Genomic DNA, 72089 nt, shown 5'->3' on the forward strand with positions numbered 1-72089 from the left:
AAGAGAAGAGTGCGCACACAATCATTGAGAGTGCAAAGGATCCGTTCGGCGAGACCATTTTGTTGCGAGGTATACGGGCAAGTGAGACGAAGAATCGTGCCATGTGTGGCAAGGAGGGTACGAACCCCGACGTTGTTGAACTCCTTCCCGTTGTCAGTCTGCAAGGCATGAATGGGACGCCCAAACTGCGTAGCGACATAGGAGTAAAAGGTAGTGAGAACGGAGAGTGCATCGGATTTTCTCCGCAACGGGAAGGTCCACACATAATGCAAAAAATCATCAAGTATGACAAGATAGTATAAAAAACCCGTATTACTGGCAACATGAGATGTCCATAAATCACTATGAATCAACTCAAATGGATACGACGCCACCGATGAGGACGCACTAAACGGAAGACGGACGTGCTTGCCGAGACGACAAGCATGACAAGTATGATCGTCGGTTTTATTACACGTGAATGAAAAAGTCCTAAGAATATGACGAAGGGTGGCCGGGTTCGAATGTCCCAGCCAAGCATGCCAAAGGTCCACCATGGCGGAGAGAGCGACCGGAGCGGATGTGGAGGTGTTGGTGGGGTTCACCGGGTAGAGGCCGTCCGGACTATCACATCGGTGGAGTACCATCCGGGTACGGGCGTCCTTGATAGAAAAACCCACTTTGTCAAATTCAACAGTTATAGGATTTTCACGTGTAAGAGAACGAACGGAAACAAGATTGGTGACTAACTCAGGTGAAACTAAGACATTAGACATATGTATAGGCATGGAGTTAGACGGAAAAGAACCATGACCGACATGAGTAATGGGAAGGGATGAACCGTCCCCAACAGTGATACGACATGCGGTAGAAACTGGATATGCGGAGTTGAGGTTACCAGGGTTGGAAGTCATGTGGGCGGTAGCCCCGGTGTCCATATACCAGTCACCGCCTCCGGTGTATGTGTTGGGTGTAGGAGCGGAGTGAAGCGCCGCGAGAAGGGCCGGATCCCACGGTGCCGGCGGGAGTGCGGCGGCCGCGGCAGGGGGCGCGGCGGGGTAGGCGGGCAGGGCCGTGGGGTAGCTGCCCGGGACAGCGTACGCAGGCGCGGCGGCGGGGTAGCCGCCTGGGGTGGCGAACATCGCCTGATGGGCGCCGGGGCGGGGGCCGAGGATCCCGGCCGGGACGGGGGCCCGTGGCACCGGCATGGTGTGCGCGTGGATCACCCCCGTCCAAGGATTGGTCGCGGCGGCCCAGGGGCCGGGGGCAGCGCCTACAGCTGCGACTGGCACCCCCCCCCCCCCCGCGCGCCGTGCTGCTGCTGCTGCTTCTTGCCGCGACGCCCCCCGCGGCGACGATCAGGGGCAGGGGCGGCGGCTGGTACACCGGCGGTGGAGGCGCATGGAAGTAGGTCGCCGGTGGCGGCGGAGGCCGCGACGGCTGCGGAGCCATGGGAGGGGCGGCTCGGGAGGTGCCCGCGGCAAGCGTTGTGTGCGTGGCCCGGGACTTCACCATCTTTATCCGCCTCTCCTCCAACCGAAGATAGGCCACAACCCGAGGAAAGGTCGGGTCCGGAAGGAACGTGAGGTTGGAGGCCGCGTTGCTGAACTCCTCGTTCAGTCCGGCGGTGAGTCTGCTGAGGAGAAGGTCGTCGGAGACCCGCTCCCCGAGGTCGCGAAGTTCGTCGGCAAGTTTCTTAAGGCGCATGCAATAATCGTCGATAGACGAGTCAAGCTGGTGGCAGCCAAAAAATTCTTGCTGAAGAAACACGCGGCGCTGGAGGGTGTTGTCGAGGAAGAGCCCGTTCAGCTTCGCCCACACCGTCTGCGCGTCATCGGTGTCGCAAACGATGGTGTGGAAGATGTCCTTGGAGATGGTTTGGTACGTCCAGCGGGTGATGGTGGCGTCGATGGTCAGCCAGTCGTCATCCGCGAACATGAGGTCGGAGTCGACGGGGCCATCAATGTGATCGATGAGGTGGTACTCGCGGAAGACGAGGGAGAAGTAAGTCTTCCAAGCGTAGTAGGTGGAGTTGGCGTAGTCGAGGATGACGGGCACGCGGGCGAAGATGTCGAGATCGCGAACGACCTCCACCGGGGAAGGGGCCGGACCTTCGAAGGGGTTGGAGGGAAGGGAGGCGGCGGCGTGGGGAGAGGCCATTGGTGTGGCGCGGCGACCGAGGTGGTGGCGGCGCGGTGGTGGCGATCGGGTGGGGAGGGAGATCGGGTGGGAAGGTGGCTCGAGGTGGGGAGGCGCACGCGGAGGCGGGCTTCGGGTGCGGCGGCGGCGCGGGTGGATGGCGGCGGCGGCAGCGTGGTGCTGCGGCGGCGACGGCTAGGGAGGCGCGGAAGCTAGGGTTGGATCGGGAAGAAAACTGATCATGTTGAAGGCAATGCAACTCTCGATGTATTGATGGGGTGAACGGTGCACGTATATAAGTACAAGGGCAGCCCTCAGCCTCATCTATACAAGGAAACTAGAGGCGGGGCCGGTAAGAGATTATCCTAACAGATACATCCACATAATATGTTCAACAGTTGTCTTTGGCGGTAGTTTGTTGGGCTGTTGCTGCGAGGAGTTGATTACCGTGACGGGGCCTTTTTCTCCTTTTTATTCTTTCTTTTCTCTTTCAGGTTGTGTGCATCTTGGATGTCGTTCCTGACATTTTGTTTTTCTTCTTTTTATTCTTCCTTTTCTCTATCAGGTTGTGTGCATCTTAGATGTCGTTCCTGACATTTTGTTGGTGCAAAGGCTGAGTGTAACTGGTATCTCCTCGAGATTAATATATTCCCTTTATTAAAAAAAAAGGGGTCGCTTGTAGACTAAGGTGCTTCAGGTGGAATTCCCCAACTCCTGATCCCAAAAGACAATATCCCATGATTAACATAGCCTCGTCATGTTCTCACAAAAAAAAATGGCACCATCTGCCATCACAGCTTACAACACTCGCATCATGTTCTAACAATAGAAAGGTACCATCACTTACAAGAATATAAGAACGGAACAGATCAAACTTTCATCTCCCAAGCAGATCAAATGCCCATGATTGCTTCGCCCGAAGGCGACTTTGCACCAGTCACCAGACGGCTCAAGCAAGAGACTTGTTACCGTTCATGGGCAATCTGCCCCTTGACCAGATAGTACAAAATAAGGTTCCCAAACAACAAACAAATGACTTGTAGTGTACAAATACAATTTGAACTCAGAAAGCCTACTGATCTGTTCATGCTAATGCACGGGTTCCTTCCTCACACCATGAGGGGTCACACTACAATTCTACAAACTCGGGATCTACAAGAGCAACGTGGAACAATCTGACGGAACAAAGACTGACAGTTACGTGGCCGGCTTCACAGATTCAGTAGTAACTATGCAGCAGGATTGGCGCCAAGAGGTCAGGATCAACACGCATTTTGTTGGTGAATCATCGTGTTCCTAGCAGTTTTGTCTGGGTTAAACTGAGTATTCACAGTTGTCAAGATGACTTTGTTCTCTTGTGCTGAGCCTGGCCCTGGAGGCACAGCCTGAAACGCTGGGTTAAGCTCTCCCCCATATCATGCCTCTCCTGGTTTAGCCTCTTCCATAGAGACCTATTCTTCCTCTCCTTTGGTATGGTGAGTGGTTTCCGCCGTATCCGTCTCAATGGTGTTGCCAGAGCTCTTAGTGTCATGCTCTGCAGTTTGGGAACAAATGAGGAGATCTGAACTATGAGAAGTTGTGCTCTTGGGAATAAAATTTTGCCAATACTCTATAAAATTTTGCCAGCTTGGTATTGAGCCGATCATAAGCTTTCCCTTAAAGGGTTGTAAAGAAAATCTGTATGCTAGTAAACCCTTGTCAAGTTGGCATGTATATATTATGGTGTGCCTCTTTGATATTTAGCTTACAGCAATTATGTGTGTCTGAAAGACATGTAAATTGAAAAATACATGTACCTTATGCTTATGATCGGAAACCCTAGGACGTTCGCCGGAGGATGATACATCACTCGCTGCCCCTAAGGAAGAACATCTTCCCCAGCTCTCTCGGTTTGAACTTGTGTATGAGCAGCACTCCTCACTTTGCCTGTTCGCCTTATCCTAAAATGGAATATAACCTCTCGTCAATAAGATTACAAGATCATTTCTCAGAAAGTAGTCTAAATGTAGGAAACCAGTGAAATTTGTCATCATCCTTGTATAGTGACACGAGAAATTTAGTATCACAGAGATGGGCGGGCTGCATCATGTCATATGTAGTGATAAAAAAAATTATAGAGTGCAGTGCTGCATTTAACAGTGGCAAAACAATCAACCAGCTTGAAATAAAACAAAGCCTCGTCAAATTTTACCTGTGTATGAGACTCTGCAGTGTTCTCTTCCATTTCAGTGAGGTTATGATTTTCGTCCAAAAGGAAATCCTGCATTCAAATGAGGATATATCACCTCAGATTTCTGGTGAGGCTAATCTACCACTGATGGTCTGGTCAACTTACCAAGTCACTATCATTTTTAACGGACAGTTGATTGACCCTCTCCGTCAGCAATTCAACTACTGATTTTGTGGCTGAAACAATGAAATAAGAGTGAGTGAACAGCAAGAGGTAACTCCTGAGTACCAGCAGCTACTAAGGGGGCTGGGCCGCACCATTGGTGAAACTAGCTGCAGCTGCGGATGAACTTCCTGCATCAGTACCAGCAGCCCTTAGACCATTTATGATCTCATACAGTAAGCTCTGAAAAAGTCAAGTTAATTGACAGGTAATTTCCTTGGGAAGGTCTCAGGGTTCCCATAACAGCAAGCAGAAGGTCTGATGTAGGATTTAATAGGAGTGAAGAGAAAAATTACCTCATTAGTTCCAGCCCCACGGTTATAGTACTTCTCTAGCTTATTTGAGCATGCAGACGGAAATTGAGGTGGATTCAGAACATTATAGAAGAATATTGAAACAGAATCATAATAAAACTGGGGCCTAGCGGAGTTGTGATCGCCATCAAATTTGATTAAATTTTTATCACCCTGCAGAGACATACAAATACATGAATAAAACATGCCCGATAGGATCGATCACCACAAATTATTACTTTTGATCAGCCAATGTAAAGCAAGCACGATACCGCATACGCCTGATGAATACGATCAGTGTGATGGGACTGAATAAACACATCACTTGATGCATGTCCAAATAATGCCGGAATAAACGTCTTGGGGGCAAACTGGTGAAGAAAAAGGGTAAAGCTTGTCACACATCCAGAAAAAAGGTGGTAATAAAACAAATAAAACTAATTCAGTATAGCAAGAAATCACAATGAGTCAACTAATTCTATGTAAAAAAAAATGTTACGAATAAAACTGAAAGAGTACTCCTACTGGCTTAATGTCCATGATCACAGCTAAGACAACTATGCTATCTCCAACTAAGGTCGGCAGGCATATATTGGGTGAAAATGTGTTCACTTCACCATTGTAGGAACTAGTAGACTAGCAATTGTGTCGGAGCTGTAACTTGAAGAGGTTCCCACGCTCAGAATCACTGCCTGAATCTAGGGACAGTTTTCCAATGCAACTAGCTAATTGATTTTGACAGTCTTAAGCAGGTGATGGCGTTTTGCATGTAACTAACTAATACATTCATGATTAGTTCAGCAGGTACTGCCACTGAGAAGCTATTTCACTTGTCTCCCATATATTCACAATAATTATATGTGATACAGAGTCACAGCCTTCCATGATAAGCGTTCGAAGTGGATTCTTTGCTAATGAAAACCCATATTCATAGTATCTGATGAACTTCTAACAGCCATATGTATCCTAAGCCAATTAATTATCACAAGATTTCTATTGTGCTGGTTACACAAGAGTCCATTCAAAAAAATGAAAACATTCAAAATTTTACGAGTTGCGATAGGAAAGAAGATGAAAAAGGATAACAAGGAAAGCCAGCAGATGGCTCTTGTCTTGCACCCAAGAGGACAACATCAGACAGGTTGGCACTTATGCATATTTTTTCTTGCTGCTATTTTTTGGTTGAAGAAGCATGTAACGGTGTAGCTGTACTATGGATGCAATTAAGTGCTTGGTTAAATAAGACAACTGATCCTATCGATGAGAACATCAAGAAAGTAGAAATGTTTTGGTAAAAGATGTGAAAAATACAAGTCTACCCAATCGAAGAAGGCAAACCAAACTTTTTTTTTCGAGAAAACGCAAGAAAGTTTGCGTTTCATTGTATTGAAAAGAGAGAGTTTTGGTTACAATCCTCCTAGGAGGCGGTTACATAGTCCATGAACGAATCAGTGGACATCCCATGTTTGGGGTATGATTGCTCTAAGTCCTAGGGCGCCGGCACCAGCCCAGAGGGCGAAGACAAACCAAACACTGTAAGGAACACTGAGAAAAGCCTAACAAAAGGTTATATAATTGTCTGTTTTAGTGTATTTAGTGCAAATCTAAGAGGTGTATGTCAGTGGGCAGTTTGTGACCTTCACTGAGACATGGACAGGGCTCACGAAACGTGCAAGGAAATAAAGTAGTTGCTTCACACTTGTCTACTAGCGGATAGAGTTATGGAACCAGCCTACCAGACTAGGAGCTACAAAAGGTGAAGAACATGATAAAAAGGAATGATACATCTAGAGGCAGATTGCGAAAGAAACTCATCCACCAAGTAACAAAGCTGCAAAAGCAAAAGAAGGAAAAACCATAGAGGGCTCATCTTTGGTAGTCTATGACATGATGGTTCAACTTTGCTGTGAAATGCAGGCCTTTCGAACTTGAATAATAAATATGATGGCATGCGTGTAGCTTAGACTCTCAAAATAGAAGTTTAGGGCAGCACATGCAAGATAGAAGAGGTAATAACAAAGAACTATTAATGACCGGCACTACCCTCTGAAAATTATTCAAAGAAGTGGTGTCAGCCATTAAGAGTTCTTAGTCCTTTGCAATCGCCCATTCTCCCCTTGCATGTGCTGCTTCAAGACATTCCATCTACTCCCATAATAAAGTATCATCATGTGACAGACTACCAAATAATGGTCATTTGTGATTTTTCCTCCTTTTTGCCTTTTAGCCCTTGGTTCCTGGTGGATAAGTTTCTTCTACGAGCTGCATCTGCACCGCATCATCTTGACCTATGTGTACTTCATAGTCCACTTAGACAGATATCTCCCAACCAGAAGTGTGAAGAATAAAGAATTGGTTTCATTCCTTCTTGTAAATTTATGAACTCTGTACATGAGCTGATTGTCAACTACCCAGTAACATACACCTTTTGGCTGCAGAAAATGAGACTCGAACATGAAAGCTTTTCGTTGGTCTTTACCCATATTCCTTTGAAAATTTTCTTAGTTCTCTTTGATTGATTAGTTGTTTTTGTTTTTGTTGTTGTTGTTGTTGTATTCATTCAGTAAACATTGGTCCAGAATATTTCCACATTCTTCTTGCTCCCGTCCATAGGATCAATTGAATTACTTAAGCTAGCACTTCTCTGCATTTTAGCTACATCTACATGTTTCTTAAACCAAGCAATACAAAAAAGGTGGAAACCAATTCAATGTTGTCATCTTGAGACCAAGACAGGCATTGTACTAACAGCAGATCCGTGGTACGTGTTTCTTGCAATGGACTTTGGGAGACCAAAGTTACCATGGCATTGCCAGAGAAACCTGCTGGGAAACGAGTCTAACTGCTAGGCTCATAACATACGAATTACCCAGTTTCATAAAACAGTCTCCAGTTTTACATGCACAATTGCTTGCTTACAAAACCGCAATTTTCCCTGGAGAGATATTTCATGTGTGGAAACCACTCGAAGCATCCGCCCAATATTCAAGCTGCGACTCACACAATTGCTAGAATTGGGTCAACACAGTGGCAAAGTGTAGCCATTTTCCCCCCAAGAACCCAATATATTCCACCTTCGACATGCAATAAGTATACAACAAAACGTTCTTTTTGCATTACAATCCTTTGGAGACATATGAGCATAAATAGGCTAAGCTATTCCTTTCTAACTGTACTCTGTTGCATAGTCATATCTAGTTCACATTAGTACATTACTATTACCGATATGGAACATCATATTGTTGCAACGGGAACAAACACTTCCCATCACTTTTCATTAGTTATTAGCAAGAAGAATATACTATTTTAGAAGGCAAACCTGAACAACATTAAGATCCATTATGTCAAATTTAGCTCTTCTTTGAATGACACGGCGCATGTAGTGTACAGCCATCTTAACCTGAAAACACATAGAACATGAGCGGCAGTAAAATGTTCATGTTATGTGTTGCCTGCAAGTAAGTTAGTACACAAATTCATCTATAGCTTATTCGAAGTTTGCTTCCCTAGCAACTTAGATTTAAGAATAGAGATGGCATAGGATACACTAGGGCCATGCAAACCAAACCAACGAGTGCTGGAAGACTTCTAGAATTGGAAATTTTCATTGTAAGGTTCGTATTATTCCTGGACGTAAACACGGTACATTTCTTTTCGCACATACAACACTTTTTGTGTATACATACAGCAGATAGTTTGAGCACAGCTACAATGACACTTTTGCATAATAATCACCAATTAGCATGTAAACTATGTTTCGTCAAAGTCTTATGTTTTATCAACTACAGAAAGTGCACCTCTTAAAATCAGCTCAATCATAACGGTGAAGCAAAATATTATGCAGCGATAAGCATACCGTGAACTTAGGAACTCTGATTTTGTAAACATCAACAAGCTCTAGCATTAGCTCATACAAGTTAGAGAAAGCACTGTCCAAAACCATGCCAGCAATTGAGGGGTCTTCTGCTCCATACAGCAGGCTGCATCAAAGTTTGGACAAAGAAGTGATGAACTATCAAAATACAATTACACGCATTAAAACCTAAATCTTTAAGATATTTTGTGGACAAAAGTACTACCAAATATCAGGATATTTCAATAATACAGAGAAACTCTTAAAGTACATAAATTTATTATGTTGTACTATCTGAACACTTACAAAAGACAATATAGCATCAAGAGAAATAGGACACTGAAATTTGCAAAATAGTAGAAAGCGCAAACACTGTAACCAAAATACCTTGTAACAGCACCCATCGAACGCCCCCAAAGACCTATGCAAGAGACTTCCTTATTCTTCCGCAAAAAGGACACCACGGACTTGAGATCCTGTTTCTGATAATTGTATCCTTTTTCAGAACAGTGCAATTACTAAATTATAAAAATGTTGTTTGAAATTAATAATGAATATGCACCTCGTGCCAACCAAGGCTGACATACTCTCCCCCTGATAGCCCTGATCCAGCGAAATCAAGTGCAAAAAGTGTAATGTTTGAAGGCAAAAGTATGACAGCAGCTTCGTTTGCATCTGCTCTGCACCCACTGCATTAGGTTTAATGAAACTATCAATTGGCCAGCATTATTGGTGATTAATTAAGGTATGCACCAAATGTGAAAAGAAACAGATGCCATGATTAATGCCGATAAATCACTGTGTTAATTGTTAAATGGTAGAATGTAACATGTATAGGATAAAGAGAACCCATGAGCGAGAAACCACGAATACCTATTCCCATGGCAGTAGATCACACATGGAAGGGCAGTGTTTTCTGGGATGATGGCAGGAACATAGTGGCTGCATTTTAAGGTCTGGTTTCTTTCATTGGAAAGCTGCCACAACATACAGGTACAAGAATAAGTCCAATATACAATAATGATGATAATCAGCATAAAGTCTTTTCATTGGCAAATGGTACACATCAAAAAGCCTCAATAACTGCTCCCCTTACTTGCCTCCAAATCTATTCGTTTGTACTTTCTTCCTGCAAGAGTAAACTCTGGCTCCCATAAATACTGATCTGGGTTGTACTCTGCACTGTAAATATACATCCAGTTAACCAGCTGACAGCAGTACACACACACACACGCAGACACACACACAGAGGATATCACTTGATGAATGCCAAAGTTCTGGGAGCTTTGACTTCCACTTTCATGTGTCTTAAGAAAAGGCATAAATTAAATTTAAGAGAAGCGCGGCTGAGTTGAAACTACACGTGTTTAGAAAATGCAAAAGTTTGTTGCAGTTACCATTTAGTCTCTAAGATCAGTTTTAACTTTGCGTCTTTGCCACTGCAGAACTTTAAGAAGAGCTACTTGTCCACCTCGAAAACTAGTAGACGATGCTCAATAGCAAGGCTTCACCAACAAGGTTTGGCTCCTACGCTTGCTTAACCTTTTGTATTTTGAACACAGAACTTACACGCTGTCGAGCTAGGGCTTACAGTTTGAGCATTGGTAACATTACTATGAGAGGCCAAAAACTACTGCAATTTTCCACGAGCGTGGATAATGCCTTGATGGAGGAATCACAGTACACTCGTACTTACAGGGCAAAGTATGACCATCTAAAGCACCTAGCTATCATTATATTATGACAACAAAAGTCAAAAGTAGCACGTTCGACCTAGTGCAGCTGAAACTTGGCAAAGCAGTGAGAATAAAGCCAGCAAGGCGGTTGGTTACCGTGGCGGGCGGATGACGAAATTAACGAACTGCTCGATCATGGCGCCGCGAGAGCTCCCCAACCACAGACGCAGCGGCGGCGCAGGCTTCCGGGGCTCATGTACCGCGGCCGCCCACCAGCTTCCCCACACACCAACCTACCTCCACCAACCCGCGGAAATCAACTCAAGCCGAGTCCAACCGGGAGCCGGCCCCCTCAAATTCCCTGCGCACAGGCACGGATCTGCGCCGACCGCGGCGGCAGCTCGCGGCACCGCCGAGCCTGCCCCGCCGGATCCGGCGCGGTCCCCGGCGAGCCGGAGCTCGAAATGCTCGCGCGAGCCGCGAGGTCCGGACAGCGGCGCAGGGAAACGGGGTTTCGCGGGGCGCCGGCGACGGGGACGGGGAGCGAGTGGGGTCGGCTCGCTGCGGCGGGGGATCGGACGGACGGACTTGGGAGAGATGGGCCGCGTGGGAAATGTGAACGTTAAAGAGGACGATGTGACGAGGAAAAAAATATAAAACTGGGTTTAAAATGGGGCTTTGCTTTGCTGCTATTTATTCGCGCTTTTGTACTTTAGCCCCCGAGGTTTTCCGGGGCGCATGTGGTGCGGCACATGCGCCGTGCATCGGCGTACGTGGGGCGTAGGCGCGTAGCCGCGGTGCGGCCCGAAAGGCGGTGGCAGTTGTGCGCTGATTGGTCTGCTTTTGCACAACCCATGTACCGGCACTGCTTCTCCGGTTCTCTTTTCTGGTTAGGGTGTAAATCCGAGTTGTAAAGAGATGGATATCACGATATAGTATCCCTGAAAAAAAAATATGGATATAGTGCATAGTTGTGAAGCACCAAGGGAGCAATTTTGTGGAGCCACTCTGAGCAGAATAATGACTAGGCCTTCTCAAACAGAAGGTACAATAGACCTTCTTTGACCCCGCCCTCTCGTTTGTATTAGGGCATGTACAATAATTTTATTTTAGAAGTGTCATGTAGGAGAAATGCTGAGGCGGATAAGAGAGAAATCGTTAGAAAATGTTTGTCCCATATGATCAGGCATCCACCCATAGAAAAAAAGAGTGTCATACAATGGTTTTTGCAGTGCTCCGGGTCAGCTTTTTTTTTGCGGGTGAAAGGGAGTTTATATTAATCAAACAAAGGGCAGTTCATTCTTACACAAGTCAGGCACATCGCCTGGCCCTGACCCGAGCCAAACAGCCGTGTGTTCCTTAGTTCTATCAAATAAAGCTAGGTAATGGCTTACACCATTTTGTTCACGCACAATATGAGCTACGGGTCAGCTTAAATATATTTTTTGTTGTGTTCCAAGGCACATTAAACATATTTTTGACTATGAATTATAGCAATATTTTTAGAGAAATTATACTATCCCGTGGTGGTCTTTTTGCTTATAAAGTTTGGAGCTGGCAATTTTCTTTGAAACGCAGTCACCGGGTTTGTAAAAATCTTAATGTGAGTTTAAACCTCACGAAGATCGGTGCCCTCACTCTATTGCTCTAAAAACTGTGTGTTCATAAGTTCAAAAAAAAAGTATGTGTTCACTAGTTTGAGTGGACAATCCAAGATTACATGGTTTCTAAATTTTTGTGTTCAAGATCATAGAAGAATTCACTCTTAAGGGCATCTCATCGAAGTGTCTTTTGATATATACATTTATTTATTTATAATTTTTGCGCCTGAAATATGCATTCTCCGTTGCATATATATAGAAGGGTTTGTCTCAAGTGGGATGCCTAACTAATATTCTGATCCATCGCAGATGCTTAGCTATTTAAGTCCGTACTCGGTATGTAGAACGATGGGTGCAAATAGTTGATGTGTTTGTATGTATGAGCTCCATCGCGGATGCTTGGCTATTTAAATCCGCACTCTGTATGTAGACCAATGGGTGCAAATTAGTGGATGTGTTTGTATATACGAGCTCCGTCAGCATATAGCTCATTAATAATACAACAAAATGACGCAAATTAGCACGACGATTTCCCGACTGTCTACTACAACAAGGTTTGCCCGACTCCGATGAGGGAGGGGCAATGACGGCGAAACGCCTTCGGCTCGCTCCAGTGCTTGTAGTCGTCACTAGGTGGTCCATCGACATGGTTGTAATTTTTATTATCTCTGTTGTTCTTTGTACTGCCATAATTGAAAATGAATAGATTGAAAGTTTCTCGGAAAAAACAATGACGTAAAATACACTCGGGCTCTATAGCCTGTTTATTATCTTTCTTCCACTTATGCATCGCCTGAAAACATTGGACACCCATCGGTGTGTCCTTGAGAAAGAACTTGCTTAGTAATTTTGCATCTCTCCAGGGTCGTCGCCGCAAACGTCCTAACAACCCGAAAGGAACTTGAATCCGGTAGCAGTTCAGTATGGGCCCCCACCAAGCCACTGGAAGCAAAAATTGCTAGAGCTACTACAAAGCCGGAATATTCACCTGCTCCCGGGCCCCGAGCTGCTGCCCTGTCCACCTCTCCGAGGAGATGCTCTGAGAAGGGCCCGGATGCCATCGAGTGGGCCTTACGAGTGACGACTGCCGGACGCGCAACTACGACTTCCCTTGTGGACGAGAGAGTGTACTGTGGGTCTGTGGTGACCTTTTTTTTTTTTTTTGTGGGTCTGTGGCGACCTTCAGTACTGTAAGGGGTAGTTTCGGTAGTGTCTATTCGTGGGTAGCTTGGGCTTTTTTTTTTGCGGATGATTGATAGCTTGGACTTTTCTGAAGGTGACCGGTGCGGCTGTGAGCAACGGCGAGTGGTCCTGTGGTGTGGTGTGGTGTGGTGTGGTGTGGCCTGGACGTGTTTATTTTTTCACGAGTCTTTTCGTCGTCCAACTCTCACCTTTGAAGCCTTCATCACAAATGAGACAAGGTTATGAATGCTGAATGCGTTCAAAAGAAAAAATAACAGGTACTCCGTAGATGCAAAATGGCAGGCCAAGCAATATCTGAATCAGGTTTCTCAAATAACTTGTCAAGCTTTGCTAAATATATGGAGGGTTAAATTTTAGAAAAATATAAAAGCATCTTTTAGCCATTGGATGCTCATCATCCCTGACATGAAGAGATATTCCGTTGCCTATTGTGTACACAACGTTCGCTCCATAGGGAACTTTGCAATGGGCTGACCAGATAAAATCAGGTGGGCTCTTCTCTTTTTTGCGGATTTTTTTCCTATTCTTTTTCTAATCTTCACTTTTATTTTTTATGTTGTACATCTGTATTTACTTAATTTCTATATAGATTTTATTTTTATAAATATACTAATCCACATTTCCATATAGATGTTTTTTACAAACTCAATTTTTGTGTATTTTACATGCTTTTCTATAACTATACTACTTAAAACATTTAAGAATTTTTTGCTAGATATAGAGTACATGAAATATATTAATATACTATTAAAAATAAAAAATGTGAACTTTCTAACATACACATTTTATTTTTATATACATAAATATTATTTGAAATTACTACAAAAAGAATATTATTTGAAATTCATTAAAATTTACATTTTAATTTGCGGAAGGTGCTTTTTTGTAACAATTTTTTGGGGTAGACAACCTTTTCAATGCAAGAACATTTTTCATGTAATACATGTACATTTACTTTGGTATGCGTGAACATTTCCTTAATGGTTTCTGCAACACATGAAACATTTTGTAACTATTAAACTGTTATATGTGCAATTAGTTCATTATTTCTGGATACGTAAAGAAGAAGAAAAATCAAGTTATTTTTTAGGGGTAAATGTTCAAGTTAATGGGCCATGGGAAATATCAGCCCGCGTAATTGTTAAAGGTGGGCATGACCCGATTTTGTTCTAGTTGGATTAGCCCAACCTTTACCCTCGTCACACGAACTGTTGTCTGTTTTATTGTCCGCTGCGACCCACAACGCAAATTTGGGCCAGATCTGCGTCCACGCTGACACGCCGCGAACGCCCACCCTTTGTCCTCTCCTGCCTTGCCCGTCTGTGGGACATCCAGCCCATTCCCTCCTCTCTCTCTCTCTCTCTCTCTCTCTACCAAAACCCTTCCGCCCTCCCATCATGCCTGACACGCCAAATCCCGCCGCCACCGTCCCCGCTACGGTCGCCCGCGTCGTGGCCTCGAAGAAGCTGAAGAAGGTGCTAACCGTGGTGGAGACGGCCGTCGAGTCGTTGAAGTGAGCCGGACGGAGGAAGCGGGGCAAGGAGAAAGAAAAAGATGCCCTCGCGACCGCAACATTATCATCTTGTTATGTGTTTGTTGTGTGCCGGCATGACATATGCTACTTTGAACTAGGGACGAGATGCATGGACTATGGTCGTGGTGATCCTTTTGGTGCAATGTTGTATGTCGGCATGGCATATGGTGTTAGGCAAAAAGGTTATCTATTTGTCATGTTTGATTATGAATATAGTAGAATTAGGGTACACATGCATGCATGCATCTACTATATTTCTATTGCCCTCCACTGTACCTTTTTGTAGAACCACACTCCCTCTCCTCGAAGCACCCGCCTCCTAAGATCCCCTTACACCATCTGAGCCAATTTCTTCTTAAATCATATCCTACATGGCCTACGAGGCAGCACTCTGAGGCTATGCATTGGCCATGCCCTGAACAGCAACCTGAGGCTATGCATTGGCCATGCCTTGAGTCATATGTCATTTTCTATATAGTATATATATACTACTATAAGGGCATCTCCAACGCAACCCGTAAATTTTCTCCTGTATCCGTCCGTGGACAGGGAACCAGTTTGCGGACATGGATGCAGGAGGCTGCCATCCAACGTTACCCGCATATATTTCAACCTACATTAAAAACGGATGAAATTCATGCAAACTGGCCGATATTAATCAAAGTTCGGATAGAAAATAGTAGAAATAATTCATACATAGCATGCAAATTAAGTCTAGTACAATAGTGTCTCAAATTTGACTAGATTCCGGATGTCCAACAAGTTTTTCATCAACGGATCATGCCGTTCCACACATACTCCCCCTTCAGCTTCATCTAGCAGTGTGTGCATGTAAATGACCGCCCCTCTGTCATGTGGTACACCACGGCAGCGCGTGCGAGCTACATATAATGTGTAGACCAACATTGAGTGAATAAATCAATCGAAAAGTTGGGCAAGAGAAGGAAAACTTACGATCTCGTCCTCTGACGCGTGCAATGGCCATCTTGCCTCGAGCTGACGAACCACATCGCAAAACTTGGTGACGCAGGTCTGGATAGTGTACCATTGATACGATAACGACATCACATTGTGTTGTACAATGTCGTTGGGTGCAATGTGCTTTCACGCGTGAAACTTTTCATGCACTTGTTGCCAAAAGGTCGCCCCTTTGCTCCTGCCTACGAAATACGCGGATACGACCAACCATGCATCGCACAATAACTCATCCTCCATGGTCGAGTAGCTCACCATCCTTCATACACTAAAAATGGTATAGCATTTTAAAATAAGCTCAACGACATTTGACCGAACACCTGCTGGGCGTGGTGTCCACCATGGAGGTCGTCGACAGGAGGGCAGAGTGTACCTAGGTACAAACGGCTTCAGGGTGGACAACTTCGTTGTAAAGGCGAGCGGGCGCGTCGGTGCTTGTTGCGAACGTCCAGCAATGCCTCTGTGGCGGCCTGAGAGGTACAACGGCGGCAACGGAGGTGCAGGGTGCGGATGCAAAGCAAGAGGGGAAGGGGCGTAGTGGAAGGAAATGAGACTGGGAGGGGGTTTGGGTGGGCCGGGGGAGTCGGAGTCCTATGTGTCCAATGTCAAGACTCCCACAAACCTTCCCCCACCTTGTCTCCAATTGCGGGAACATCCAGCCCGCCTTGCAGACCGATACATGCCCGCGTTGAATGGCTTCCGTGGTCCGGACGGATGCGGGTGGTTTGCGGGTCCACCTTAAAGATGCCCTAAGAAAAAACACATAAGGACATCTCCAACGACAACCCGCAAATTTCCTCCCGCATCCGTCTGCGGGCACGGATGCGGGAGGCCGCCATCCAACCATAACCGCATACATCCGCCCTTCCTCAATTTTTTAAGTCTGCATGATCAAATAGCCGCATACAAATGGTATAGACGTTTCAAATAGTTGCATACAAAGGGTACAGACGTTCAAATAGCCACAACAATAGTTAAAAGTTTTAAAACTTCAAATATTACATCCCAACATTGTTTCCCCATTTAACCGCCCACAGATGCTCAATCATATCTTTCTTCAGTTGCTTGCATGTTGGTCGATGCCGAATTTGTTGATGCATTTGAATATACTCTTCAAATGTGGCCGGATTATGGTTTGAAAATTCGATAGGATCACCCATGTTCTTAAATTCTAGAGTTGTGTCAACATCGTCACCCTCATCCTCGACGATCATGTTGTGCATGATCTGTAGGATCGAAAGTATGTCTAGAGGGGGGTGATTAGACTACTTGACCAAATAAAAATCTAGCATTTTCCCAATTTTAGTTCTTGGCAGATTTTAGCAACTTAGCACAAGTCAAGCAATCAACATACACATGCAATTCTAAGAGTGTAGCAACGGAAAGTAAGACAATTGCATATGAAGGTAAAGGGAGGAGTTTGAGGGAGCAAACGCAATGTTGACACAGAGATTTTTTATCCGTGGTTCCGATAGGTGGTGCTATCGTACATCCACGTTGATGGAGACTTCAACCCACGAAGGGTAACGGTTGCGCCCCTCCACGGAGGGCTCCACCCACGAAGGGTCCACGAAGAAGCAACCTTGTCTATCCCACCATGGTCGTCGCCCACGAAGGACTTGCCTCACTCGGGTAGATCTTCACGAAGTAGGCGATCTCCTTGCCCTTACAAACTCCTTGGTTCAACTCCACAATCTTGACGGAGGCTCCCAAGTGACACCTAGCCAATCTAGGAGACACCACTCTCCAAGAGGTAACAAATGGTGTGTTGATGATGAACTCCTTGCTCTTGTGCTTCAAATGATAGTCTCCCCAACACTCAACTCTCTCTCATAGGATTGGATTTGGTGGAAAGATGATTTGAGTGGAAAGCAACTGGGGAAGGCTAGAGATCAAGATTTATGTGGTTGGAATGAAATATCTTGACCTCAACACAAGTGTAGGTGGTTCTCTCTCAGAAAATGTATGTTGGAAGTGTAGGCATGTTCTGATAGCTCTCTCCATGAATGAAGAGTGGGTGGAGGGGTATATATAGCCTCCACACAAAATCTAACCGTTACGCACAATTTACCAAACTCGGTGGGACCGAATCGTGAAACTCGGTCAGACCGATTTAGTTCATAATGTGACCGTTAGGCATTTCGGTGGGACCAACACGTCAACTCGGTGAGACCGATTTCGTTAGGGTTAGGGCATAACGTAATCTCGGTGAGACCGATTACACAAACTCGGTGAGACCGATTTTGGTAATAGACAAATAGAGAGTTGGTCAGGCAAACTCGGTGGGACCGATTCGCTCATCTCGGTTGGACTGAAACGTTACGAAAGGGAAACAGAGAGTTTGCATTGCAATCTCGGTGGGACTGATCGCTCATCTCAGTTTGACCGAAATGTTACGAAGGGAAACAAAGAGATTACAATCCCATCTCGGTGAGACCGAGATCCCTATCGGTGAGACCGAAAAGACTACGGTTTCTGGCAGTGGCTATGTCAATTGAACTCGGTGGCGCCGGATAGAAAGTTTCGGTGGGGCCGAGTTTGACTTTTGGTTTGGGAAATATGTGGATGTGAGAAAGTAGTTGAGGGTTTTTGGAGCATATCACTAAGCACTTTGAGCAAGAAACTCATTAAGCAACACCTCACCCCTTATTAATAGTATTGGCTTTTCCTATGGACTCAATGTGATCTTGGATCACTTAAAATGAAAAATGTAGAGTCCTGAGCTTTGAGCTTGAGCAAATCCTTTGTCCTTAGCATTCTGAGGGGTCCACTTTTCTCATCCATGCCATGCCAATCATTCAGCTTTCCTGAAATGTTTATCTTGAAATAGCATTAGCTCAATGAGCTATATGTTGTTAGGAATTACCAAAACCACCCAGGGATAGTTGCACTTTCAATCTCCACCTTTTTGGTAATTGATGACAACATATAGATCAAAGCTTCGGCAGATGATAATAAGATTGAAAAACATCGTCGCTTTGAGAAGTAAGTGATAAGCAAGAGCTCCCCCTAAATTTGTGCATTATTTAAAATTTGCTTTTGAATGCAAATGCACAATCGATTAGGATCATGGGTTACTCTTCCATGCCACATACATCTTGGTGGAGCGCTCAAAATGATAGAAGTTAAAAGCATGCACTCATCGCCAAGCAAGTGAATGATCATATAAGGATATAAGAGATAATATCATCCAACAAGCATTAAGGGTAGCATATGATCAAACACATGATCAAACAAGTATCTCACAAGCACATAAAGTATCTCACACAAGCACACAATCAAGAAGTTCAACCAAAATAGCAAGAGAGATAAAAATCAACACTCTCTCGAAGCCTATGATCTATACATTTTCTCCCCCTTTGGCAACAAGTTACCAAAAAGTTCAAAAATGCATAGTGCTAAACGACTCTCAGGCTTGGTCTTCGGGAGGTGGTGTAGAGAGAACAAGGACGAAGGCATCTGTTGATGTAGCTGGAGCTGGTGGAGTGGCTGCTGGAGGTGGCACTGGAGCTGTAGCTGCTGGTGTTGATGCTGTAGCTCGAGTATATGTGACTGGTACTGCAGCAGATCTCTGTCCTCTGGGCACTCTAGCAAAAGAATCTGTAGTAGACTTGCCCTTCTTCGCCTCTGCTTCCTCCTGTAGCTGCTCAACTGCAGTTTGGATCTCAGTTACCTTGACATCAAGATCATAGAATTTCTGCTCAATGATCCTCTCGAAACTCTCCTGGTTTTGAGTCAGGGTGTCCAAGCCCTTCTCAATTCTCAAAGTGGATTGGATCAGATATGCAAGCTGGTCTTGCTTGCTCTTCAAGAATACGTGAGATGCCTCTTCAGCAGTGGCATCTTTGCAGCTTTCTCTGCCCTTGCCTTCTCTCTCTTCTCATGTGCTTGAGCTGATGATGGTTCATTCTCATTCATGACAACAGTGTTGTCTTCAAATTCAGGGTAGATGGGCAGGTGCTCCTTATCCAATAGATATTTGCCTATTCCCATCTTGGAGTTGATGAGCTCCTGAATTTGTGGGGCATACCCACAACTTCTCTTCTGATCAGCTGTTGTCCTTTTGATTGTCTCCACAATCAGACTCATGACTTTGAACTTTTGAGGCACATCAAACAAATGTAGCAAATTGATAGCATGTCCTCTGACCATCTTGTGATCACCTGACTTGGGTAGCAATCTATGCCTTAGGATCCAGTTGACAGATCCAAACTTATGAGTCTCCAAAGCATCATCTGGGATCTCTCTGTACATGTGTGCCATAGTGTTATGGTATTTCTTCTTCTCAGCATAAACATCCAAGTCATCCTCATTTTCTTCCGGGGCATTGATCAACTGAGCCCATTCTTCAATAGTAGATTGGTACCTTGTACCTTCAGACATCCAAATGTTCTTCCCATCTGGGTAGAAGTGGGCAGTGGAGTAAAACTGCATGATCAGCTCATCATTCCACTTGGTGAGCTTCTGGGCAACAAATGTATCAACTCCACATGCTTTGAAGTTGTCATATACACCTGGATAGTGATCTTCATTCTCCTTGATGTACTCCCAGTCAACCCGTCTCATGTCACACACTATGGGCTTCTTGTCAAGCAAAATTGTCTCATAAAAGTCTTGCTGTTCCTTAGTGTGAAACCTATAATCCACAACAGTTCTCCTCCTGACAGCATATGGATCAGACTGTCTCCATAATCTCAGTCATGAATCCTTCCTGATTTTCATGTTTTCTGCAACAGGATGTGCATCATTGCGGTCAGGGATCTTGGGCTTCAGCTTTCTCAAAACAAGTGAGTCATTTTCCTCTTCTTCAGCAGCTTCAGGCACTGGGGCCTTGTTCTTCTCCTCAGAAGGAATACTTCTGGTGTTCCTCTTGGGTTTAGGCTTCTGAGCTGGAGCAGCAGCCTTGGGAGTAGCTTTGGGCTTAGATGGAGCAGCCCCTGATCTGATTGCATCTCCCATGAGCTTCTGAGCTTTGGGTGCTGGTGCAGCATCCTCTTGTTCTTCTTCTTCTTCTTCAGAATCTCTCATCATTGATGGCTTGCCAAGAACTTTGGCAGTAGTGGTTCTTGCCCTCTTCTTCTTTTTACCATCACCTGCTGCTTCACCATCATCTGATTCAATGGTGAACTTCATAGTTTCACCTGTGGCAACTTTCTTTGGCTTGGAAGCTTCAGTAGTTGAGGCTATGGCTTTTGACATTGGAACTCTTCTTGCTGGAGCCTTTGTTTTCATTCCAGGCTTTGTTGCAGCAGTAGTGCTATACTCCTTCTTCAGCACCTTCTTTCTTGAAGTGGCCTCATCCTCAACAGCCACATAATCCTCATCTTCAGAATCTAAGGTTTTCTTCTTCCTTGTCCTGGTAGCTGCCTTTGGCAAGTTACTGGGTGTGCTCCTGCTGCCCTCATCATAGCTACTGGAGGGACTAGTGCCCTCACTCAACTGAACCTGTTCCTCTGACTTGTTCTGACTGTCACTTTGATCAGACATCTTCAGACAAACTATCAGCAGACCCTGTGAATAGGTTGTAGATGAGGTAGAGTAGATGAGCATCACAAAGTACAAAGGTATTGCAAAATAATTGAGTAAAAAAAGCTTAGTTTTAGTTCTCTACAGAAGTGATCTCGGAGCTACCGAATTGACAAACTCGGTGATACCGAAGCAACACTTGGAACCTAAACTAGTGAACTCGGTAGGGCCGAGTCACCGTTCGGTGGCACCGAGATTGCTAGGGTTTCATAGAATCTTGAACTCGGTCACACCGATTTGCACGTTTCGGTCAGACCGAAAAGCGCATGTGCAATGGCCAAGGCCGAATCAGTGAGACCGATTTCTACAGTTCGGTCGGTCCGAGATGAGTTCTGCGGAGAGCTAACCCTAAAATTTTCGAATCAATCTAGACCTAAGGAAGTTTTAGCTGGATGGATCAATCTCAATCGTGGCAAGAAACATGGTGTTGTCCTTGTGCTAGGAATCCGAGTGAAAAAGACAGCACAAGGGGTCGAACACTTACCCTAAAGCAGTGAGTGCTCGCTACGGCGGCAACGGCGGAGCAGATTGCCATTGACGGCGGCGGAGACCAGCGGCGAGAGGTCGCTGGCGGCGAGAAGACGATCCGGAGACCCGAAGAGGCAGAGCAGGTTAAGCGCGGGTGAAGGGTTTCGAAAAAAATTCCAAAATTTGACCCGTCAGTATATATAACCTGACCCTGTCGGTGTGACCGAGTGGAACAACTCGGTGGCACCGAGATGCAAAACTGCAGGCAGTTACTGCAACTCGGTGTGACCGAAAGGTTATAATCGGTTGCACCGAGATTGAAAAACCTAGATCAACTAAGTGATCTCGGTAGGACCGAAAAGGATGAATCGGTCAGACCGAAATGCACAAAGAGGTTTTGGAAGTTTTAAGTCTATGACAAATCGGGGACTCCGAGTGCTCCTCACACAGAGTGGTTCGAATCTGACTTGATCAAACTTTGTGATGTAGCATGAATAGAGTTTGAGGCAAGGAAAGCATAGATAGCTAGAGGGAGTTCTTAGGCATTCTTGTCCATCCATTTGGCAAAAGAGAAAAAAGCCAAACAATCAAAGCAACAAATGGATGTCCTCGAATGAGAAAAATATGCATCCAACATGATCACACAATTAAAATGGCAAATGAAGTATGTGACAAAGCATGCACAAACACTCTAGCATCTATCAAGCAAATTGGCGATGACTAGGTCATCTATATATGAGTATATTGACTTAGGAGTCAAATGAGAACCATTTGACCATAGGTCATACTCATCATTTAAGCATAAGTGGGGTTACCACTTTTACATAAAGCATTGTTGTGCTCAAACCATTAGAGTTGCTTTAGCTCAATTCTTAGAGTAAAGCTCCCCCTAGATGTGATATCCCCCCTAAGAGGGATGAACTAACCTTGGGTTTTGTCAATGATGACTTCATGTAGGTGTTGAAGATGTGGATCCTCAATGTTGATGTAGATCATTCGGAGCAATCCATTGGAGTGAGTTGCACTTTCAATACCTACACGGGTTAGTCCCACAAGGAACAAGCAAGGATATCCATAGACATAGAGTGATGTATACACAAGATGTTGTCAATGAAAGCATTAGGTTACCTTGTCCCTTGTCTTACCAACAAGAGGGTTTGTGACTCCTTGGACTAGTGCAAGATATGGAAGTTGTTTGCACTTGTCCCCGCCAAAATTATAAGAGTGAAGTATGTTGGCGGAGTCACCCTCAAGAACTCTCTAGTTCTTCTTCTTCAGGATCCACACCATCTTGATGGGAATCCTTGGAGTTGTAGTCGTACTTGATGAAGTAGAACTTGATGTAGTCTTGGGAACCCACTTGACCAAGGCCTTAGGTGCTTCTTCAAATGCATCAATCTCCTCTTGAAGCTTGTCCTTGCCTTTTTGCTTGTGGTCTTGTGGTGGAAGATCATCTTGAGCTTGTGTTCCTTGGAAAGAAGTAGGATCATACTTCTTTTGTTGAGGAACAAACTTCGTCTTGGGGTATTGATCTTCTTCCCACTCAACTCAATTGGCATTGAACTTTCGTTCAAAACCAACACCTTGATTCTTCCGGTGCCTTCCTTGCTTGCGTACAATTTCCTCAAATTGCTTACTTCCGGCAAGGCTCTTGTAAACACCTTTCTCTATAATTCCCTTCAATAAGCTATTTTCTTGCTCAAGTGTAACTTGGCTAAGAGAGTCATTAGTGGAATCAAGAGAACTACTAGAAGCAACAACATTGGATTTAGCATGATTGTTGTTACTACTAGATGAAGAATCTTTCTTGTTCTTGTTGTTAGATTTAACTTGTGGCATGTAAGTAGACAAGAGTAAACGCTTGGCAATGTAAGAAGAACTTTTCTTGCAAAGATAATCATTGATTGCCTTTAAAAACTCGTGCTCTTGCTCAAGGTTGAGCTTTTCAAAGCGTAGATTCTCATTAGTCTTTAAAAGTTCTCGATGATCTTCCAAGGTAGTTTCATGAGCTAACTTAAGAGTGTTTAGTTCTTGAGTTAGACGCTTAATCTCCTTCTTATCATCATCATTCGTTTTATCTTGATTAACATGATTAATAGCAAATTCATCATAGTTTTCATAACTAGAGTTGTCAACAAGTAAATCATCATCTCCTAGCAAATCATCTTCATCACTACTGAAATCAACATACTCCGGGTGTGTTACCTTTGGACCTTTAGCCATGAAGCATCTCCCAATCCTTCATTTGGCGAGTCAAATATGTCGTAGGAGTTGGTTGTCACAAGTGCTAGTCTGGCAACACCTTCATCTTGAGTATATTCGGAGTCGGAGTGATAACTTCTTTCGGAGTGATTGTCGGAGTTGGAGCCGGATACCCATTCACCAACATGAGCTTGATGTCTTCTTTTTGTGTAGCTCCTTGATGACTTATCCTTCCTTTCCGAATCCTTGCTTCTCCAAGAGGGTCTTCGTTCATAACGATCATCTATACTCCTTCTATCTCTTGGTGGTGATTCTTCTCTTCTACTCCTTATTTTGGGAGAATCTTCTCTTCTTTTGTAGGGAGCCGTACACTCATTGGAATAGTGTCCGGGTCTTCCACAACTGTAGCAATTACGCTCACGACTAGAAGATCTTTTGTCATTGTAGGACCTTGACCTGGAACTTTTTTCCTTGCTTCTACTTTTGTAGAACTTGTTGAAGTTCTTCACCATTAGGCTCAATTCTTCATTGAAGGTTTGTTTCTCACTTGATGATGTGGGAGCTTCACATGAGGCTTTGTAAGCACCGCTTGACTTGTTGTGGAGCTCTTCCTTATCCTTGAGTGACATCTCATGAGCAACAATTCTTCTAATGACTTCCGTTGGCTTGAGATCTTTGTAATTGGGCATCATTTGGATAAATGTGCACACGATATCATATTTTCCATCCAAGGCTCTTAGGATCTTCTTGATGATGAATTTATCGGTCATCTCTTCACTTCCTAAGCCGACAATCTCATTTGTGATGAGAGCAAGCCTAGAGTACATTTCAGCGACGCCTTCACCATCCTTCATTTTGAACTTGTCAAGTTGACTTTGAAGCACATCCAATTTGGATTCCTTGACGGAGTCGGTACCTTCGTGCATATCAATCAAAGTATCCCAAATTTCCTTTGCATTCTCAAGACGGCTGATTTTGTTGAATTCTTCGGGGCACAATCCGTTGAAGAGAATATCACAAGCTTGAGCATTGTATTGCAGCATCTTCAACTCTTCCGCGATAGCTTCACGGTTTGGTTCTCTCCCATCAAAGAATTCACCTTGCAAGCCAATACACACAATAGCCCAAACGGCGGGGTTATGTCCAAGAATATGCATTTTCATTTTATGCTTCCAACTAGCAAAATTTGTACCATCAAAGTAAGGACCTCTACGGTGGTAATTTCCCTCGCTAGATGCCATACTCTCCTAGGTTGTGAAACCAAGGCTATGACCACCAAAAGCTATGGAAATCAAAGCAAATGGAGACCAAAGCTCTGATACCACTTGTAGGATCGAAAGTATGTCTAGAGGGGGTGTGATTAGACTACTTGACCAAATAAAAATCTAGCCTTTCCCAATTTTAGTTCTTGGCAGATTTTAGCAACTTAGCACGAGTCAAGCAATCAACATACACATGCAATTCTAAGAGTGTAGCAACAGAAAGTAAAACAATTGCATATGAAGGTAAAGGGAGGAGTTTGAGGGAGCAAACGCAATGTTGACACGGAGATTTTTTATCCGTGGTTCCGATAGGTGGTGCTATCGTACATCAATGTTGATGGAGACTTCAACCCACGAAGGGTAACGGTTGTGCGAGTCCACGAAGAAGCAACCTTGTCTATCCCACCATGGCCGTCGCCCACAAAGGACTTGCCTCACTTGGGTAGATCTTCACGAAGTAGGCGATCTCTTTGCCCTTACAAACTCATTGGTTCAACTCCACAATCTTGACGGAGGCTCCCAAGTGACACCTAGCCAATCTAGGAGACACCACTCTCCAAGAGGTAACAAATGGTGTGTTGATGATGAACTCCTTGCTCTTGTGCTTCAAATGATAGTCTCCCCAACACTCAACTCTCTCTCATAGGATTGGATTTGGTGGAAAGATGATTTGAGTGGAAAGCAACTTGGGGAAGGCTAGAAATCAAGATTTATGTGGTTGGAATGAAATATCTTGACCTCAACACAAGTGTAGGTGGTTCTCTCTCAGAAAATGTATGTTGGGAGTGTAGGCATGTTCTGATAGCTCTCTCCACGAATGAAGAGTGGGTGCAGGGGTATATATAGCCTCCACACAAAATCTAACCGTTACACACAATTTACCAAACTCGGTGGGACCGAATCGTGAAACTCGGTCAGACCGATTTAGTTCATAATGTGACCGTTAGGTATTTCGGTGGGACCGACACATCAACTCGGTGAGACCGATTTCGTTAGGGTTAGGGCAGAACGTAATCTTGGTGAGACCTATTTTGGTAATAGACAAACAGAGAGTTGGTCAGGAAAACTCGGTGGGACCGATTCGCTCATCTCGGTTGGACCGAAACATTACGAAAGGGAAACACAGAGTTTGCATTGCAATCTCGGTGGGACCGATCGCTCATCTCGGTTTGACCGAAACGTTACGAAGGGAAATAGAGATATTACAATCCCATCTCGGTGAGACCGATATCCCTATCGGTGAGACCGAAAAGACTACGGTTTCTGGCAGTGGCTATGTCAATTGAACTCGGTGGCGCCGGATAGAAAGTTTCGGTGGGGCCGAGTTTGACTTTTGGTTTGGGACATATGTGGATGTGAGAAAGTAGTTGAGGGTTTTTGGAGCATATCACTAAGCACTTTGAGCAAGAAACTCATTAAGCAACACCTCACCCCTCTTGATAGTATTGGCTTTTCCTATGGACTCAATGTGATCTTGGATCACTTAAAATGAAAAATGTAGAATCCTGAGCTTTGAGCTTGAGCCAATCCTTTGTCCTTAGCATTTTGAGGGGTCCACTTTTCTCATCCATGCCATGCCAATTATTGAGCTTTCCTGAAATGTTTATCTTGAAATAGCATTAGCTCAATGAGCTATATGTTGTTAGGAATTACCAAAACCACCCAGGGATAGTTGCACTTTCATGATCACACAACATGTCATCACCTCCCACAAAGGTCTCCGGATCCCTTGTTTAGTAGGTCCATGAACAACTGCAAAACGGGCTTGTAGAACTCCAAATGCCTTCTCGACATCCTTTCTAACCGCTTCTTGTCTTTGGGCAAAGTGAGTCTTTTTCTGGCCAACTGGGTTAGAGATGGCGCCGGTAAAGGTCGCCCATGGAGGATATATACCGTTAACTAGATAGTGGCCCATGTTGTACTCGTGTCCATTGACAACATAGTGGCAAAGAGAAACTTTTCCTTCGGTCAACCTCGCAAACAACGGCGATCGCTGCAGCACATTGATGTCATTGTGAGACCCAGGCATTGCCAAACAAAGTGTGCCAAATCCAAAGATCATGTGATGCAACTGCTTCAAGATTGATGGTTTCTTAACATGACCCTGATATTGCCCTTGTAAAGTATTTTGGCAGTTCTTCCATTTCCAATGCATGCAGTCAAGAGATCCAAGCAAACCTGGACACCCTCTTACTTCTAAGATTGCCAAGACCCTCTCGGTGTCTGCCATAGTTGGTTCTCTCAGGTATTAAGGTCCGAACACCTCGACCACGGTAGTTGCAAACCTAACCATGGCATCTCCGCATGTGCTCTCAGACATCCGTAGGTACCCGTCCCATGAATCAGCGGTCGTGCCATGTACAAGCATCCATAGTGCAACCGCACACTTCTGGTAACCAGAGAAGCCAATGGTTCCCACGACGTCCTTCTTCGGGATGAAGTAGTTATCATAGGACCGGACGCCATGGTACAAACTATCAAAGACAGTATTGCGCATTCGAAAATGCCGGCGAAAATGGTCGGCGAAGAGTGCATCCAAGGCAAAGTAGTCGGCCATCAGTGTCAAATGGCCGCGCGACCTGCTGCGGTTGAGCACTCGATGACCCTTGACCGAGCCCTTGAAATTGAGAACATGTTCCTTCGTATGCTCCGCATCTTCAAGGACCGCCTGCATCATCGATGTCTCATCAGAGTACTCCTCGTCCGACAAGCCGTTAGACGACTCAACATAATGCTCGTATATGTACTCCAAATCGGAATCCATTGATAGAAAGAAGAAGGAAAAATTGTTTTTAGCTTCGGCGATTCATCGAATAGTTGCGGGGCATGGTGAGTATAGCAGTAGCGGATGGTACCTGGCAGGGCCGTTGGAGGACAGGGGTTGAACGACGATGGAGGAGAAGCGGGGTGGAGCCCTGCTGGAGTGCTTGAGGTGACAGAGATGTAGAGTTTTGGCATGAGTGCAGCATGGCGGCCGGGGTGGTGGAGCGGCGGCGAAGGCAAAAGAGAAAGTAGGAAGAAGTGAAAATGAGGAGGATGGAGACGCGAGGTCCAGGAAGGGTTTTGGGTGGGCCGGGGGTATCTGAGTCCTACGTGTTTGGTGTTCGGACTCCCGCAAACCTTCCCACGCCTGTCTCCGGTTTGCAGGAGAAAACACGTCTGGATCGCCCGTGGACCGATACAGGGCCGCGTTGGATAACATCCAGGATCCGGACATCGTGGTTCGGATGGATGCGGACGGGTCCTTGAAGATGGTCGTGTTGGGGAACGTAGTATTTCAAAAATTTCCTACGATCATGCAAGATCTATCTAGGAGAAGCATAGCAACGAGCAGGGAGAGTGTGCCCACGTACCCTCATAGACCGAAAGTGGAAGCATTAAGTAACGCAGTTGATGTAGTCGAACATCTTCGCGATCCAACCGATCAAGTAGCGAATGCACGACACCTCCGCGATCTGCACACGTTCAGCTCGGTGACGTCCCTCGAACTCTTGATCCAGTTGACGTCGAGGGAGAGTTTCGTCAGCACGACGGCGTGGTGACGGTGATGATGAAGTTACCGACGCAGGGCTTCGCCTAAGCACTACGACGATATGACCGAGGTGTGTAACTGTGGAGGGGGGCACCGCACACGGCTAAGACAAATCTTGAGTGCCTTTGGGGTGCTTGTCGGTGTCAAAACCGGTGAATCTCGGGTAGGGGGTCCTGAACTGTGCGTCTAGGATCGATGGTAACAGGAGACGGGGGACACAATGTTTACCCAGGTTCGGGCCCTCTCTATGGAGGTAATACCCTACTTCCTGCTTGATTGATCTTGATGAATATGAGTGTTACAAGAGTTGATCTACCACGAGATCGTAATGGCTAAACCCTAGAAGTCTAGCCTATGAGTATATGGTAATGAGTATATCCTATCCGGACTACGCTCTCCGGTTTATATAGACACCGGAGAGATCTAGGGTTACATGGAGTCGGTTACATCAAAGGGAATCTTCATAGTCGGTCGCCTAGCTTGCCTTCCACGCTAAATAGAGTCCAATCCGGACACGGGTGCAGTCTTCGGTCTTCATGTCTTCACAGCGCATCAGTCCGGCCCAGTAGATAACAGGCCGGACGCCCGAGGACCCCTTAGTCCAGGACTCCCTCAGTAGCCCCCGAACCATGCTTCAATGACGAGGTGTTCGGCGTGTAGATAGTCTTCGGCGTTGCAAGGCGGGTTCCCTTTCCAAGTAATATATTCGGCCATTGTTCCAATGTCGCCTCCTTGGCTTCTGCATGTTAAATAATCTTCACCCTCCATGTGTCGAGTGAATGTGGAAAGTCAGGGTATTTTGCGAATAACACCCTGTCCATGCGAGGAAGAGCGCCTATTTAAAGAGATTGGATCCCAGATCCATTCAGCGCTGCGCAGAAGAAATCCCCAGAGACTGCTTAGGAGAAACCATTCCAGCATGGCTAGTGTTCCCAGCTTCTCCGCTCATCCCGGCCCAGAGAAAGGCGAGTGGGAGAGGTGTTCTGTGTCTCATAGCCAATTGATAAAGTTGCAAATGCAGGGATTCCTTCCCCCTGCGGATCTAGTCCCTGTTCGAATGGGGCTAGCTTCCTTCAATGAGGGGACTCAGGCAGAGGACTTCCCCAATCCGTCCGGGGGAGAGCGAGTGTATTTTGTCCCCTTCCTGCTAAGAGGCGTTGGATTTCCAATCCATCCGTTCCTTTGAGGGCTTCTGGAGTATTACGGCCTCCAGCTGCACAACTTCACTCCGGCCTCTATTCTGCACATTGCGGGTTATGTCGCTTTATGCGAATTATTTTTGGGCGTCGAGGCTCATTTCGAGTTGTGGAGGAAGTTGTTCTGTCTCGTCCCGCGCAATCACGAAGGGTCGATATTTGAAGTGGGCGGAGCCGAAGTATGGCGCGTCGCCAATACCGGATATCTATCCGGCACTCCAAGGAAGGCGCCTGATGAATGGCCCTCCGAATGGTTCTATATTGAGGATGTCGCGCTTCCCGACCCGGTTCGAAAGGGTCTTCCTGAATTTGCGTGCGTCCCGCTGAAGAAACGCCACAGTTGGCGTCCCCGGAGCCTTGAAGAGGAGGACGGCGCGGAGGTTCGTCAGCTGATGAGCAAGATAAAAGAGCTCGCTCAGTCTAGGCTCACAGTTATTGAGGTTATGGCGATCTCCATAGCGCGAGGGGTCCAGCCGCTCCAATACAGAGGGCTTCCAATGTGGCACTACAATGGGGAGGATGAAGCCTCTCGCTGCAGCCGGAAAGGTCCGGACACCCCTGCCGCTTTGGCTAAGATATTAGTCGAACTGTTCAAAGGGGAGGAAAAGGAATTTCTTCGCATCAAACTCAGAGGCGAGTACTCTATGTATAATCCTCCCAGTTGGGTAAGGCCCAACCCCTCTATTTTTGCTCCTTCCATCTCCGAATTGCCTTTGATAAATTTCTAGCTTGTTTGCTTATGACAGCACTGGTGAAAGGTCACCGAGGGATTTCATAGTCCCGCCCCGCAGCCGGAGGATCACAACCGGGAGCTTGATCCCGGGTTTGAAGAGGATCCGGATATATTTGTGGTGCTCGCGGAGGGAGTGTTTTACCAGATGAGCTATGATGGCACAGAAGTGGCCATCATCGCTGACTACCCTAGTCTTCTTCCTGCTTCACAGGTAAGTAATCAAAAAACACCTTCTCTGAAAGGGTGCTCTTACTCTGCCTCAACCACCGCATTGTCGCGCGTTCTACAGGGAGGCGTTTGGTGATACCGAGGAAATCGGTTCCTGCGCCGGACAGACCTTCGAAGAGGAGGGCCGTTGAAGGCACCGCCAAGCCTTCATCGAGGAGGTACGGATAAATATATTTTTCAGTGGCCGTATCCAACTATGACCTATGCGCCTGTTTGATTACAGGAAAAAGGTTCGCCGAACTATGTCCGGGGGTCCGGACGGCCGCGTTCCCAACAACCAAGATTTAGATCCGGACGGGGAGACGGGGGCCGATGTAGGAACAAAGCCGGACTGCCCTTCGGCCGAGGGTTCGGACAATATGTCCATTACCAACTCGGAAGTAGAGAGCGCCATGAATCATCAGTGCTGCAGGGCTGTTTTATGAGACCCGAAGTTCTCGGACAAGGCATTTAATGCCTTTAGCTCGGGCGACGCATACATCCGAGCTGCTTGAGACGGGCTTAGAAAAGCCACGAGGCAATATCTAACAGCTGTGCAGGTAAGGTTACTTTGTCAAAAAAGGATAGCCTATGCCAGTAGCCCCCTGGACTGAAAGCAGTTGGTACAACTGATTTAAGGACCGTTGTATGACCAGGTTCTTACAGAGAAAAACAACATGCTATCCCAAGAGCTGGAACAATGTCGGACGCAGCTAAATGCTGCTGCCGCCGAACTAAAAGAGTTCAAGAAGGCGTCACCTGGAAATATTCCCCTCCAACGAGAAAATACTTATATGCCCTGAATACTAACAGTCTTGCTTATACCATGACATAATGGTCAGGGGACTCAAAGAGGCATTGGAAGCCGCGCAAGCGAATGAGCAAGAAGCCAAAAGGCTACAAGCTACAGGCGATCGTGTGCTGAAACAGACCATTATTGAGAAAAACCAACTCCAGGATTGCAAGACCCAGCTAGGCGAAGAGCTGAAGGATGTGCGGGCCCAGCTAGCCGATTCCGTAAAGGAGAACAAGAAGCTGCGGGGCGGCATATTCAGTATGTATCTGAACTACTTTGAAAGTAGTTCGGAGATAAGAGAAACTGATATAGCTATGATTGCAGGTATATTAACGGGCCGTCCTGAAGAGGAGGTGTCCGGATCATCGAGTCATCTGCTGCAAAAGCTGTCGCAAGTGCACGAACAGGCGCGGCTGGCGATGCGGAGTGTTGCCAAGGCTCTATGGCCATCCGCCTCCCCTCCAGGAAGTATGGAGGAGCTTGTAGAGAGGTTCAAAGGAGCGCGGCGGCGTATCCGGCTATGGAAGATATCGGCATGTCGAGAGGGTGCGCGAGAGGCTTGGGCCATGGTGAAAACTCGGTATACCAAGCTTGATCCTAATCACATGGCGCGGGTCAGATCGGTAGGGTCGAATGGGGAAGAAATTCCCGTTAGTTTAGTGTATGACCAAGTAGAGGTGGCCGCCAAATATTCCCAACAGGATTGTAAATTAGACTGCCTGTTAGATGGTATAGAGGCAGAGGTGTTTGAGTCCAAGTGACTATGTACTTGCCTCACCATGTGGAATTTCTAGCCGAATTGTATATCATTTGTCATGGCAGACCTTTTCGCTTCAACCTCCGGACCCGAAGGTGCGGAGTGTTTCCGAATACCGTCACGGCCGAATAGGCCGGGGTATGCGTGGAAAACTAAGCGTAGGGGTCATAGTTGCTTGAACAGACAAGTTGTATCCAGCTAGTTATGTTATATTACATTGAGATTGTCAGAAACATCTTCCAGGGAGAATAGTTCCGTTAAGGGTTCCTTTCCCTCGGTGTGCATGCATTAGTAGACATGTCCGAATTGTGATGTGAAAATCACAGTGTGTATAACTTCTGGGGGTTCACAATAGAGTGAGTGCAAAAAATATTTTTCATCCACCGACCGAATATTCCCTTAAGAACGCTAGCTTTCGGCTTCACCCAGTCTGAGGTACACATCTGGATGACCCGACAGTAACAATCGCAGAGGTGCTCCCTTTACCACCTATCCGAACAATCGGGAATGTAGGGGTAAGCACAGGAGCTAGGCAACCCAACTTGGCCAAAACTTAAGTCATATCGATGCATATAATGGTGAAGAAAAGACATACGGGGAAAACGCGTATGTGTGATGAGCTTGACGCTCGGAAAGTAATATTAACAAGCTTCTGTTAAAGAAGCCCCCAGGTATAATGGGCGTACATATGTAAAAATGTGTACGTCAGCAGTGTTTGGTCAAGCCGAATGAGAGCTTTAAAGCGGAAAAATTGTGTAGAAGGGAGAAAAAGTAATGGAAACTATAGGGGAGAAGGAGACTAACAAAGAGTTCGGCGCTAGGCATAGAACCTTCGGAGTCTGGCCGCGTTCCAGGGGTTCGGCTCTAGGCGATTGTCTGATGCGTCACGAAGACGGTACGCTCCTCCGGTAAGAACTTCGTCAATTATGAAGGGACCCTCCCATTTGGGCTTGAGTTTTTCCTTTTTCTTCTCCGGCAAGCGTAGAATGAGTTCGCCAACATTGTAAGTCTTGGCCCGTACTTCTCTGCTTTGATATCTTCGAGCCTGCTGTTGATAAAATGTTGAACGGGCTTTGGCGACGTCGCGCTCCTCCTCCAGGGCGTCTAGGCTGTCTTGCCGATCCAACTCGGCCTCTTTCTCTTCGTACATACACACTCGAGGTGAGTCATGTATAATATCGCAGGGCAATACAGCCTCTGCACCATACACCATGAAGAAAGGTGTGTATCCGGTAGTACGCTTGGGCGTGGTCCACAGCCCCCAGAGTACGGAGTCGAGTTCCTCGACCCAGTGCTTGTCCGATTCTTTCAAAGACCGCACTAGTCTAGGTTTGATGCCGCTCATAATAAGACCATTAGCTCGCTCGACTTGACCGTTTGTTTGCGGGTGGTAGACAGAGGCGTAATCGAGCTTAATGCCCAGATTAGCACACCAGGTTTTCACCTCATCAGCTGTGAAATTCGAACCGTTATCGGTGATGATGTTGTGCGGTACACCGTAACGGTGTACCACATCGGATATAAATGCAATCACCGGTCCGGACTCGGCCGTTTTAACCGGTCTAGCCTCTATCCACTTGGTGAATTTGTCCACCATGACCAGCCGATATTTTTTTATGGCTTCCCCCTTTAAGGGGTCCGACCATGTCCAAGCCCCAGACCGCAAAGGGCCATGTAATGGGGATTGTTTGTAGAGCGGTTGGGGGCATATGGCTTTGGTTGGCGAAGAGTTGGCATCCGACACAGCGCTGGACGAGGTCTTGTGCGTCTGCCCGGGCCGTAGGCCAGTAAAATCCTGTACGGAAGGCCTTGCTGACGAGTGCCCGGGCTGTGGCGTGGTGCCCACCGAGACCGGCGTGAATTTCTGCCAAGAGTTGCCGCCCCTCCTCCTCGGAGATACACATTTGAAGGACTCCGGTAGTGCTTTTCTTGTAGAGCTCTCCTTCGTGAACTTTATAGGCCTTCGAACGCCGGACGATGCGTTGAGCCTCGTTCTGATCTTCTGGGAGCTCCTTCCTATTGAAGTAGGCCAAGAATGGTTCGGTCCACGGGGCAATTACTGCCATGATGAGGTGGGTCGATAGTGTTGTTTCGGGGGCTGAGCCTCCGATGATATCGGCATGTTCGTTATCTGTGTTTGTGTCCAGAACGGGATTGTCGTTGCTGTCTCCCCTTGCCAAGAGCCTTTCGAGGAAGATGTTAGGTGGGACGGCACTACAAAAAAATACACTTCCGTGATGATACGTGTTTGTCACAGTAGGTCGCGTTTTTTGTCATGCATGTACATCCATGACAAATTTATGACAGAATCAAGATAGTCATTCCTGTGCTGTTGTAGAAGTGTTCCATGACATTACCAAAATTATTATCATGGAAGTGTGCACTTCCATGACGATAAATCGCGCGTCACAGAAGTGCTTTCGTCAAGGGTGACCGACACGTGGTGTAACGCCCACGATGCGGCTATATCTCCCACGTGTCGAGGCACGACTTAGAGGCATAGCCGCATGGTGGTTTTGTCGCAAGAAGGGTCATCTTCACACAATCCCATGTAATGAACAAGAATGGGATAACGAGAGTTGGCTTACAATCGCCACTTCACACAATACATAAATATAATCCATACATCATCCAAAATACACACATAGACCGAGTACAGTCAAAACCAAATGAAAATAAGATAACCCCAAATGCTAGATCCCCGATCGTCCCAACTGGGCTCCACTACTGATCATCAGGAAAAGACACATAGTAACGACCACGTTCCTCGTCGAACTCCCACTTGAGGTCGATTGCATCATCTGCACTGGCATCGTCGGCACCTGCAACTGTTTTGGTAGAATCTGTGAGTCACGAGGACTCAGCAATCTCACACCCGCGAGATCAAGACTATTTAAGCTTATAGGAAAGGATGGTGAAATGAGGTGGAGCTGCAGCAGGCACTAAGCATATATGGTGGCTAACATACGCAAAAGAGAGCGAGAAGAGAAGCAACGGAACGGTCGTCAACTATTAATGACCAAGAAGTGATCCTGAACTCCTACTTACATTCATGCATAACTCAAACCGTGTTCACTTCCCGGACTCCGCCGAGAAGAGACCATCACGGCCACACACACGGTTGATGTATTTTAATTAAGTCAAGTGACAAGTTCTCTACAACCGGACATTAACAAATTCCCATCTGCCTCATAACCGCGGGCACGGCTTTCGAAAGATAATACCCTGCAGGGGTGTCCCAACTTAGCCCATCATAAGCTCTCACGGTCAACGAAGGATAAACCTTCTCCCGGAAAGACCCGATCAGTCTCGGAATCCCGGTTTACAAGACATTTCGACAATGGTAAAACAAGACCAGTAAAGCCACCTGAATGTGCCGACAAATCCCGATAGGAGCTGCACATATCTCGTTCTCAGGGCACACCGGATGAGCCAGACGTCGGGTTGGCATAGACCCTGGCCCAGGGGGCGCCGGACATCGCTCGGTTTGGGCCAGCACTCGAAGGAGCACTGGTCCGGGGGTTTAAATAAAGATGACCCTCGGGCTCGCGAAAACCCGGGGGAAAAGGCTTAGGTGGCAAATGGTAAAACCAAGGTTGGGCCTTGCTGGAGGAGTTTTATTCAAGGCGAACTGTCAAGGGGGTCCCATAAATCACCCAACCGCGTAAGGAATGCAAACTCAAGGAACATAATACCGGTAAGACGGGAACTAGGGCGGCAAGAGTGGAACAAAACACCAGGCATAAGGCCGAGCCTTCCACCCTTTACCAAATATATAGATGCATTAATTAAATAAGAGATATTGTGATATTCCAAAAATATCCATGTTCCAACATGGAACCAACTTCAACTTCACCTGCAACTAACAACGCTATAAGAAGGGCTGAGCAAAAGCGGTAACTTAGCCAAACAACGGTTTGCTAGAAAAAGGTGGTTAGGGGCTTGACATGGCAATATGAGAGGCATGATATAGCAAGTGGTAGGTAGCGCAGCATGGCAATAGAGCGAACAACTAGCAAAGCAAAGATAGAAGTGATTTCGAGGGTATGGTCATTTTGCCTGCAAGGTTCTCAGAGTTGTCGAAAGCTTGATCCTCGTAAGCGTACTCAACAGGTTCCTCGTTCACGAACTCGTCTCCCGGCTATACCCACAACAAGAACACAAGCAACGAAACCACAATCAATCACGGGAAATGCACAAGTAACATGATGCAATACATGAATGATATGCAAGGTATGATATGCGATGCATATGCGTGCTCCGGACGAAAAATGATGAACAAGGCAGTAACTTGGCAAACCAAGCATGCCACTGAGAAGATGAGATGATTTCGGTCGAAATCGATATAAAGATCACCGGAAACGGATGCACGGTTTGCAAATGACAAGCAAAACCAGAATGACACGAATCTGAGATTAACAGCATGATAGCACTTAGGATGCAACAAGTAACAATGCTACAGCACTCAAACATAGCAATAAAGCATATGGCAGTAATCTACAGGAGATGGTTGACAAAATATGAACACTGAGCTACGGCTAGATCACAATATAAGAGGTTCAAACAAGCATGGCAAAAGTGCAAAAGATATCAGGTTCACAGACTTAGAGAAATTACTGGACATAGCTGAAACAGCATCAGGTAGCAATATTCAGAGCATGAAATCAACATGCTACAGGAACTTAACATAGCAAAACAAGGCATGGAAGTATTCTACTAAATGCATATGACAAAAGTCCCTTACTGACCATAAGCCAAAAAGGACCAGAAGATATGATGGCAACCATGTAAACATAGCAAGTTTCGTTAACAGGTTTCAGACTTAGCAGAAAACAGAGCATGGCAGAAACAATAATATGAAAGCATCTTGGTGAGCTTGATGCACTCACCACAAAGCAATGCATGATAAAACAAGCATACCTACAGAAAGATGGCATGTTTATAAAGGTATCCATGGCAAGAGCAAATACATATCATGTATGAAACAACTACAACAAGCTTGGCAAAATTGGATATCATGTTAACAATCTGCCAGAAATATTTTATAGCAAAAGTAGAGCAAGATTGAGTCATGCTATGGCACTCCATAATTGCAAAAAAGGGCATGAATATATGAATTACAACAATATCTACAAAACATCCTTACTGAATATCTCCAAAATGAGCATGGATCTCTCTATAGACACATGGATACATAGCAACAAAATAACAGCAGTCACAGACTTCGTAAAATTACCGTCTCTGGAAACAGAAACATTACGAAGCCTAGTTTGCATGCTTGTGCTAGCCACCACAGAGATCACAAAAATACATGGCATACACCCCTAGAAATATGGCATGGCATACAACAAAATACATGTAGAGCTCATGCCCATAAGATGCACAGATTAAATGCAACAAAAATAACAAATCACCAAGTTCTGATAAGTAACAGCAGATAACAGCAAGTAGCACTCTTGCAACAGAGATTTGGGCATCAAGATAGATTCTAATGAACATGACATAATGGAACAAAATGAAGAGCATCACGAGACGAACATTTGGATATATTACACGTACGAAACGGAGCTATATGCAGAGAGTTATGATGCACTGAACATAGGCATGTAATGTGAAAGATAAAGGACTTGGAATATTTTGAGAGGAGAAGAAAGTCAACCGTCGGTCGTTTGGATCGGGATCTGGCCGGTGCTCGAGCTCGAGCTCGTCGGAGCTCTTGCCGGAGAGGGGAGAGGAGGCGCCGGCGGGCGAGGACGGTCGGGGAAGGCGGATCCGGCGTGGAGGGTCAGCGAGGGGCGGCCAGACGGCGCGGGCGGCCGCGGGCACGGACGCCGAGGCGCGACGGCGGCGGACGGCGCGCGGGGACTGCTGCGGCGGACGGGAGCTCGGGCGGCAGGGCGTGGGTGTGGGCGACGGGAGGCGCACGGGCTCGCGGATGGCGGCGGAGACGGGCTCGGGGGCCCTACGCGGGCCTCGCCGGGCCGCGGGCGGAGGAGAGAGAGCGCCGGCGGAGGGACACGTGGCGGCGGCTGGTTCGCTGCGGGCGGCGGCGCGGATGCATCCGGCTCCTCCGGACGTGTCTGGCAGCGAAGGGGAGCGGTTTGCTAGGGTTTCATCTGTGATTTGGACGGGGGAGGCACATATTTATAGGTAGAGGGAGCTAGGAGACTCCAAATGGAGTGCGGTTTTCGCCCACACGATCGTGATCGAACGACCTAGAGCATGGAAGTGACTTAGAGGGGTTTTGTGCTGTTTGGAGGTTTTTTTTGCTGCAACACATAAACAGACTTTGCGGTTACCCGGTTAACCGTTGGAGTACCAAACGACCTCCAAATGGAACGAAACTTGACCGGTGGTCTACCAGTGGTATACCAAGGCCACTTGACAAGCCTCGGTCCATTCCGAGAACGTTCAACACCCGCTCACGAAACGAAACAAGTGGGGTGCGCCGGAGGAGGTGGGAGTGCCGGATTGCAAAACGGACAACGGGGAAAATGCTCGGATGCATGAGCCGAACACGTATGCAAATGCAATGCACATGATGACATGATATGAGATGCATGACATGAACAAAATGCAAAACGACAAACAAAACCCGACCACGAAGGGAATATCATAACACATAGCCGAAAATGGCAAGAGTTGGAGTTACAAATATGGAAAGTTACATCCAGGGTGTTACACGTGGCATCCACCGTAACGGAACACCGTTAAGCTATCAGGTCGGGTTTTGGATCCGAAAACCCGTTAACGGCCCCGACCAATGGGGATTTTCCACATGTAAAATCATCATTGGCTGGAGGAAACACGTGTCGGCTCATCGTTGGGACAGATGTCATCCACTCATTGGACGGAAGGCGCCTATGATACGTCGACACGTGGCACGGCCCAACAGAGGCCCATTCCTATGAAAAGGCCGGCCCGTTTGACTTGGTCAAAAGGTGGCGGGCCGGCCCATGGAAAGCCTGTTAACGGCCTGTTCGCATATAGCCCATTTACAGCCCGCTAACCCAAGGCCCGTTACGCCCTATCCGAATTAGGCCCAGTAGCGTCATCTGGGCCATCCAATATGATTCCAGCCCGTTTTCACTTCTGGCCCATGTATGGCCCATGACGTCTTTCGGCCCATATGATGCCCTATGTAACTCTTGGCCTATTAACGGCCCGTGGTGAAACTCGCCCGTAATGAATAGTGTATCACTTTACACCCATTAACGGCTCGTGGTGAAACTGGCCCGTAATGAACAGTGTATCACTTTATACCCATTAACGGCCCGTTATTCCGTTGGGCCGTTTCCAGCCCATGTTATCTTTCGGCCTTCTCAGAGCCCATTTATTCTTGGGCTCATTTCTAGCATTCGTTTACTTACGGACCGTTACTGTCATTTTCTGCTTGTGGGCCAAATTCAGCCCGTGGTTACAGTCGGCCCGTTTATGTTCCGTTAATACGTTAGGCCGTTTTCATAGCGTCATCAAATACGGCCTATTAACGATGGCCCGTTATGGTCGGCCCATGAACGGACAATTCCAACTCTAGCCCGTTTACGGCCATAATGCGGCCTATTATTGGCCCATGTTTGGCCAATCGATCATACGGCCCGTATAAGGCCCATTGATGATACGGCCCGTAGAAGGCCCATTGTTTCTACGGCCTGTAGAGGGCCCATTGTTTCTACGGCCCATAGAAGGCCTACTGTTTCTATGGCCCGTAGAAGGCCCACTATTTCTATGGCCCGTAGGAGGCCCAATGTCACTATAGTAAATATTAGCCCATGGTTATTGTGGCCTAGTTTTAAAAAATAGGTTATTGCAGCCACTAGCAAACCGCGGAAAAAGAACTGCACTGACTACAAGCAAACAAATAAACAAGACAACAAGGAAATAAATAAGCAAGCAACTTATGCTAGGCTATCACGGCTATTACACATATTACATCCACTGGGCATCAAAGTTCGCCACCAGTGCAAATATAGGGAACAAAGAAGCATATAAACGCCGCAGCAAAACAAGTCCAGAACTGAAACCACTTCAGAAGAGTTCAAGAAACAATATCCTGGGTACCCGTAATGCTGGCAAGATGCTTAGCAAGCTTATTAACTTTCTCTTGTTTGGCGCTTAAATCCTCCAGCGCTTGCTGTTGCACAAGAAAGTACGCATCTGAATTCTGCAGGGACTTCCTCAGTCCTTCGGCTTCTTGCCGCAGCACAACTGACTGGTGCCTTTCAGCTTGTAGCTGAGACTGAAGAAGCCGAAGTGATTCAGGCAGCAAGTTCGAAGAGCTTGTGCCAGCGGTACTGGCCAGTAACTCAAACACTACATCAACGCAGGACTATGGGGTTTTCTCACTGTCTACAAGATCGTTTTTATCACCTTTCTTGGAGACCAACAGGGTTGACTCACTATCTTGAACCTTATCTGCATTACTTTCTCTACCATTGCATAGTGGGGTGCTCTTCTCCAATATTCTGTTTGCATACTACAAGAGAAACAAGCAGACACATCACAGGTTTAGCTTGTAGTATACGAAACTCATTTTGGTAAACCCGTTCATTAGTAAGGTGGACAGGATAATAGCATGAAACAAACATATATCTATGTAATATGGTCACTGTATTGTCCATACCATTCTAGTTTAAATTCCCTAATCAAGATAGAGACACAGTTCAACTCATATATTTTTAAGACACAACAGCATAGACAGAATATAAGTGTGAGAAACTACACAGCATTGGCAGCACTTGTAATGTGCATCACATGAGAACATAACTGTTTATACAACTTAAACTGAAATCAACATAGAGCAAGAAGTTAGAACAGCAATCCAGTTAAAAAAATAGGTTTAAAACATACCTGTTGCGCCATTGGAGTTTCAATTGGATCCTTCAAATTCGAAAGTAGTTGGTATGAGTAAATACAGTGATGCAACAGCAAAGGAGTATGGACCATAGCTACGGAATCTGACCTGAGAACAGTGGCTCTTCTGCTTTAAACGTGGAGTTTGGGTTAGATGTGGTGGTCTTCGTGCTTTGGGCACTGCATTAGCTTTACAAACTGCTCGTGTGGGGGTACTCTGTGGTGGACATGGTGCTTTGTCAACTATAAGTGGGTTACTATCTGCTGGGGTTGCGGTTAGATGGGTTGTAGCTGGTTCTCTGCCCAACGGTGTAAGTGTGCAATCTGGAAGAGTCTCGATTATGTGTGGTGGGGCTAGTTTGTGGGCCAGTACAACCATGGTTCTATCTGCATCGACGGGTAGCACTGTCTTTTGTGAAGAACGGGTTTTTGCTCCCTTAGATACTGCCATCACCCCCTCCAATTCAAATGGCTGATAAACAAGAAAAGAAATTGAACATACAGACATTGTATGATAGACAGATGTGGTAATTCACATATATGTTGTCTAACCAAACAGGACAGCATGAGACAATTTCACATATATGATGCCTAACTAAACAGGATAGCATGACATAGTTTCAGATATATGATGGATAACTTAACAGGATATAATGGCATAATTCAACATATGATGAGTACCTAAATAGGATGACATGACAAAACTATATGATGTCTTTCTAAAATAGGTTGGGATGAAATAATTCACATACATGTTGTCTAAGTATACAGGATGGCATGATATAATTGACATAATTGATTCATATACTAAGCAGCTGGCACTCGCATGTATGATCTCTAAACTAAGCAGATAGAATTCAATATTGTGCATATGATGTCTAAACTAAGCAATGCAAGACACCATATGCATCATATGAGAAATATAAACATTGCAACTTAGAGCATACACCTCAGGTGGGATATAGGACTGGTCATCTGTCTCTGAATCCTCCTCTGAGGAGCTCCCTGTAACCATCGAGATATATGCTTCAACAGGTACCATTGCCTGCTCTGAAGACCTTGTTTTCACTCCAGATTTTTCCATAACCGGCTCAAATGGCTGATACACATGAAGAGTAGTTCAATATACACAGATTGTCGACAAATGGAATACGTAATGAAAAAAAAGATGGCATGAGATAATTCACATATATGATGCCTGGCCCCATGGCGGTGCATAATTCACAGATATGATAACTGGCTGAAAAGCATGGCATTGCATAATTCACATATCTGATATAGAAAGCAAACAGGAGGCATTCACACAAAGCATGTCTAATCTAAGCAGATGGCATGGCAATGCAAGACACCATATGCATGATATGAGCAATATAACCCAGCCAAGTTAGAGCATGCACCTCGGGGGGGATACCACTGGTCATCTCTCTCTGAATCCTCCTCTGAGGAGCTATCTGTAACCAGCAAGAAATCTGCATCGACAGGTAGCACTGGCTGCTCAGAAGACCTTGTTTTCACTCCAGATTTTCCCATGACCGACTCAAATGGCTGATGCACAGGAAGAGTAGATGAATGTATAAACATTGTTGACAAATGGAATACATTATGGAAAAAAAATATGGCACAATACAATTCACATATACGATGACTGGCTAAACAGGATGGCATTGCATGATTCACGTATATGATGCCTGGCTAAAGAAGATGGCATTGCATAATTCCCATATACTCCCTCCGTTCCTAAATATTTGTCTTTTTAGAGATTTCAAATGGACTACCACATACGGATGTATATAGACATATTTTAGAGTGTAGATTCACTCATTTTGTTCCGTATGTAGTCACTTGTTGAAATCTCTAAAAAGAAAATATTTAGGAATGGTGGGAGTATGATATAGAAACCAAACAGGTGGCATTCATACAAAGCAAATCTAACTAAGCTGATGACATATAAGATGTATAATGTAAGCAATGCAAGGTGCCATATGCATGATATGACCAACATCAGCATGCCAGGTTAGAGCAAACACCTCAGGTGGTAAACAGGCGTGGTCGGCTCCTTCTGAATCTCCATCTGAACAGTTATCTTCCTCTGGAATACAATCTGGAAATGTAGGGGGGGGGGGCACTTCGCCCACCATGGAGCGGCGTCTGCATGACATTATATTCGCACACAACGGTCTTCTCTTTTTCTCTACATGTTCAGTACGATTGTGTACAATATCTGACATGCATAATAAAAAAATAGTTAGATTTTGTAAGGCCTAAGGGGTGCATGCAAAAATCAAGACTGATGGTAGCAAACCAGTGGATGGATCCAAAACTAATGATAGTAGGTAGATTATAGCTTCAGTTTAAAAAGATAGACAATGGATCATCTATTGTTTGTTGCCCACCCAACATGAACCACATAGAAGACCCCAGATGAACCAGATAGTAGACAGATACTATTCGTTGCTGGCTCGATATGAGACCCATGGGCAATTCAAAACTCAAGATTTAACTATAAAGTAGCAGGTAATAATAACCGATGTATAACGTAAGCAAACACGAAAGACTGCGACCTCTCTTCCGGAACTGTGTAGTCCTCAGGTTCATCTGCTCAGTCGATGATGGTAATGCAGTTGGCGTGGCTGCTGGCAACGGGGAAGATGATCTGAGGCGGCGAAAGGAAGTCTGCAGGGGGATCTCTGCTGTAGTGAACGCTTCTATCGATGGTGCACCTCAGGTGGGGTGGATGACGACACGGCAGGAGCAGGACATAACACACAGAGTTTTCTTTGACGCCTATCTGAAAATGAAGTAAATCTGTAAGGGCTCCTTAGAATTGGAGGATTCTATAAATGCAGGGACAGGAAAAACACAGGAATAGGATGGGAATGCACGTGCAAAACAGAGCATTTGGAAACATAGGATTTCAGTCAACCTGGGTGTTTGGCTCACATGAATTGGAAGAACAGAGGAATGGAGAAACAAAGTGATGTGACGAGTGTACAACCTCTTTGGCATAGCCTTGTGGACCTCAGCATCATTGGGTTGGACGTGGAGGATGGTGATGATGCTGGTGTGACTGTCGGAGGTGGGGAAGAAGATCCGAGGCCTCTGGAAACGGCGCCGAGGGTACTGCTCCACTGTGATGGACGGTTCCGTCGTTGGAGCAGCTCCGCTAAGGTGTACGGCGACGAGGCTGAAGCATGACAAGACAGACAACGTTAATCTGAAGTGGGACCCTAATATCATCTGCAATAGATGATGTAAAATACATCACCAAAAAGTGCTAGATGTAAAAGGCATCAGTCGCGCCACGGCCGCTCCGACGGATGCTGTAAGTACTGTTCACTCTGAACTTAACTGAAGAAAATGAACTTCACAGTTGAAACTGAATTTTACTATCGAAACTGATTGAACTAGTAACAGAGCATTGCAATAGATGTTTAGGGCATTCGAGCACTAGTAGCAGAGAAGCAGTGATCTAAATCAGCAGACGCTCGAGCAGGGAACACACTAGCAGAGAGAAAGTCATGCAGTAGCACCGCGAGCGAGTGCTAAAGCAGCAACTCCTGTAGCTGCCGGAGGTCGTGCAGCAGCGCAAGCGAGAGCAAGAGCAGAGCAGCAGCATGAACGAAAGCAGGAGCAGTGCAGCAGCGCGACCGACAGCAAGAACAGAGCCGCAGCGCGAGCGAGAGCCAGAGCAGCTGCAGCTAGTGCCGTTGTGGAAGTCGCCGCCGAGGAAGCAACGACATGGGGGAGAGACGTCGTGGATGATGTGGCCGGCGATGGCGCCGTCGATGGAGACACGCCATGTCTGCTCGGTATCGAGCACCGGCAGCCCCGTGAGATCGAATAAAAGATAAAATGCAGCGGTGAGTGCAGAACCTCCTTGGTGGCGCTGAGTTGGCCTCGGCTTCATCGGAGGAATTGGTGAGGGTGCTGCAGTTCCAGTGGGGCAGGTCAAGACGACGCTGTGGGGATTGAGGTGGCGTGATAGACGAGGCGAACGTCGGGGCAGCTCCTTGGAGGTGGAGGACGGGGCGGCTGATCCGGCGGGACGATGAGATCGACAACGGATCCTCATCCAGTGCGGTGGATGAGGGACGACGAGCTGTTGGGTGGACGACGTAGTCGGGGAAGAGTCTCCGGCTGGGCGGTGGTCGGGAGGCCGACGGAGGAGCGTGGAGTTTCGCGGGTTTTGGCGGCCTCGGTGTATGAATGGGGGGGCGAAGGGGGAGGGGGGAGCCAAGCTTAGGGACGCGCTTGTCCGAAATGTAGGGTAAGTTACCAGCGTACCCCCACCGGTTTTGACACCGCGACGTGGAGCTTCATTTCTGGCTGAGGGGTAGAAGGGGGATTTCGCGTGTCTGGGCTGCGGGAGCGATTTCGGATGAGGAGGGAGTTCTCGCGCGCGTCCAAATTTCGGGATAACAAGGCGCGGCGCGGGTTGAAGAAGCGGGAGTTTATAAGCAGGTGAGACAAAAGATACTCGAGCTTGAAAATTTGGGATAACAAGGTGCGGATTCCTTGTTCGGCAGAACAAACTTAACGTGTAAAAAAACAATTCATACAAGACACAGGAGAGTCATGTCCCCTTTTACTATATTGCTATAGATGCCATTGAAAAAACTACAAGAAAAATGTAAAAAAAATCGGGAGAACAAGATTACCCTGCACAGTACCAAATCGATTCGCACTTCCCTCAACAACAACAAAAAACAAATCAATTCCCACCAAAGAAAGAGTAATGTCCCTTTTTATATGATTACAGATGCCATGATCTCGAATTTCAATTTTTGAATCCACGTTATGTTGAATTCGAATATATCGTTAGGTGACCTTGTGGTTTATAATTGATGTAGTCGTACATTTTGATCTTCCATCATATATGAACATTTTACTCCACCATGTGAACATATATATTGTCGTCTACCATATGGACCAAATTTGAATCAATTTGCCTTATTTGAATACGATTGTTGTCAAGTTATACAATAATTTAAATATTATCTTGATAACAAAAAACATACATATAGCAGTAATCATATTTCACTATGAACTACATGTACCCTACGCTCTCCAATTCAAATATTTGTATCCATTTTATGTTGAATTCAAATCATAGTACATTATTGGTCTAGGTAGCGAGATGTTTGGGATAATCTAAACCCTGTTTTCATACGTATAATTTTTGGCTGAATTGGGACAAGTTTTGGTATAAGCCTCTTGCAAAACCGGAGATTCTCTCAACAAGCCTCGTGGTTCCGAGAGGGAACGTGTCACCTTTGTGTGTGAAACGATATACGCTGCCTCCCCCCTGATTTTATTTACAGAGGCAACATAGAACTATATGAGTGCCCTGTTAAATTTTGGAATTATTTCGGGTTCATTTGGCCTTTTTATACATTAATTGAGTTTCTGGACTTTTAATGTGCATAATCTAAATATGAATTGCATGCACATGCTCCGGTGCACCAAAGTGGGTTGAAAAATCACATGTGTGTCCTTGGTTGAATTTCTAGGTCCCATGGAAGAAATGGGGATGAAATTCAAACATCTGGGTGTCATGACTCGGCCGAGAACATCGAGAAACTTTGATTTTAAATTCATGTAAATCCAAAACTCACCTGGAAATCATGAAACTTGGCATGGTGTCATGTCATGGCACTAACATGTTGTGGTAAAAAATTGGGCCGATTTGGAAGCCCGTGGTTCTAAGAGGGAACGTGCCACCTTTGAGTGTGAAACGATATACGCTGCCCCCCCCCTTGAGTTTCTTAACAAAGGCAACATAGAACTACATTAGTGCCCTGTTAAATTTTGGAATTATTCCGGGTTCGTTTGTCATTTTTTATACATTAATTGAGTTTCTGGTCATTTAATGTGCATAAGTGAAATTTGAACTACAAGCACATGCTCTCGTGCACCAAAGTTGGTTGAAAAATCACATTTGTGTCCTCGGGTGAATTTCTAGGTCCCATGCAAGAAATGAGAGTAAAATTAAAACATCTGGGCATCGTGGCTCGGCCGAGAACATTGAGAAACTTGGTTTTAAAATTCTTCTAAATCCCAAACACGTCTGAAAATCATGAAACTTGGCATGGATGTCATGTCATGGTACTACCATGTTGTGGTAAAAAAATTGGCCGAATAGGAACAGATTTTGGTATAAGCTTCTTGCAAACCGAAGCTTCTCTCAAGAAGGCTCGTGGTTTTGAGAGGGAACGTGCCACCTTTGAGTGCGAAACGATATATGTTGTCCCCCTTGAGTTTATTTACAAAGGCAACATAGAACTACATGAGTGCCCTGTTAAATTTTGGAATTATTCCGGCTTCGTTTGGCCTTATTTACACATTAATTGAGTTTTTGGTCATTTAATGTGCATAATACAAATTTGAACTACAAGCACATGCTCCCGTGCACCAAAGTTGGTTGAAAAATCACATTTGTGTCCTCGGGTGAATTTCTACTCCCTCCTTCCATCTATATAGGTCCTAATGCGTTTTTCGAGGCTAACTTTGACCAAACGTTAGAGCAATAATATATGACATCCAACTTACACAAAGCATACCTTCAAATTTGTATGTCAAAGGAGCTTCCATATAATTTTCATAGTATACATCTCATGTGCTATTAATCTTGTCAATAGTCAAAGGTTGTCTTGAAAAACACATTAGGCCCTATATAGATGGAAGGAGGGAGTAGGTCCCATGCAAAAAATGAGAATAAAATTCAAACATCTGGGCATCGTGGCTCAGTCGAGAACATTGAGAAACTTGGTTTTAAAATCATGAAACTTGGCATGATGTCATGTCATGGTAGTACCATGCCGTGGTAAAAAAAATTGGCCGAATAGGAACAAATTTTGGTATAAGCTTCTTGCAAATCGGAGCTTCTCTCAAGAAGGCTCGTGGTTCTGGGAGGGAACGTGTCACCTTTGTGTGCATAATTCAAATTTGAAATACAAGCACATGTTCCAGTGCACCAAAGTTGGTTGAAAAATCACATGTGTGTCCTCGAGTAAATTTCTAGGTTCCATGCAAGAAATGGGAATGAAATTCAAAATTCTGGGCGTCGTGGCTGGGTTGGAAACATTGAGAAACTTAGTTTTTTAATTCCTGTAAATCCAAAACACGCATGAAAATAATGAAACTTGGCTTGGTGCCATGACATGGCACCAACATGTTGTGGTAAATTTGTAGTCCGATTTGCGAAGGCGCACACATTAACGATCAACAAAGTCATTTTGGAACAAGTGCTGTCACGTTACAATCGGAAACACAAGTATTATTGAAACCATGGGCGTTCTACTTACTAGTACCATTTACGTGCCGCCACGCGTCCCCATTTTTTATTAGCTAGGAGGCGCCGTGCAGGGTAGCTATTTGAGTACGAGAGGCGTGCGATCAGACCCCTGCGCGTGCTTATCGGGAGGAGAGCCCTTTGACCTCCATCTGCCGTCCACCTCTCTCCCAAGGTCTCCATTAATGGCGCCCGAGCCTCTGTTCAATGGCGTGGCTATGTCTCACTCGACTGAGATTTAAGAGAGAAAAAAGAAAATCTGAAAGCACGGATCTTGATGTAAGATCCGACGGACCTATATAGCATCTACTGCGACTTATAGCAAGACTGATGAATATATAAGGACGATTAATTTTTTTTTGATCAAAGAAGGGCTTGCCCCTTCCGATTTTCATTACTGAAAACCACCACAATTCACAAGAAGTTCGGCACAACTCCAGCCTAACACGAAGGACTAAAATCTACCAGATTGAAATCGCAACATCCCAAGAGGCCAACAAAGGCCAAACATCCGCGCTAGAACCCAACATTTCACAACCGACGACACAATCCACATCCTAAGCCAATTATTACATCAAAAGAAACCAGGAAACTGAAGGAAGCCCAGCAGCAACTAGAAGAACAGCAACGCCAGGGTCGCCACAGCAAGAGTTTTCTTCATTCCAGCCTCGCAACATTGATCTTCCATAGAAAGATAAGGACGATTAATTGTCTTACATAATTAGAAAGATAATTAAAAAAGCCACATGCGGCTACGCCCGAAATACACAAGGGCAAAAGAAGAAGGAAGACAAGGATCTGGCTCGCTGATCTCTACTTTCTTGATGCGTTGCTGCAGGCCGCGGGAACTAGTCTCCGCGGCGAGCGGCGATGAGCTCTTTCGTGTCCTCAAGACGCTGCTTGAGAACATCCACAGATTCCTCCACCAGCCTTTGGCGCTCGTTGCGGAGCATGTCATTCTCGTCCATAAGTTTCTTAACGATGACGCTGGTCCTCTTCAACAAGTCACTGGTCTCCTCCTGCTGGTCTGCACTTCGGATGATCTTCTCCCTCAGCAGGTCGCGCTCAGCCCAGAGCCTCTCATTGCCCTCCCTTAGTTGCCGGATGACGCCGGTAGCATGTTCAAACGAGGCTTTCATGTCGTCCTGCAACCTCGCCCAGCCGGAGATCTGATCCATCTGGCTATGGACGATCGCATGCATGTGCCTGTAACAGTCGTCGCCTGCCCGCGAGAAATTTTCTCAGGCCGCCGCGGCGCGGCGGGACATCTCTGCTGCACTCGTGACGCGGTGGGACATCTTTGCTGCTTCCGCGGTGCGGCCGGACCAGTCTGCTGCATCGACGGCGCGGCGGGACCTCCGTGCTGCTTCAGCGGCGCGGCGGGGCCTCTGTGCTGCTACTTCCGCGCGGCAGGACATGTCAGCTGCTCTCGCAGCGAGGCGGGACATCTCTCGTGTTTCCGCTTCCATGCTCGCCTCTCCCTGGTGGCAATCTCTCGACCCAGAACTCACGCTGGCCATGGCAGACGCAAGGGAAGGATGCTGAATGACTTGTTTGTTTTTGTGGATGAGGAGTTGAGGAGGAATGTGCAGTCATCTTGGCATACTAGTATTTATAACCGAGTACTAATACGCTCCTAAGTGGGAAACCGTTTAGGTTGTGATCGGTGTGAACATGTTTGCAATTCAATATAGCGTGGTACTAATACGCTCCTAAGTGGGAAACCGTTTAGATTGTGATCAGTGTGAACAGGTTTGCAATTCAATATAGTGTGGAGTAATTTGGAATGTGACGAGACGCAAGCTCAAAATTTATTGACGGTTCTAGTTTCGAAGTGCGGCACTATTCCCGGATGGAGTACTTCTTTTTCTACTCCCTCCTTTCCGGTTTTATAGGGCTTATCTCAAAATTTTAGTTTTTCCATTTTATAAGGCTCAATTTGGTTGTTCCCCAACACATGTTCAGATTCCAAGGTGCATTAAATCATTGCATGCAAGTATGAAGAGAAAATTGACCAATGCATGTACTTTATGCATGCATGCATTGATAAACATAATTTTTTGAGAAAAACAAGAGCATTAATTAAGTGCTTTTGCAAACTACAAATAATATTCCACCACTCACCATCTTGGTTGGTGAGATTTTTGAATTAAGCCCTATAAACCGGAAAGGAGGGAGTACTGCTGTGTACGTGCAATAACTGGCACCGTCGTATACATATCTTACGGTTAATGGGGCGTTCGACAGGAATAGCCGTGTGGCGAGCTCTAGGCTAGTCTTTTTTTCAGACGCATTAAACCTATCTCTCGGGACTTCTCGCACGCACCATCGTGCCACCTACAAAAACTTGTACTCTGAGTTTAGTAGTACGTTATACAGGAAGAGAAGAGGTGCACACACGCACTCGTCCTCTCACACACGCGTCTGCTTTTTCTCGAAAAGGAGGATGATGACCCCCGACCTCTGCATCTGGGAGTCACACACGCATCTGTAGCTACGAATTGTAGTGTTCTCAACCATCCGATTGGCTCTATCTTGGATGTACCTATATACTAAAACATGTCTAGATACATCTATATTTTGACAAATGGAAGGCATGTATTGTGGAACGGAGGGAGTGCTTGTCATCAAAATGGATAAAAAGGGACGTATCTAGAACTAAAATACGTCTACATACATCTCCTTTTATCCATTTTGATGACAAGTAGTACTTCTTACCCAAAGGAACTTTATATCCAACAGACACAAAATATCCGTTCGACTGTTGGAAATTACTGATCTGATGTCGAAGTAATTGCCGCATCGCCTCCAAAACCCACCATTTCTTAAGCTAAAGTAGACCAAGGTAATCCCTATTTTAGCATATTACTAAGATAAACAGAAGGCACTGTAGAAACATTTAGGACGTGAGCTTGTCAATCTGAATGTGGAGGGACACAAGCTTAGCCCCGGCCAGCAGCTTGGACGGAACTGTCAAGAAGGTCAGCTCCTGCACGTCGACGTCGCCGGGATCCTTGCTGCTTGTCACCTCCATTTCCACCTTGACGGCGTCGGTCATGCCTTTGGTCTCCCCCGGCGGGCCGTTCGCCCACAGCTTGGCCACGTAGTGCGGCAGTGGGGACGGCCCCGCTCTGATGCAGAAGACCGACACGGCGATAGGCGCGCCGATGTCGAGCGCGCCGCCGACCAAGAAAAACGCGCAGCGGTCCTGTCGTGGAATTGTCACGGCAGATGTCCTCAAGCTAGGACTTAGTCGTGGAGCCATCGCCGCTAGGAAGCTTGAAGGGGTTAAACGGGACAGGGAACACGAGTGTTTATACTGGTTCGGCCCCTTACGGTGAAGGTAAAAGCCTACGTCCAGTTGAGATGGTATTGATTAGGGTTTCGATGACCAGGAAGCTTAACTGTTGTGCCTGGCTCTCGATGAGATCTTTCCTCTCCCTAAACCGCTGCCGGGTCGTCCCTTTATATAGGGAGGCTGACGCCCAGCAACTCTCAGAGTCCCGGCCGGCTCATAAGAGTGTCCGGCTCGGACTCTCAACTATTCTTGCCTTACACTACAAGTTCTACCATAATAATGATTGTAACTACGGGCCTTAAGCCATATCCGGGTCTTAAGCCCATCTTTGGCCCACCGTCTTCAAGCTTGGCGCCGGGCTTCTGGCAATGACCATTATGAGTAACCCGGCCCCTCCTGGCGGGTGACTCTAAGGTCTATATCCTCAACAGGTCCTCCTCCGCGAACAGCAAGAGCCGTGGCTCCGACAGTGGCACTTGCAGCTGGAGCACCTTGCCATACTGGATCCTGTGCACGGACATGGGATGCGCGGTGCTGATGTGGTGGTAGAGCGCCGGCGGCGGGCCTTCGTAGCCGCAGACGGGCACGGGGCATTTGCAGGGCGCGAGCGGACACACGCTCTGGTGATCGGTGAGCTTGTGGTAAGTGACGTAGAGCCCACAGCCTTCGTGCGGGCACTCCACCCTCACCGACGAAAGGATGGAGTCCACCGCCGTGTTCCGCACGTCGAAGCCACCGCCGCGCTCGCACTTCTGGCACTGCCGCTGGTTCTCGGGGCGCTCGATGTGGCAATCCGCGCAGGCCAGGTGCCCTCCCTTGCACTGCAGAAATCAATCGAACATCACATCAATCAAGAAACCTGCACCTTGCTCAATCAGCCGAACGGACGAGGTGTATTTGAACCTCATACACTGGAGGTGTCAAGGGGCGGAGGCACAAGGGGCAGTGGAGCACGGTGAGGTCCATCGAGACCTTAGAGAGCTCCATTGTCGGGTCCTGTTTGGTCTGCATGATCTCGCCCTCCTCGTGCACAACCATCTCTCGACTTGGGCCGGGGTATTACAAAGCTTTACCGTCACATATTTTATACTACTTCAAGGTGCATTAAATCAACACATGCAAGTATCAAAAGGAGAGTCACGGCATGCATGCATGCATTGTAATTAATGCATCGGTAAACGCAAATTATTGAAATATATCGAGTGCAGTGCTTTGATGTGTCGCGTCAACTCGTACATCAACGAGAAGTTTGATTATCCTCTCCTCACGGACTTAACTGCACCTGCCTTTGGCTGTATGACAGGTTGGCCACACACCTGTTGGGCCCACCTGTCATACACGCAAAGGTAGGAGCGTCCCTCCCTCGCCCATGAGCGTGGTGGCTGGCAAGACTAGGAGAAGCTTTCGCTACACGCTCTCCCTCCCGCACGCGGTGGACATGCAGCAGTTCAATCGGTGTCAGATGGCCAGAAGCGTACTGTAGTACTCCTCCAGTGCAGTAGTACTCCATCATTGTTCGACTTCCCGAAGAGGCGAAGAGCCAAGCGCAGCCCGGACGCTCGTGTGGCAGTTTCATGTGTAGAGTAGTCTAGGATAGCGTGTACCGTGCATGTAAGCTTAAAATCGTTGGGGTCGGCTCCATGCTATGTGGCCGTCTCGAAGTTTTAAAAAAAATTAAAATAGTCTTCTGGCCCTACCTGACACCCTGGTGATTGTAGTTTGCACGCTCATCTGGTCAAGACAGGAATATATATTTTAATTTGTTTTTTTGGAAAAGGGGGGACTCCCCGGCCTCTGCATCAGAACGATGCATACGGCCACATATATTTTAATTTGTGGTGGGTAAATGTTAGAGGTTGCAGCAAATATATTGTACACTGCGGGTCTTTCAGGCAAGTTTAGAGGCAAGCATGTGGGGCCAGTGCTATGATGTGTCGCGTCAACTCGTACAACGAGGAGAAGCTTGATTTTTCTACACGCCTTCTCCCTCACCCATGCGCGCGGTTGCTCGCAAACAAGGACAGGCTTTTGCTTAGTAGTACTTCTACAACAAGCTATCCGTCCCGCTCGCGGTGGACGGACATGCAGCAGTGGATTTGACACTGTAGAAGCAGTAGTAGTAACATCATTGTTCGTCTTCTCGAAGAGGCGAAGAGCCAAGCGCAAACCGAACGTTGCAGTTGCGAACATTGGAGCACGCATATAGCCAGGCTCTTGCATGAGACAAAATTTCTATTTGAGCCCACTATTGTACTAGTACGTACAACTACTTGCTAGTATAGCCCTGTAAACCAGAAAGGAGTATTTGCCCTTCTAGAGATTTCAACAAGTGACTAGACTACACCGAGACGGAGTACATATGGAGCAAAATGAGTGAATCTGCACCGTAAATAAATACGTACTAGTTCCATCGTTTTCCTCTCCGAGGTGCACAATATTGAGTATACTGACTAGTCTCTTTTTGACACGCATTTACGTTTTTTTACACAGTACAGACGCAAACGCTCATATACACGTGCATACACTCATCCCTATGAACGCACACACGCACGGCACTATCATCTTGAAATTTACGAAGTCACCATAGGCACCTCGTCGTCGATGGGTCCATAGGTGCTTGAACGCCAAGGAGGGAGAGGGTAGCGGTTCCCGAGACGTTGAACGGTCAATGATGCATCCTCAATTACATGCAGAGGGAATTAATTAGAGAAGCAGAATAGAGCCAGCACGATGTGAATGCAACAGAGTTTGGACTCTCATATAATAAAGGCGCCCCACCACTCAAATCCATCTACTCTCAAGTCTCTGCGCAACACTGCTCACTCCAATCCAAGACCAAGTGACCAGAAGCCACAAGCACCTATGGAGGCGATGGACGCGAGCGGCAGTCGGCTGTGCCAAATTATCCAAGGCGCCGGCCTGCGGCCCCACACCACGCAGCGTTTCCAGACGGTGCTGGCGACCGCAAGCATCGTAGCCCTCGCCGACGCCGGCTTCGCCTCTCGCATGGACGACATGATGGTCAACTCCATCCGCAAGTTCACCGTCGTCAAGAAGCGCACGGACGACCTTGCCGTACTGCTCCAGCCCGCGCGCCCAGGCTCCTCATTGCCTGCCACCCTCATCGGCCTCCATGGTGACGAACTCTTTCAAGCCCTGGTGGCCCTGCAGGTGCCGGAGGTCACGACGAAGAATGTGCACCTCGAGGCCGCGCTCGCCGCGCAGCGCCTCACCATGCAAGAAACCGTCGACCTGCACATCCACGTCTACGAGGAAATCGTCTACATAGGCCACTACAAGGCAAGCGAGGACAGAAAGACGTTGGCCTTCTTCCACCGGCTAGAATCTTTGGACGCCATTGTTCAGAAGCACGTCGACCTGGCCACGAAAGCCATTGCTACTTAGGCGCCGTTCGGTGGGCCGGCGCCCTGAGTCGAGGAGGTGGACGTCGTCGATGGATGCATCTCTTCTTGCCTCCTATAACCAGCACTGCATCGCCTCGTGGCCTTAACGTTTTATTAGTATAGTACTCCCTCCGTTCCCAAATATAAGTCTTTCTAAAGATTCCAGCAAGTGACTACTACATACGGAGCAAAATGAGTGAATCTACACTCTAAACTATGTCTACATACATCTGTATGTTGTATTCCATTTCAAATAGTATCTAAAAAGGCTTATATTTATGAACGGAGGGAGTATATGGCATTTTTATTCTAGACGTAACGTTTTCACTGTGAGGTGGGGCCGCAGTTGAGCAAACCCACCCCGCCCACCGGGCATCGGCTGGGTTTAGAATTAGAAGAGAGAAACGAGGGAGGAGAGCTAGCTGTAGTACGGACGCTGTTGTCAGATGGGAATCGTGTTTATAGAATAGGAGTACTGAGCACGCGTGCCTCTTTTTTTTAGGGAAAAATTAGTCGTATGTCTAGTACCACAAGTTGGGTGCGTGCGACCTATAGCTGTCATCACTTTAGGTCTCCTTTTCGAACCGCGGCTACGCTTCATAGTACATATTATTTCACGCATTTATCCTCCTATATGTACTCCTAGGCTATTTCCACGTGCTCCCATTCGCCGACATGTGGGACATAGAGCATTTGGGTCGTAGTGCATGCACGACTCGGAGCATATGTCGGGGTCCTTTACATTTCAGACCTCACGAATTACATGCAAACCTCCCACAGAAGAATAAATAAATGAATGAATTACTACATGAAACCGGATTATTTTCGTGGAAACCGGAGCACGTTCATTAAATTTTGGACATAACACGTTTATAAAAAATGACCGGACCGAAACCAGTCTAATGGCCTCTTTGATTTTTCCCGCAAAAAAAAGGGCCTCTTTGATTCGCAGGATACTGAAAACACAGGAATGGGGAAAGTATGATGGCGATGAACCGAGACGAGGAGAACTCTAACTCAGTTAGAGGTTAGAGTTAGATTCTAACCCTGAACTAACTCTAAACCAAAGAGGTGTATGGATGGCAGGGTTAGATTGACAATAAATGCTCTATCTCAATCATTTGACTACTTTGGACCCTATTTCCTGCCGGATTTGGAGGGTGCTTGGATACATTTTAGTTCCATGACTAAAAGTAGTGGGACTAAAACTTGCTAGCCTCACCCATGCTTGGATCCAAATACTAAAGAGACTAAAATCAAGTTAATGAGCATTTATTATCCTCCAAACCCTCCAATCCAGAACTCGCCTGTGTTAAAGGAGAGGAGTTAAATGAGGAGAGAGAGGACTAATCCACATTTTAGTAGGGGTACCCCTGACTAAAAAAATTTAGTCTCAAGACTAGTTTTAGCCCCTCTTTAGTCAGGGGTGCTTGGAACTTTAGCCTTTTAAAAAGACTATTTTTAGTCAGACTAAAATAAGTCCCTTGGATCCAAGCACCCTCTTGGTGTGGCCGGCTCTTCTGTGGCCTCCTCCCGCTCACAATTGACATAAACGAACCATCTATACAAATCAAGCATGCAAAACATGATAATTTTTACTTTGTCCATACAAATGAGATATCCCACTTAAACATACAAGTCGTTAATCAAGCTTCATAAAATAAAAAAACACTTCATGAAACAAAGAATGAGCTAACTCATCATGAAAGTCATTCACGATAGGGAGGGAGCCCGGAGCCCCTCACGCACCGAGGGAGGAGCTCGCCATCGTCGCTCTGGAGGAAGGCTCTGTAGAGCCCAAGCCCCGGGAACCCCTTCGACACCGGACCTTGCGAGTTGAGGTCGACACCGGCATGGGTAGCAGGGCCACTTGCCGCCGACTGGGAACTTAATCTTTGGGCCTCTAGAAATAATGCAAGCCTGTAACTAAAATACCTAGAAAGGTGAACTGAATCTTTGGGCCTCTAGAAATAATGCAAGCCTGAAACTGAAATACCTAGAAAGGTGAACTGAATCTTTGGGCCTCTAGAAATAATGCAAGCCTGAAAGTGAAATACCTAGAAAGGTGAACTGAATCTTTGGGCCTCTAGAAATAATGCAAGCTTGAAACTGAAATACCTAGAAAGGTGAACTGGATCTTTGGGCCTCTAGAAATAATGCAAGCCTGAAATTGAAATACCTAGAAAGGTGAACTGAATCTTTGGGCCTCTAGAAATAATGCAAGCCTGAAATTGAAATACCTAGAAAGGTGACCTGAATCTTTGGGCCTCTAGAAAGATTTATTACCTCCTCAAGCAGCATCAAACAATTCCATGCGTGCACCATAAATCTATACCAAGTTTGATCAGGATCTACTTTTCCAAATCAGAATTAGCGCTAGAGCAAGCAAGATCAATGATATGGCTGTGAGACAGAGAAGGAACGAACAAACTCACCCCTCTCGCGATCTCCCTGGTAGATGCGCCGCCGCCGCGCACGACAGAGGGAGAAAAACGACTAGTGAAGGGGGAGCGGGGCGACCTTCGAAGGCCGGAGGGAGAGGGTGGCCGGAGTAGGGCGGCGGAGGCCGAAAGGAGAGGGCGGCCGGAGGAGAGAGAGGGCGAGCGGCCCTATGGGGAACAGAGAGGAGTCGTGCGAGAGGGGGGGAGTGATCTGGTGCGGGCAGGGGAGATTTTTTTAGTTCTCTTTTAGTGGGCCCGAGGATAACTAACCCAATTAGAACCTCTCCACCGGGCTAGTTTTTTTAGCTGGGTTAGAGCAAACTAGCTCAAACTAACCCCTCTTGTTTCGATAATTTGAGGCTATTTCAACCCAAACTAGCTCTAACTCAGGGATCCAAACAAAGAGTGTTACTGTACATGCTACAGTGTGGACCGTAGCACATTGTTTTTTATGGCCATATCACCACATTGTTTTCTACTGCTGGTTCACTGGGCTACCGTGGTTCGCACTGCTGGTTCACTGGGCTTCCGTGGTTCGCACTCCTCCGACCTGAGTAGTACTCCCTCCGTTCCTAAATATAAGTCTTCGTAGATATTTCACTGTGGACCACATACAGATGTATATAGATGCATTTTATGTGTAGATTCACTCATTTTTCTCCGTATGTGGTCCATAGTGAAATCTCTCCAAAGACTTATATTTAGGAACGGAGGGAGTAGTATAGTACTAGTATATACCGCATCATTCTTTGCTCCTTCTTACTACTCCGACATGTGGGAGAGCCAGCATCCGGGTCGACGTGTCATGCACCAGATTAGAGCGTGGAACGGAAGGGGGGCATTACCCCGGTCGGAGCGCCAGTAATTCATAACTATAGTGAGTGGTCATATCACAAGTCTTTCCAGCAGTAACGCGCCGTCAAATCGCACAGCCCCACTCGCTCACCCTCCTCGCCTCTCTGTCAAACCGCCTACCCGAAAACTGCCGCGCGTACTGCCCGGGAAAAGCCCCACCCTCAACTTTTAACTACGCGAAAGTAGTTCGAGCTTGTTCGTTCTATATAAATACAGTACTTACTGTATGTTTATTCACCCGTGGGGTTGTTCAATGAATGGAGGGGCGGGGAGCACAAGTGAACAATATTGTAGTACTACTAGTAGTAAGTAGGAGTCGTACAGTAGTCACCTTAAATAGAGAGTTTCTTTTCTTTAATGCCACGTACACAAATTGAAACGCTTGTTGTGGAGAGAAAAAAGATAATCACTCCACTATATATGGACGCAGGGGCCTGAGCGCTTGCTTTACTAGGGTTGCTCTCTTCATTCTCTCATCCTCTCCAGATATAAACAAGATAGCGGTAGCGACATTTTCTCTCTGCTCACCGCTGGTCACAGATCCGGCCGGATCCCTTCGGCCGGTGTGTGTAGAGGACTAAAAGGTGCATCGTTCACGCGGTCATCACCGCCGAGGGAGGAAACCCACAGCTGCCGGAGGGGCCCGATCCTCTGCCCGTGCCGTTCTCTTCGACACAGCGCCGGCTCGGGAGGTCCTCCGACCCTTCTTCCTCCCTGCTGTATTGTCCGCAGATCCGACCTGCCGCCGCCGACATCCCGGCGACCCTCAGGTATAAGTTCTTCGAAAGCGGCCTTGCTCTACTGCCCCAGCTCCCCACGTGTCTGCATGTGCATCTTTTTCTACTCCCATCAGCTCTTCCAAAGCCACCTAAATTTTTAGTATTATTAGAGGTAAAGCTACTTCATGCATTCGAATCTAGGGCTTTGTTCAAACAACAAAGAAAGGGGGGAAAGTTGTAGCATGAATCTAGGACTTGATTCAAAGAGGAAATAATATGGTGAAAGTAGTAGAGACCGGATACCCAACCGGTCTCTTGGTTGAAAAGGGAAATAATGGGAAAACGCAGTACAAACTGGATAAGGAACAGATCTATTATTGGTTGAAAAAAGGATAGAAAGTGGCGGCTGGTGGACAAGTCAATAGAGTATGTCCAGGATTAGATTTGCTGCCATCACATAGTAAAAGGTCTCCAGGATTAGATTTGCTGCCCTCACATAGTAAAAGGTCTCAGGATTAGATTTGCTGCCCTCACATAGTAAAAGGTCTCAGGATTAGATTTGCTGCCCTCACATAGTAAAAGGTCTCCAGGATTAGATTTGCTGCCCTCACATAGTAAAAGGTCTCCAGGATTAGATTTGCTGCCCTCACATAGTAAAAGGTCTCCGGGATTAGATTTGCTGCCCTCACATAGTAAAAGGTCTCCAGGATTAGATTTGCTGCCCTCACATAGTACAAGGTCTCCAGGATTAGGTTTGCTGCCCTCACATAGCATGAACAAACTCGGCATCACCACTTTATGCCTCCTTGTAGGTACATTGTGCTGATGCGTCCACTCTCGCATGTCCTTATACCAACCTTTTGCTGTTGTTAATGTAAGGGCGCATGTAAAATGAAGCGATCACACTGTTACCTTAGGGACATGTCTAACCAGTGTTATTGTTAATCTAATGCCTCCAGTGATAAGATGCAATTAAATTGTGTTACAAATGGCACTCCTGCTGTTTTCCCCGGTATGATAAGTAAGTTGCTCCTTTACACTGCTGAGTGTCCTGGTGTCCCCACGGTCCCATGCCCTTAAACCAACTCGTTAGCTGCTGTTGATTTACTGTGTCTGGTAAACAAGCAATGCCACCATTAAAGTAATCCCATATTTGAGGAATCTCATTTTTTATCGTAATGCTTCTGGTAACATGAAGCATTGCTGACGTTTTAAAATTTCTACTATCCTTGTGTGATTGCCATGAACATAATTAAGATGCTTCTTTTCATTTTGTATATGTTTTGTATATTCTTATTGACCAGCAACTGTTTACTTTCTATCTTTTTGTGCAGATAGGGATATCCATTTCACCTTGTTGCTATTGTGACCTTTTGGTGAACTGCACAAAACACTTTTTTGGAATGAGTGTCTTGTGTAGTTCAACTAAAATGTTACATGGGCAACATCTCTCAATTTTGGTGGAACTGCACAAAATGGTGATTGGAGTTTCCAAAATCTCCGTCAAATTCTGCTGGTAATCTCGTGCAACATTTTATTAGCCTTTGCAAGATGAGCCGTAGCTGAATGATGCAACTTTGCATCATTTCAGGTGAACTGCAGAAAAAGTGGCATGAATTGAATCATCGAGTGGAGCTGCAGGTTTACTTCCACTAGTGTCAGTATTATAGTAATCATGCTCTTTATTATCTGCGTTGTGCAAACAGGAATACTCAACTACAGATGCTGTGACGGTCAAGAGCATTCACCAAGTTCTTCGATTGTATGACATGGCTAGCCAAGATGTATTTATTCCCGATATTCACTTTATCAAAAGGCTCTAATGGATTTGTTCTTAATCTTGCAAGCTGGGAATCAGTGAGATGTGTAGGCATCTTTGTTGTACTTATTATTTGAATCTTATTTGTTGGTTCTGAATCTTGCAAGCTGGGAATCAATGAGATATGTAGGCATCTTTGTTGTACTTATTATTTGGATCTTATTTGTTGGTTCTGAACCTTGCAAGCTGGGAATCAATGAGATGTGTAGGCATCTTTGTTGTACTTATTATTTGGATCTTATTTGTTGGTTCTGAATCTTGCAAGCTGGGAAACACAGCATGATGATGCAGAGGACAACAACCATAACAAACAGTTCAAACTTGGTAGTATTATCTTTGTGAAAGTGCGACAAATGTGCTGATCGTGTGCGTCCTGAGAATAATAATTCTAATCGTTGTGCATGTTGATCCTGTGGCACTGATAGAACGAGCGAATGCATTGCTTGTTTTAAGTATAAATTTCTATTAAAGCTAATTAAATTTAAGTAAAGTGACCACTAACTCCTGTTATTACAGTACCAATACAGACCCACTCGTGAATCGACGTGTGGCCGAGGGTGCATCTTCTGCCGGGCATGCAGCGGACGAGGGAGGGGTAGTAATTGTTGTCGCCTGTACACACTCAGCTTACTGTTGAATCCAATTCCCCAAGAGCTGAAAAACGAACTGACGCCGCCTACACACTCGTTCACTCGAAGAGACTCCAATGGCGATCCGAGGGGTGAGCGTGCTGGATATGGACTTCAGCAAGGAGTTCCCCTTTGAGTTCGTCGTTCAGTCCTATGGCTGCACCAAGTTGAATGTGATGTACACCAACGATACGGACTCGGTGAAGCTCTGCCTTGCCTCAGTCCTATGGCTGCACCAGGTTCTGGAGCATTCGCCCGTTTCATCGACAGCGCCGACTGCACCTTCGCTACGGTGGAGAGAAGGAAGAACGCGACGATTCGGCCATCTGGTGCAACAAGCTTGTTGACATCCAGAAGCAATACAAGATCATCAGCAACGGGCAGGAGAAGGACTCCGTGGTTGACCTCGCTGAGACCATCATCGACCCCTGATACGCCAACATGAAAGAAGATGACCTGAACATGTGGAAGGTACCTCTGAATCTAGCCTACATAACCTACGCGGCCAAGGACGCATATGCATGCTATGACATGTACAGGCAGATCTTGGACATGAGGGCGTGTCTGCTTCCCGTAACCGACGAGTACACGGACAGCCGCAGCGTCATGATCAAGCATGCCAGGAAGGTCTAGATGTTGTACTTTATCTGTTTATAAGCACCTTTATCATCTGAGTGTTTCATGCATTAGCCTATGTGTCGTAATTATCTGTTTTGTCCGAAATATTTCTTTTAAGAACCCATTAACCTTATTGCTTTTTTAGTGGCTATTTGCTTATGTATGTAAACTAGTTTACTTGTCCGTAAAAAAACTAGTTCACTCGGCTGCCGTGCTTTGAATATCCTTCCTCCCAACATATTCCCCTCCTCAGGTGGACCCAGCAGGTCTCTGAATTTTCTCCCACTTTCTTTTTCAATGTAAACTGAGTTTTCTCCCAGTACTTTCCCCTAGAACCAACTCAACTGTCCCACGTCTAGCCTAAATAATACCCCACGTACTATTAACTCATCAAATTAAAATGATATTTTATTTCGTAAGTTGAAAGTTCTTACAAAATAATAATAATAATTGTTTATATATAACTTGGCAAGTTAACTCCTAGTGATTGCGTACATAAGCTTGCAAAGATTTTACTGACGTGCAATCATGTGTTTATGTTTTTATAACATTTCTCCGTCTAGCCCAACATGATATTTTCACCCAGCCCAGCAAGTCCGTGGATTTCAAGAAAAATGCAAATGGGATTTAAACGGGCTGCATAGATGCTACATCATTGTTTCACCCAGCCCACCAGATGGACTAAAAACAAATGGACTGGCTGACATGTGGGCCAGTAGCTCGAAGCCTAAGAAGGCGTTGGATTTACATCCAACGGCCGACATTCTTCTTCAATCTCTCGTCTTCTTCCCCCAGCGCTGCCGGAACCGCCTGCTCCAGCCTTCGGCGTCCAGCGGCGTTGTTTTGCGCTCCTCAGCGAAACGCTACCCCGCCGACGGCCAGGCCATCCCTCCACTCCGCATCTCCTGTTATTCTCTGCCGAGTGTAGGCCCACCTCGCACCCGAACCAGTCAAGTTTCCCACTCCTCTCCGTCTGCGACTCCACTGCCACGTCTTCCCCATCTCCGGGTCGTTCCAGTCTGGGGCCTCACCGTCGTCCACCGCCTCGGTGCGCTCGGCGCGGCGTGGTCAACATACGAGAGTCGTCGGAAGAGGACTGTACGTGGAGAGCCTGACGGCTGGGACCCATGAGGTCCATGGTCGCACGCAAGGAAAGTTCCTCCTTATTACGAACTGTACATGCACTGTACGTGGGAAGGGCTTCTGTATTTCGCGAAAAAAACGTTCCCCCCGCTGACAGGTCGGACCCACCAGCTATATCTTCGCACGCAAGGAAGTGCCTCCTTATTACGCACCAAAAAATGAATACCCCCTGCTAGCTGGGACCCACCATAGTGGGTGGCTGACTTGTGGGCCTACTAAGTTGACGAGGACGGAGGGCTTTGTCAACTTAGTCAATATGAACGATTCTAGCTCCAGTGACCGTACGATGTCCATCCAACGGCCATAGTGCTTCTTCAACCTCTGGTCTTCTTGCTCCAGCCGCCCAAAGCAGCGCCGGTCGTGCCGCGTGCTCCTGCCTCTCGTGGCCGGCCGTGATGCCGCGGAGGCCTCACCGCCCCCTACTACTCCCACCGCTGGCCCAGGGTATCCCTCTACTCACCCACACCCCCTGTTATTCTGCGGCGACGGCAGCCTCACGCCGCAGCCGAACCAGTGAACCCTCATACTCCTCTCCGCGTGGGCATCCACTGCCGCGTCTTCCCCGGCTCCGCGCCGTCCCCTTCCTAGGCCTTGCCGTCGTCCACTGCCTTGGTGCTCTCGGCGCGGCGTGGTCAATGTGGTCAACGACCAACTTCCAGCGGAAGAGTACTGTACGTGGAGAGGCTGACAGCTGGGTCCACGGCCACAGCCCAGTTTTTTTGTGATTTGCCAAGTAAGTCGCTTTGTCAGGCCTGTTGGGCTGCAAATCTTTCAAGACGAGGAGAGCTTCATTTGGCTGGCCGAGAAAATGGTCTATCAGTAATGAGAAATGAGCTGTACATTTTTAAAACACATCAAACCGGCAATTAGTTTCAAATATCTTTTTTTCATTTCGAGATTTTAAATTACATTAATTTTTATGCGTGGAGAATTTGTTGGATTTTATATTGATATACATTTATTTTTAAAATCAGTTTGAATGTGAGTCGAAATTTCGGGATTAAAAACAGTTCGGACCGCACCGAAATATGCAAAATTTTGTATAATTTTTTAACCGTGGCCACAATATGGGCTGTAATGCTAACAAAAAGAATATGGGCACCAAAAAAACCTTAAGAATTAGCAAATGGGCTGTAAATTATTAGAAATAATGGCAGATGGGTTGTATGTTGTTTTCCACAGATTTGAGGCTTTCCTAAAAAAAGGTTGACTCACAAGCAGTGACTGTTGGATGTCCATCGAACGACCGTCATGCTTCTTCAATCTCTGCTCTTCCTGCTCCAGCCGGCGGGACTGCCTGCTCCGTCCTCCCCGTGGCCGGATGTGCTGCCGCGCAAGCCTCACCGCCCCACCGTACTCCCATCACTGGCCTAGCCATCCCTCTACTCACCCACACCTGCTGTTATTCTCCGGCGACGGCAGACGAACCAGTAAACCCTCGTACAGTCGTACTCCCCTCCGCGTGGGAAACAACTGTCGAGTCTTCCCTGCCTCTGTGTCATTCCCTTCCTAGGCCTCGCCGTCGTCCATCGCCCTGGTGCTCTCGGCGCGGCCTGGTCAACGTGGTCAACGACCGACATGCATCTGAAGTGGACTGTACGTGGAGAGGCCGACAGCTGGGTCCACGGCCGCACGCAAGGAAATGCCTCCTTATTATGCGCAAAATAATGATTCCTCCACCTGACACCAGGGACCCATCAAAAGGGCCTCTGTATTTCGCGAAAAAAACGTTACCGCCGCTGACAGCTCGGACCCACCAGATATATCTTCGCACGCAAGGAAGTGCCTCCTTATTACACACACACAAAATGAATACTCCCCCTGTTAGCTGGGACCCAGTATAGTGGCAGGCTGACTCGTGGGCCTACTAAGTTGACGGGGACGGAGGGCTTTGTCAACTTAGTCAATATGCACGATTCTAGCTCCAGTGACTGTACGATGTCCATCCAACGGCCGTAGTGCTTCTTCAACCTCTGGTCTTCTTGCTCCAGCCGCCCAAACCAGCGCCGGTCGTGCCTCGTGCTCCTGCCTCCCGTGGCCGGCTGCGATGCGGCGGAGGCCTCATCGCCCCCTACTACTCCCACCGCTGGCCAGGCCATCCCTCTACTCACCGACACCCCCTGTTATTCTGCGGCAACGACAGCCTCACACCGCAGCGAACCAGTGAACCCTCGTACTCCTCTACGCGTGGGCATCCACTGCCGCGTCTTCCCCGGCTCCGCGTCGTCCCCTTCCTAGGCCTCGCCGTTGTCCACCGCCCTGGTGCTCTCGGCGCGACGTGGTCAACGTGGTCAAGGAACGGCTTCCATCGGACGTGGAATGTATGTGGAGAGGCTGACAGCTGGGTCCACGGCCGCAGCAAGGAAGTGCCTCCTTATTACGTGCAAAATAATTATCCTCCACCTGACAGCGGGGACCCACCGGACGGGCCACCGTATTTCGCGAAAAAAATGTTTGCCCCTGACTGCTAGGACCCACCAGCTACATCTTCGCACGCAAGGAAGTGCGTCCAGGCAAAAAAAATGATTCGCCCCCGTGACTGCTGGGACCCACCAGCTACATCTTTGCAGGCAAGGAAGTGCGTGACAGTCGGGACCCACCTGGTCGAAGCGTACGTAGCGTTGTCATTCTGGTCGCGAACATGTACGTACATATATACTGGTGGATGTAGAGGCGCGCACGTGTCGTAGTAGAGGCGCGTACGTGTCGTAGTAGAGGCGCGCACGTAGCATGTACACGTACGTACAACGGCCGTGGTGCAAGAAAGAAAATACAGCCACGTATGTGTACATACGGGAGGGGTCTCGAACGCCTACTCGCGCATACGTACGGCCAGGGCTCGTGTACATGGCTAGGTCGGAACGGAGAAATAGCGTCGTCGTCGTGTTCATGGGGAGGCAACGGAATGCGTCGTGTTCATGGGGAGGCAACAGAATGCGTCGTGTTCATTGGGAGGCAACGGAACGTGTGGGATCCAACCGGCAAGGTCGGAACGGAATGCGTGGTCGTGTTCATCGGGAGGGCTTGGACGGAATAGGCGATGGAAACGAGGCCTGGTGTACCGCACAACGGAGGAAACGGACCTCCTACGTTCGGAACAGGGTCCTGTTGATCGGGAGGGGTCTGGCGTACCGCAAAACGGAGGAAACGGACCTCCTACGGTCGAAACGGGGGTCCTGTTGATCGGAAGAGGTGTGGCGTACCGCAAAACGGACGAAACGGACCTCCTACAGTCGAAACGGGGGTCCTGTTGATCGGGAGGGGTGTGGCGTACCGCAAAACGGATGAAACGGACCTCCTACGGTCGAAACGGGAGTCCTGTTCATCGGGAGGGGTGTGGCGTACCGCAAAACGGGACTCCACGGGATACTGTTCATCTCCACCGTCGACCTCCTCCAGCCTAAACGGGCTACCGTCGACCTCCTCCAGCCTCCATGGGCTCCTGTTCATCCAGCCTCCACCGCGCGCTACTCCACCGGCTACTGTTCAACCACCCCTCCACGGGCACCCCTCCACCGTCTACTATTCATCCAGCCCTCCACACCACGCGGTCCTGTTCAACCACCCCTCCACGGGCACCCCTCCACCATCTACTATTCATCCAGCCCTCCACCACACCACGGGGTCCTGTTCATCCAGAGGCAACGCCACCGCTCACAGTTCATCCAACCCCCCCCCCCCCCGCAACGCTCACTGTTCATCCCAATTGATTGGCTTCAGTTAGCAGCAGTAGCGAAGGAATCGCTCGATCGGGTTCAGTTAACAGCCATCGATCGATCGCTCGGGTTCAGTAACGCGTAGCCTGCAGTGCAATCGCTCGGGTTCAGTTAGAGCCCAACGCCTCGCTCGGGTTCAGTTAGAGCCAACGCCTCACACACACGCGCGTACGTGTACGAGAGAAACGCGCATCGCTCGGCTCCCGACCTCCCACCGTAATCGGGAACTCCCTAAAATTTTCCTCCCCCTCGCTTCTACCACAGTTTTTTCCATCATGGACGGCCCAAAGAATGTCATGCAGCTGCGTCTCCGGCCCGCCCAGGACGAAAAGCCCATTTTCTGTCATGATTTTTTGTCATAGAAGTAGGAGCCCACCACATCTATGATGATACCGGGTTTTGTCACAATTATCGTCATAGAAGTGTCATATGTATGACAGAAAAAAATTCGTTCGGCCCAAAATGTCATGGATGTGTCTTCTTTTTGTAGTGCGGGGTCGCGCTTAGCGCCGATGCGAGCAAGGACGTGTGCCGCCTGATTACTTTCGCGGGCGATGTGATGGAATTCGAGTCCCTCTAACCGAGCCGACATCTTAAAGACAGCATTGCGATAAGCTACCATCTTTGGATCTTTGGCATCAAAGTCTCCATTAATTTGGGATATTGCGAGGTTTGAGTCCCCGCGCACCTCCAGGCGTTGTATGCCCATTGATACGGCCATCCGGAGGCCATGTAGCAAGGCCTCGTATTCGGCTGCGTTGTTGGAGTCTGTGTATACTATTTGGAGTACGTACTGGACGATGTCTCCTTTGGGGGACGTTAATACGACGCCCGCCCCTAGCCCTGCCAACATTTTGGAGCCGTCGAAATGGGTAACCCAGTTGGAATACGCGCCGTACTCTTTAGGGAGTTCGGCTTCTGTCCATTCGGCGACGAAGTCAGCCAGTACCTGGGATTTGATGGCTCGACGTGGTTTGTACGTGATGTCGAATGGTAGGAGCTCAATGGCCCATTTGGCGATCCGGCCCGTTGCATCCCGGTTGTTGATTATATCATTGAGGGGCACTTCGGAAGCCACCGTGATAGAGCACTCCTGAAAGTAGTGCCGCAATTTTCGAGATGCCATGAAGACTGCAAATGCTATCTTTTGATAGTGAGGGTACCGGGATTTGCATGGTGTGAGGACGGTGGATACGTAGTATACCGGCTTTTGGAGCGGAAATTTGTGTCCGTCCTATTCTCGTTCGACGACCAGTACGGCGCTCACCACCTGGTGTTGCCAATATATATAGGAGCATTGGTTCGCCGACGTTTGGCGCGGCCAGGATTGGGTTGCTTGCCAAAAGGGTTTTTATTTCTTCCAGTACGGCTGTCGCTGCGTCTGTCCATTCGAAGTTATCGGTGCGCCGTAGAAGGCGATAAAGGGGCAGTGCCTTTTCCCCTAACCTGGAGATAAAGCGGCTTAAAGCTGCCACGCACCTCGCGAGTTTTTGGAACTGTTTGAGTTTGGTTGGCGTGGCCAACTGCGACAGAGCTCGGATTTTGGCTGGATTTGCTTCAATTCCTCTATTGGAAACGATGAAGCCCAATAGTTTACCAGCGGGGACGTCGAAGACGCACTTTTTCGGGTTAAGCTTGATGTCGTATGTGCGGAGGTTGTCGAATGTGAGACGCAAGTCGTCTATTAGTGTTTCGACGTGTCTAGTTTTGATGACGACGTCGTCCACGTAGGCCTCCACTGTTTTGCCGATCTGTTTCTCGAGGCATGTTTGGATCATGCGCTGGTAGGTGGCGCCGACGTTCTTGAGCCCGAAAGGCATGGTGTTGAAGCAAAATGGCCCGTATGGCATAATGAATGTTGTTGCGGCTTGATCGGACTCCTTCGTTTTGATTTGATGGTATCCGGAATATGCATCCAGGAAGCACAGCGAGTCGTGACATGCGGTAGCGTCAATTATTTGATCAATGCGAGGAAGAGGGAAGGGATCCTTAGGGCAAGCCTTGTTAAGGTCTTTGAAATCGACGCATAGGCGCCAGGATTTATCCTTCTTTGGTACCATTACCAAGTTTGCCAGTCAGTCCGGATGTTTGATATCTTTGATGAATCTGGCCTCGATGAGTTTGGCTAGATCTTCCCCCATAGCTTGTCGTTTGGGTTCGGAAAAGCGCCGCAGAGTTTGCTTGACCAGCTTATATCCCTTTAGTATGTTGAGGCTGTGTTCGGCCAATTCGCGCGGGATTCCTGGCATATCTGAAGGGTGCCAGGCGAATATATCCCAGTTTTCGCGCAGGAAGTCTCGTAGTGCGGCATCGACTGCAGGGCTGAGTTGCGCTCCGATAGACGCTGTCTTCTTTGGGTCTATTGGATGGACCTGAAATTTGACTATTTCTTCTGCTGGCTTGAAGGAAGTGGATTTGGGTCGTTTTTCCAGGATCACATTTTCTTATCCACGGTGGAGCGTAGTGCGCTTAGTTCTTCAGCCGCAAGGGCCTCAGACAATGCCTCGAGGGCCAAGGATGCGGTTTTGTTCTCGGCACGGAGTGCTATGTCCGGATCGCTGACGAGGGTGATTATTCCATTAGGCCCGGGCATTTTTAGCTTCATATACCCATAATGAGGTATGGCTTGAAAGCGCATGAAGGCCTCTCGCCCTAACAGGGCGTGGTACCCACTGTTGAAAGGGGCCACCTGGAAAGTTATTTCTTCGGACCGATAATTCTCCGGCATGCCGAACACCACATCAAGTGTATTTTTTCCTGCACACCGAGCTTCCCGGCTGGGAATGATACCTCGAAAGGTTGTGTTGCTTTTATCGATGCGGCTCCTGTCTATTTCCATCTTGTGGAGCATGTCCTCGTAAATGAGGTTTAGTCCGCTGCCGCCGTCCATGAGGACTTTTGTAAGTCGAAGCCGTCCACGCTTGGACTGAGGACTAGGGCAGCTGGCGCTCGGGCTGTTCTGTATTTAGGTTCGTCACTGGCGTTGAAGGTTATGGCCGTGTCATTCCAAGGGTCAATTGCAGCGATCTGGCAAACTTCGGCGAGATCGCGCAGGGCCCTTTTACGCTTGTTGTTTGAAGCGAATGTCTCGAAGACTGTCAATACTCTATTGTCGTCGTTTGCTGGAGGGTGTTGTTCTGGGGTGTCCTTGATAAGGATGTCCTCACCGCTCTTGGCTACCTGCCGAAGTATCCAACATGCTCTAAGGCTGTGGGTTGCCACGGTATCCAGCGTCGTGTGTATTTTGCATGGGCCATTGAGCCATCCCTCCAGAACGGTGCCGTGCAACGTAATGGGTTTATGTTTTTTGACTGTTCGGCTGGGCGTGCCACGAGGGCGCGTCCTTTTCTCCTGTAGGGGGAGCCGGGATGGTTCCCAGTAGGCTGCCTGAGTTTTCCTGGCGCTTTCCATCGCGCTGTACTTTCGTACGATAGTTGCTAGGTCAGCGAACTTTGGTATGCGGTAGCGATTGATGGCATTGAGGAATCTGGCCCAGAAGTGGTGGACTGTTTCCTGAGACTGTTGTTTGATGCTCCTGAGAGCGTCTATGTCCGGGTGGGTGGGTGGAATTGAATCCGAACCCTGACCCGATATTGGATCCGGAGTTTGGAGGTCTACCGGGCCGGACAGTTCGGGCTCCGGGATATCGACTGATTTTTTAGGGTCGTCATCCGACTCTATGTTCGGAGGAAGAGTATGCTTTTCTGCCGGAAAATATCCGGATCTTCAAGATCGGCGATCCAAACATAGTTCGTCTTCAATATAGTGGAAGAGTTGCTCCGCTCCTCGACTACCGCTATCTGATGGGTGATCGGTGGAGTTTTAGTTTCTCTCTGGCCGGGTTTAAGCCCGACTCGATTGTAGTCTGTAGCGACCCCCAAGGTGGCCATGCGATCCAGGAGTTCGTTCAACGACGATAACTCCATTGGATCCATGCGGGCGGAGTATTCAGGATCGATGCGGAGGGGATTTTCGATGACTTGAGAGGTCATCATCGGCTTAAGGGCCGAGCCGGCGGTCATGATGAAACCACCGAGCCGGAGGGTCTGGCTTGGGCCAGGGCTCCTTCGGAGATGATATTATCCTTGACAACAAGGCGAGCCATCAACCATCTTGGCGACGGCACAATGGAACTCTCAATGAAAGCACCAATGTCGGTGTAAAAACCGGCGGATCTCAGGTAGGGGGTCCCGAACTGTGCGTCTAGGATCGATGGTAACAGGAGACGGGGGATGCAATGTTTACCCAGGTTCGGGCCCTCTCTATGGAGGTAATACCCTACTTCCTGCTTGATTGATCTTGATGAATATGAGTGTTACAAGAGTTGAACTACCACGAGATCGTAATGGCTAAACCCTAGAAGTCTAGCCTATGAGTATATCCTATCCGGGCTACGCTCTCCGGTTTATATAGACACCGGAGAGATCTAGGGTTACATGGAGTCGGTTACGTTAAAGGTAATCTTCATAGTCGGTCGCCTAGCTTGCCTTCCACGCTAAATAGAGTCCAATCCGGACACGGGTGCAGTCTTCGGTCTTCATGTCTTCACAGCCCATCAGTCCGGCCCAGTAGATAACAGGCCGGATGCCCGAGGACCCCTTAGTCCAGGACTCCCTCAGTGCTCCCCTCCCCCGTATATAAAGGAGGGAGGGAGGAGGCGGCCGACCTAGGGGGCGCGCCAAGCATAGGGAGTACTACTAGGACTCCCAAGTCCTAGTAGGATTCCCTTTCCTATTCGGAGTAGGAGAGAAGGAAAGAGAGGGAGAAGGAGAAGGAAAGGGAGGCCGCGCCCCCATGCTACCTCTTGAGCACTACGTTGGTTTTCCCTTGAAGAGGAAAGGGTGATGCAGTAAAGCAGCGTAAGTATTTCCCTCAGTTTTTGAGAACCAAGGTATCAATCCAGTAGGAGGCCACGCACGAGTCCCTCGCACCTACACAAACAAATAAATCCTCGCAACCAACGCAATAAAGGAGTTGTC

General features: G+C 47.1%; 2 protein-coding genes across 2 annotated transcripts; both read right to left on the reverse strand.

The window, feature by feature from the left end:
* Positions 1-2972: 2972 nt before the first annotated feature.
* LOC109733585 (uncharacterized) lies at positions 2973-10999 on the reverse strand. Its single transcript, XM_020292810.4, has 14 exons — positions 10489-10999; positions 9757-9838; positions 9530-9633; positions 9219-9345; positions 9044-9138; positions 8660-8783; positions 8123-8203; positions 5076-5174; positions 4807-4977; positions 4606-4693; positions 4454-4524; positions 4310-4378; positions 3915-4058; positions 2973-3652 (listed from the first exon to the last, which is right to left on the reverse strand). The coding sequence occupies exons 1-14, from the start codon at positions 10527-10529 to the stop codon at positions 3455-3457; spliced, it is 1494 nt and encodes a 497-aa protein (XP_020148399.1). The 5' UTR covers positions 10530-10999; the 3' UTR covers positions 2973-3454.
* A 16352-nt stretch (positions 11000-27351) lies between these two features.
* Positions 27352-27867, reverse strand: LOC109733570 (uncharacterized). Its single transcript, XM_020292793.1, has one exon. The coding sequence runs from the start codon at positions 27865-27867 to the stop codon at positions 27352-27354; it is 516 nt and encodes a 171-aa protein (XP_020148382.1).
* Positions 27868-72089: the final 44222 nt, after the last annotated feature.

The sequence above is a fragment of the Aegilops tauschii genome, chromosome 7, assembly GCF_002575655.3.
Source record: "Aegilops tauschii subsp. strangulata cultivar AL8/78 chromosome 7, Aet v6.0, whole genome shotgun sequence".
NCBI lineage: Eukaryota > Viridiplantae > Streptophyta > Magnoliopsida > Poales > Poaceae > Aegilops > Aegilops tauschii.

Excerpts from the sequence above, each read along its gene's own strand:
- LOC109733585 (XM_020292810.4), bottom strand. The coding sequence starts at position 10,529 with ATGATCGAGCAGTTCGTTAATTTCGTCATCCGCCCGCCACG. Across the intron at positions 9,634-9,756 it reads ACAAACGAATAGATTTGGAG|CTTTCCAATGAAAGAAACCA; the intron begins GCAAGTAAGGGG and ends ATGTTGTGGCAG. Across the intron at positions 4,525-4,605 it reads TGCAGCTAGTTTCACCAATG|CCACAAAATCAGTAGTTGAA; the intron begins GTGCGGCCCAGC and ends TCATTGTTTCAG.
- LOC109733570 (XM_020292793.1), bottom strand. The coding sequence starts at position 27,867 with ATGGATTCCGATTTGGAGTACATATACGAGCATTATGTTGAGTCGTCT.